We start from the raw sequence: 72,089 nt of genomic DNA on the forward strand, positions 1-72,089 counted from the left end.
TGCTTTGTCCATTTGAGCCCTTCAGGAACTGGTGCACAGTATGATTGGTCATAGATGCTGGTGTGATGGGGGCCAGCCCCACCTTATAGATGCTGAGAGTGCACAGAGAATGACCGAACTCTGTGGCACCTGCTGATAACATTCTGGCAGCAATGACCAGCACTGCCGAGGTGCAGGCATCAGTAATGTTTCCAGGGAGTGTGAGGCTGGACCATCACTTTGGTCTGAAGGCTGCACAGGGCACAGGGAAGAGGCCCTAGAATGAGACACCTGCCTTTATCTTGTGCAGAAAGGTTTCACATCTGGGTGACAAGAACTCCGCTCATCAGAACAAGGAGCCACAGACAGAGAGACATTCTTGGGAGTCTATTGACAATAGTGAACATTATGTGCAAGTGATTAACTCCTGTGCCCAGGCTGTGCAACTAATTCTTTTTAACTTTCCTAACCCTGCCGCTACGTCTTGGTGCTCACCGGGCATCCACAGCGTAGATGGAGGCAGCCTGCTGACTTGCGACGCCCTGTCTGTGATGACTTTGGCGGGCGTCCTCTGGAGGGTCGAGACTTGGAGGACCCCGGCCTGTTTTCGGGGTCCTACAGTGTCCAACGTTAGATTTGACTCTGCGATTGGACAATATTTGCTAAATAATCCTCAGTGTGCTAAGAATTACGCTGACAACCAATTTAAGATTGTCAGTCAGGCTCGCAATGTGGCGCATTTGCGCGTACTGGAAGCTACATGTATTAATACACAGGCAGAAAGAACATGTACACACATTGCACCTGGTTCAGCTAAACAAAATAAATGACAGCCATTCGCTGACTCATTCCTCAGGGCAATGCCTTGGGATCAAGCTGCCTGGTTTAAATTTCAAACATTGCTCAGCAGTTAACTGTCAGTCACCATCAATTGGTGCATTCTCCATGGAAAAGCCTCTACCAATTAGAGTCATGTGGTGTAGTGGTATTGTAGCTGAATTAATAATCCAGAGACCTGGGGTAATGCTCTCGGGACCTGGGTTCGAATCCTGCCATGGCAAATGGTGGAATTTGAATTCAATAATTAAAAGTCTAATGATGACTATGAAACCATTGTCGATTGTTGTAAAAACCCATCTGGTTCACTAATTCCCTTTAGGGAAGGAAATCTGCCACCCTTACCTGGTCTGGCCTACATATGACTCCAGGCCCACAGCCAATGTGGTTGACTCTTAAATGCCCCCTGAACTAGGGATGGGTAATAAATACTGGCCTGGCCAGTGACACCCACATCCCATGAATGAATAATAAAAAAAAAACTTGCCAACCAATCAGCACTCTCTTCTCCTACAGTATAAATTGTTGTTTTCCTCTTGTAATGGTATTCTTGTGAAATGCCCCGATGAGTGCAAGACAAAAAGCATCAAGGTTTCTCCTTTTCCAGCAATACTCAAGTTCTGTACTACCAAACAACAATTTTGTAAATACAATATGTATAATTGTGAAAAATGAAAAGGATACTTATGCAGTATCTATTAAGCTATTTGTTAAATGTTTACGATGATAAGAAATGATTATATTTCAAAGCTTTTGTAAAGAAAACTTTACTATGGTTAAGCTTTCTTTTTCCCAAGGGGGGAGGTGTATGGAATCTGTACTTCCAAAGCTTGTATTTTTTGAGATAAACACTAATTGGAAAGGGAAACCTATCAGGAAAACTGAGAAAGAAAACTGACCCTCCTATTTTCTAACAAAACTAAGACTGAAACTGAGATTGGAAACCAAAATTCTGGGAAGATTGAGCCTGGTTTAAAATCATATAAAAGGACACAGAGAGCCCTCAGTGTAGATGATGAATCTGGTGGTGCAGTACAGGCAGGCTGAAGAAGTTAGAGGCCAGATCCAGAAGCTGAGAGGAAGCAAAGATATAGATGCTGCAACTGTTTTAATTAGTTGAAGGTCCACACCATCCAGACCATTGTAAGCAGAGTTGAGGAGGTTCTGCAGACGTGTGCCATTTTTGACAAAGAATGTGCCCGTGGATCTCAGGTCAGTTGTGCGCTGCTGTCAGAAGTAGTTTAAATCCTAAGGGAAGAGGAGCTGATATTCTTCATTTGAAGACAGAGTTCTTAAGGACTTTGTGACTGAGATTGATGACATATATGCTGGATGGACTGCCAAGCCAATTTATAAGATCTATCTGAGTTGTATCTGCTATTTAATGTGTAATTTATATTTAGAATTGACCACAATTTGCCTGTTAATTCATGTTTAACTTATGTTGATCCTGGGTTTTAGATTATAGGAGGTTAGCTAAGATAGTATTTAGTGATCGCTTTGTTTGACTCTTGTATAGTAAAAACTTTTCTGTTTAAGCCATGGAATCTTATGATTTCATTCTTTCATTGTGGAATAAGCGGAATTTCGGATTTCTTCTTTGTAAAAAAAGTTACTGATCTCGACTGAGATCATAACATTGAGTCAGTCAACTCCAAAAAAAAAAACTAATCTGTGTTACTATCACACCTTTTGCAATCTCAAGATGTCCCAAATTTGGTTTAAGCCAGTGAAATGCTTTTAAAATGCAATCACTCTTGTAATGTTAGGAAACGGGGCAGCGAATTTCCTAACAGCGAGATCCCACAAATGGCGATGAAATTAATGACCTTAAAATATGTTTTGGTTCTGTTAGTTGAAGGATAAATTTTGGCCTGGACACCAGCAGAACTCCCCTACTCTTCTTCAAACAGTAGCACTAGGGAGGGTAGGGGTGGAGCCCAATGCAAGACAAGGATAGCAAAGAGAAAGTGACAGTATAGAGGAATTAGGAATGCAAAGAGAAATTATATTTAAGCAAATGGAGAGTCTGAAAGAAATCTGTTTGGCATGCATTGCACCCATGATATGTTACTTTGCTCCCTGAATGTCACAAGTAATGTTTGTTGCTTGATGTCATTGTCTGTTGTCACATTGCTTCAGTGTTTCAGGCTCAGGATGATTCCCTCAGCATGTCATGCACTCTGCTCAATGAAAGTCCATGGAACATCCAGGTTTCAAACTATGGATCATTAGAAGTAATTTTCCATCTAATAACTGTTTGGAATGTGCTGTTGCTTTGCTTATTAAATCAATATAAATATTATTTTTAAACATTTTATTTGTGGTTTTCAGGAAGAATGTCCTGTCTATATTTAATTCTGAAATCTTATGTTGTACAAATCTCACACTTGCTAATAAATAATGTACATAAATCAAACTACAAAATGGTTTGCCTCACTTCTTTCCCCACAAAACAAATAAAAAATTATGTGCAGCCAAGCCGAGTGTTCCACTATAATTTATTCGACAAATTGGATCATAATGCACCTCAGATTGTTGATTGAAGTGGTTCTCTTGTTGTGTGATAGACTTGTTAACTCAAGCATAGCCAGTTTTAAATACAACACTGGTTCCAATAATCTTGACAATTTGTTCATTTTAATTTTTTAATGGCCACACATTATTAGTAGAGTGCATGTGGGTGATGGAAAATGCTATTTGTATTTATCAATTCTCTCTGTTTGCTCACTTGAAATATCTCTTTATTTTGTCTGTGAAATGGTCAGAAATGTCAATAGAAGAAATGAAAGAGTGAGCAGAATTATTTTCATAGCTTTAGGATAACATCCAGTAGTTTACTCTCAATAAACCACCATGAATTGGTTTATAAGAGAAGAGTGCCAAAAAACATGCAAACTATGTATTTAAAGTTACATCACACCCTGTTACATCTCAAAGCACTTTACTCTGAACAAACTACCATTAATGTGTGGTCATATCTGGCGGCAAATTTGTAGACAACAAAGTCCCACAAATAACAGCTGCGATGAATGAATTGATTTTTATTTGAGGGATAAATGATGGCCAGGACATCATTGGGAGAGTCTTGCACATCTAATAAAAATAATAAGAGTCCAGCTGAACAAGCAGATAGGCCCTCCATTTATTTGCTTTCATGGGATGTGGGCATCACTGACTAGGCCAGCATTTATTGCCCATCCCTAATTACCCTTGAAAAGGTGGTGGTGAGCCTCTGCCTTAAACCATTGCAGTTCCTGTGGTGTAGGTACACTCACAGTGCTGTTAGTGAGGGAGTTCCGGGATTTTAATCCCGTGACAGTGAAGGAACGGCGATATATTTCCAAGTCAGGATGGTATGTGGCTTAGAAGGGAATTTGCAGGTGGTGGCGTTCCCTTGCATGTGCAGCCCTTGTCCTTCTTGGTGGTAGAGATCGTGGGATTGAAAGGTGCTGTCAAAGGAGCCTTGGTGAATTCCCGAAATGCATCTTGTAGATGGTACACACTGCTGCCACTGTACATCAGTGGTGGAGGGAGTAAATGTTTAAAGTGGTGGATGGGGTGCCAATCAAGCGGGCTACTTTGTCTTGGGTGGTGCGAGCTCCTGGAGTGTTGTTGGAGCTGCACTCCTCCAGGCAAGTGGAGAGTATTCCATCACACATCTCATTTGAAAGATGGCACTTCTAACAGTGCAGCATTTCCTTGGTGCTACATTGAAATGCCTGCCTAAATTATGTGCTCAAGTACTGGAGTGGAACTTAAACCCACAACTTTCTGACTCAGGCAAGTGTACAATCCGTGATATAAGCTAGCAGTAGCAATAATATGAATTTTAATTGTACTTCGGAGAATCTTTTTCCTATGAAAGTTGGAAAGAGTGAGTCTATTATTAATATTGTGTCCTTTGACCCTTTGTAGAACCTAAAACTCCACCTATCAAAACAATCTCAGCAGCCCTATCATCTTGTATAACTAAAAAGAACTGATCGATTGATTAATGAATCACAATCATTCCAAAAATAGTTCCCTTTTGTATTGATAATCAATGAAAAAAGAATGTATTATTATCGTTAACTAATTTCTCAAATTATTAACAGTCCAAGTGGAGTTGGACCTGTGACACAGTGCTGTAACTAATAGTCTCCTTATTGGTAGTAGAACGAATTGGAGGAAGCAAGTAACTAATTGTTAAAGAAGAGAGAATTTGCATTTATATAGCAGCTTTCACAATCTCAGGATGTCCCAAAGTGCTTTACAGCTAATTAAGTACTTTAGAGGTGTCATCACTGTTGTAATGTATGAAACGTGACAGCTGATTTGCACACAGCAAACTCCCACAAACAGCAATGTGATAGTGACCAGGTAATCTATTTTAGTTATATCAGTTGAGGGATAATCATTAGCCTCTGGGGCGTGCTGCATCTTAAAGGAAGACCAACTAAACTAATAAAATAATATTTATCTTATTAAGTTGATTTTTGAAAGCAATTAGCAAATCTCCAGTAATAAAATGCAAAGTCTGACTTGCTGTGTTTCTGGGATGCTAAATTTACAGTAAGATGGAGCTAGTACTGAACACATCACCCGAGGAGGTGAGAGAGAAGCTACAGGAAGACTGGTATGACACGAGAAGGATGGAAGCAATAAAGAGACTCACCCTAAGACCAGCTAGGAGATGGTCAACATTTGCTGCAAAATTTGCTGACTTCACAAAAGAATTGCAAAACATTACTGGGGAGAAAAACGTGGAAGAAATAGACCTGGAAGATTGATAAAAGAGCAGGAGAATGAGGGAAGGAAAGTAGGAAAGGCAATTAATTTTGCAACAGTTACTTTGAAACAATAATAAAGATATGATCAGCTGAATTGATTGACACCTAGTTGGGCATCTCCATTTCATATTAACAATTAATTGAAAGTAGATAATGAGAATCTTGCACACTGTGCTATGTACTTCAGTGTAGAGTTGAATACCAGTTAAAGCGTACACGTCAATGCACATGCCAAGAGCTTTCAAAGCAGAGTCTATGCTGGCCCTACGATATCTAAGCCTGTTACTATCTGTACTTCCTACTTATATTAGCACACTCAGGATCGGTATGCCATTCCATATTGCTCCAGTCCACTTTACTGTTCCATTACTGGTCTTGTCATTATTTCTGTCTGAATATACATGGCAAGGAGTCTGACACTGCACTTTACCATGGCAACAACATCTCTTTGAAAGTTAAGGTCTTTCCTACCAATTTTTTCTTGTATTTATATATTAGGAAAGTGTTTTGATTTCTGAGTTTTTGTCCAAGAGTTGCAGTAAGATCCATTGCTTGGAATTAGTTCTGACTAAAAATTATTTAGTGCTTCTCCATCCCAAAGAATGATATGAGACAAATACCTAGGCATTTTAAAGTATTTATGGAGTGATCTTGTGTAAAATGAAATCAATTTGAAGAAGGACTAATCACTGAAGAATAACACACTACTTTTGCAATGTATTAGCTGTAGATTGGTGGTTATTCTCTTGTCTCTGAATCAGGAGATTGTGGACTCATGTCCCACTCCAGACATTGAACATGCAATCAATGTTTATTCTCTACTGCAATGTTGAGGGAGTACTTTTTTTTATCTGTTCACGGAATGTAGGCCAGCATTTATTGCCCATCCCTAATTGCCTTTGAGAAGGCGGTGGTGAGTTGCCTTCTTGCACCGCTGCAGTCCATGTGGTGTAGGTACACTCACAGTGCTGTTAGGAAGGATGTTCTAGGATTTTGAACCAGCAACAGTGAAGGAACAGTGATATATTTCCAAGTCAGGAAGGTGAGTGACTTGGAGGGGAACTTGCAGGTGGTGGTGTTCCCAACTATCTGCAGCCCTTATCCTCGGTGGTAGAGGTTGTCAGTTTGGAAATGCTGTCTATGGAGCCTTGGTAAGTTCCTGCAGTGCGTCTTGTAGATGCTACACACTGCTGCTACTGTGTGTCGGTGGAGGGAGTGAATGTTGAAGGTGGTGGATGGGGTACCAATCAAGCTGGCTGCTTTGTCCTGGATGGTGTTGAGCTTCTTGAGTGTTGTTGGAGCTGCACTCATCCAGGCAAGTGGGGGTATTCCATCACACTCCTGACTTGTGCCTTATGTTGCACTGCTGGAGATGCTGTTGTTTGGATGTAATGTTAAGTCAAGGCCCTTTCTGCACTCTCAGGTGGATATATAACCTCACATGAACTATTTGAAAATGAGCAGGGGAGTCCTGCCTGGTGTCCCATGGCATTATTTTGTCCTGGTCATTATTTATCCCTAAATCAACATCGCTAAAACAGGTTATTATCTGGTCATTTATCTCATTGCCGTTTGCGTTACAATAAAATCCATTGCTTGGGATTAATTCTGACTGAAAAATAGTTAAACCTCCGATTCTTCATCCCAAGGCCTGTTATAAAATAGGTTTGGTGATGATTATGAAGGGACATTGTGTAAAATGAAAGCGTGATTGGGGCTGATTACTAAAGAATAACAAAGGTTTTGGAATGTTACCAGAACTTTTGCCTAGGGGCAGAACAGGAAGGCGGACTGAGCAATAGTCCTTTCTGCTGTTAATGGAATATGAACCCCTTTAAAATAAACAAGGTAAAGAATAGTTAAAATAGAGGTACTTGTTGTGCAACTGTTACGCGTTCGGACCCTAACATCGAGTCTAACAGTCCGAAATTCGACTCTTCGAATGTGAACCTTGGAACTGTTGGAATTAACTTTAGAACTGTTGAAATTAGTGTTGTAATTGGTAAAAAAAATCTACTACCTTTAACAGAGGCCTCATTTACTGACAACCAAAAGTTGTTTTCCAGCTAAAATGGGATTGTCCAATATTTGGAATGAAGCAGTGTAATTAACAGCGAAGCGAGGGGCGTGTGAACCTTGAACAAGATAATTCGAATTAAGCAGCTTCGAATTGAAAGTAGAGTCGATGTCCGAGAAGCCCAGGATCAAGGCGAGTGTAGAGTTTGGCTTGAAACAACCTTTCCCTGTCCGGCTTTAAACACTGGTCACACCTCTCTGATCTCTGGAGCCGCCGTGTGCTCAGGGAGCTTATCATGCGAAACTGACCTTGGGAAAGTATAAACCTACTCGCCTCCCCCATTGGCGGATGTCTCTGTGTGGCTATTTCCTAGTATTTTATATCCCCTAGTGTTTTATTTATCGAAATATTTCCCAGATGGAGGGAAATTGTAGCCCCTGTTACAGCCAGCGCTGCTCTGATCCTCAGAGTCTCCCGTTCCCTCCCTCCATTCAGTAACAACGCAACATCTTCAACTCACGAACGAAAGTCAAAAGATAAACTGACAGGAACATGCAGGTCTCTGAACTCCGGACCCCAGTGGTGCCTTTTCATTTTTACCCTGCCGGTGATCATTGGGATGTTCGTCCCGAAACTAGAGGTAGCACAAGCACCATGCAGGCAACGACCATTCTCAACAGAGACCGGTGTCAGGCTGCTGGGTTAAGAGCTGGGTCTTTAGCTTGGGGAATATGAGGGAATGTCGCGTGTTATTGAATAAGATGTTTTATTAGGTTATGACTGCTTGTCGCTACTGTAATTTGTGGATTTATGGTACAATGTATTTTTCAATGTGGAAAAAAAAAAGAAGCGGGCGAGTCGCTATCGTTCTACAATCGGGTGTTATTGAATTCAAGAGGCTGAAACGCTGGTTGGAAATCCCGAGTGATGGTTTCCATTACAAATACAGGGCGACGGAGAGGACAGGCAATAGAGGGCGCCCGCGGCAGGAGGGCGGCTGGGTGACCTGGAGTTAGAGATTAAGGGGAGAGTAGTAGAGGGGATTTTGTGGTGTAGTTGGTAGCGCCCCTGCCTGTAAACCAGAAACTCTGGGTTCTTGGCCAAATAACTCAATATGGCTAAAAGGGCTGATTCAACCTGTAAATCCTTTTCATTCTTCTATAGCAGCCGGTCAGAGCAGGAGAGCTTCCTGTTCATCTGCAGATGGCCACTGCAGTACCTTGCTAAGCACAACCATAGGCCAACACAGAAGCCCATGGTCACCAACACCCCCTCAGCGCATGGTACCTAGAGAGAGAGAGAGAGAGAGTACAGGGGAATACAGAGAATGAGAGGAAAACCAGGGGAGTTATAGGCCAGTTAGTCTAACAACAGTTGCCTGGAAATTGCTAGAGTGTATAACTAAGGATATATTGACTGAACAGATTGAACATTTTCAGCTGATCAGAGAAATTTGTAAAAGGCAGGTGGTACCTGACAAACCTGACTGAACATTTTGAAGAGTTGGTTAAAGTATTGCACAGGGCAATGTCTATTAATGTTATTTATATGGACTTCCAGAAGGTATTCAATAACATCCCTCTTAAGAGACTGTTAACTAAAACTGAAGCCCATAGAATTAAAGTCAAATTATTGATTTAGTTAGAGTAATTGGTTGAGCAGCAGGACACAGAGAGCTGGGGTAATGGGCAGGTACTCTCATGGACAGGCTGTGATTTCGGATGTCCTGCCAAGATCTGTATTGGGGCCTCAACTATTCACTATTAATTAACAACATAGAGGATAAAAAGCCATGTATCCAAATTTGCCGATGACACAATGATAGGCAGAAGTAGATTGTAAACAATGTAGATGGAAGCATAAAATTACAAAGGGATATTGATAGTTTATGTGATTGACAAACCTATAGTGAATGGATTTCAATGTAAGCAAATGTGAGGTCATCTACCTTGAAACTAAAAAGGATAGAACATGGGTATTTTCTAAATAGTGAAAAGCTAGAAAAGTGGAGGCCCAGAGAGACATGAGGGTCCAGGTATGTGGATCATTAAAATGTCATGACGGGGTACAGGAAATATTTAAAAGGATAATGGAATGCTGGCCTTTATGTGTAGAGGACTAGAATACAAGAGGGTAGAAATCATGCTTCAGGCACGCAAAGGCCTGGCTGGACTATACCTGGAATACTGCAAGCAGTTCTGAGCACACCTGAGGAAGGATATATTGGCTTTCAAGGGAGCGCTGCCTAGATTTATCAGAGTGATACCAGGATACCAAGGGTTAAATTATGAGGATAGATTAAACAAACTAGCTGAAGATGAGTTCCAAGGAAGAGTCATATTGGACTTGAAACGTTAACTGTTTTTCTCTCTCCAAAGGTGCTGCCAGACTGGCTGCCTTTTCCAGCATTTTCTGTTTTTTATTACACAAACTAGTTTTGTATCCCCTGGAATTTAGAAGGTTCAGGCATGATTTGATTGAAGTTTTTAAGATATTAATGAGAACAGATAGGGTATATAGAAACTATTTCCATTAGTTGGGGTATCTAGGACTAGGGGGCATAGTCTTAAAATTAGAGCCAACTTTTCAGAGTGAAGTGAGGAAACACTTCTACACACAAAGGCTGGTAGAAGTTTGGAACTCTCTTCCACAAATAGCAGTTGATGCTAGATCAATTGTTAATTTTAAACCTGAGGCTGAAAGATTTTTTGTTAACCAAAGGTAATAAGGGATATAGTGCAAAGGTGGGTATATGGAGTTAGGTCCCAGATCAGCCATAATCTCATTGAATGGCAGAACAGGCTTGATGGTCAAATGAGCTAATCCTGTTCCTATGTTCCTGATGGAGAGAGAGAGTAAAGAGAGAATAGAGAGAGGGTAATAAGAGAAAACAAAGGAGAGTAAGGAGGAATACTGAGACAGAAGAGAGATTACAAAGGAAGTAAAGAGGGAAGACGGAGAGAGTAGAGAGAGATTTCAGGGAGTGTAAAGAGATAACACAGAGTCAGAGAAAAGAGGGAATACAGAGAGCGTGAAGAGAAATTACATGAAGAGTAAAGGGGGAATACAGAGAGCGTGAAGAGAAATTACATGAAGAGTAAAGGGGGAATACAGAGAGTGTGAAGAGAAATTACATGAAGAGTAAAGGGGGAATACAGAGAGCGTGAAGAGAAATTACATGAAGAGTAAAGGGGGAATACAGAGAGCGTGAAGAGAAATTACATGAAGAGTAAAGGGGGAATACAGAGAGCGTGAAGAGAAATTACATGAAGAGTAAAGGGGGAATACAGAGAGCGTGAAGAGAAATTACATGAAGAGTAAAGGGGGAATACAGAGAGCGTGAAGAGAAATTACATGAAGAGTAAAGGGGGAATACAGAGAGCGTGAAGAGAAATTACATGAAGAGTAAAGGGGGAATACAGAGAGCGTGAAGAGAAATTACATGAAGAGTAAAGGGGGAATACAGAGAGCGTGAAGAGAAATTACATGAAGAGTAAAGGGGGAATACAGAGAGCGTGAAGAGAAATTACATGAAGAGTAAAGGGGGAATACAGAGAGCGTGAAGAGAAATTACATGAAGAGTAAAGGGGGAATACAGAGAGCGTGAAGAGAAATTACATGAAGAGTAAAGGGGGAATACAGAGAGCGTGAAGAGAAATTACATGAAGAGTAAAGGGGGAATACAGAGAGCGTGAAGAGAAATTACATGAAGAGTAAAGGGGGAATACAGAGAGCGTGAAGAGAAATTACATGAAGAGTAAAGGGGGAATACAGAGAGCGTGAAGAGAAATTACATGAAGAGTAAAGGGGGAATACAGAGAGCGTGAAGAGAAATTACATGAAGAGTAAAGGGGGAATACAGAGAGCGTGAAGAGAAATTACATGAAGAGTAAAGGGGGAATACAGAGAGCGTGAAGAGAAATTACATGAAGAGTAAAGGGGGAATACAGAGAGCGTGAAGAGAAATTACATGAAGAGTAAAGGGGGAATACAGAGAGCGTGAAGAGAAATTACATGAAGAGTAAAGGGGGAATACAGAGAGCGTGAAGAGAAATTACATGAAGAGTAAAGGGGGAATACAGAGAGCGTGAAGAGAAATTACATGAAGAGTAAAGGGGGAATACAGAGAGCGTGAAGAGAAATTACATGAAGAGTAAAGGGGGAATACAGAGAGCGTGAAGAGAAATTACATGAAGAGTAAAGGGGGAATACAGAGAGCGTGAAGAGAAATTACATGAAGAGTAAAGGGGGAATACAGAGAGCGTGAAGAGAAATTACATGAAGAGTAAAGGGGGAATACAGAGAGCGTGAAGAGAAATTACATGAAGAGTAAAGGGGGAATACAGAGAGCGTGAAGAGAAATTACATGAAGAGTAAAGGGGGAATACAGAGAGCGTGAAGAGAAATTACATGAAGAGTAAAGGGGGAATACAGAGAGCGTGAAGAGAAATTACATGAAGAGTAAAGGGGGAATACAGAGAGCGTGAAGAGAAATTACATGAAGAGTAAAGGGGGAATACAGAGAGCGTGAAGAGAAATTACATGAAGAGTAAAGGGGGAATACAGAGAGCGTGAAGAGAAATTACATGAAGAGTAAAGGGGGAATACAGAGAGCGTGAAGAGAAATTACATGAAGAGTAAAGGGGGAATACAGAGAGCGTGAAGAGAAATTACATGAAGAGTAAAGGGGGAATACAGAGAGCGTGAAGAGAAATTACATGAAGAGTAAAGGGGGAATACAGAGAGCGTGAAGAGAAATTACATGAAGAGTAAAGGGGGAATACAGAGAACGTGAAGAGAAATTACATGAAGAGTAAAGGGGGAATACAGAGAGCGTGAAGAGAAATTACATGAAGAGTAAAGGGGGAATACAGAGAGCGTGAAGAGAAATTACATGAAGAGTAAAGGGGGAATACAGAGAACGTGAAGAGAAATTACATGAAGAGTAAAGGGGGAATACAGAGAGCGTGAAGAGAAATTACATGAAGAGTAAAGGGGGAATACAGAGAGCGTGAAGAGAAATTACATGAAGAGTAAAGGGGGAATACAGAGAAAGTAATGAGAGAATATAGAGAAATCAAAGAAAGAATACAAAGAGAATGAAGGGGAATTCATTGAGAGTAAAGGGTGAATACTGATAAGAGTAAAGAGGGAATACAGGGAGAGTAGAGGGAATACAGAGAGAGTAAAGAGGGAATACAGGGAGAGTAAAGAGGGAATACAAAGAGGGTAAAGGTGAATACAGAGAGAGTCAAGGGGGAAAGCAGAGTGAAGGTGGAAAACAGAGTAAGTAAAAGGGGAATAAAGAGAAAGTTAAAGGGGGAATACTGTGTAAATGGAAAATACAGAGAGAGTTAAGGGGAATGTGGAGTAAAGGCAGATACAGAGAGTGTAAATGAGGAATAGAGAGAATGTGAAGAGGGAATACAGAGAGAGTGAAAAGGAAAATTAATAATTAATTGAAAAGGAAAATACAGGGAGCAGGAGTGAGAATATATAAAACATAAAATAAAGACCAGGAATGGACTAGCACTGCCTTTAAACACTGGCCTTTACCATCAAATCCTAATGAGACATGTGTTTTAAAGATCTGCAGTTTCAGTCCTGTTCCCAATGGCCACTGTCTAAAGCCAGCCCAAAGTGGCAAACTACCTCAGAAATAGCTGCTTCCACAGAATATTACCATGAGATAATAAGAGTGTGCTGAATATGGAGCTGATATTGGGATTAGGGTGGGGGGCAGTCCAGATGAATTTTGATACAAATGTGCCTTATAATGCATAAGTGATGTGCTAACTACAGGTGCACGAAAGTTCATGCTGGTTGTGGTATAACTCCAGCCACATGTGCAACAATCTCTGAGCAGTTTAAAGTTTATAATGTCAGTGATCCCACCTGCATTTTTCTATCACTAATAGTGAGTATTGGCACCCACAGAGCTCATTTGTCCGCAATCTGAATGCAGCCTGCAATGATGCGCAGAGGGCAGTATACCTCCAGCTTATGACTGGTGATGGTGCATCCATCAAGGAGTCCAAGTTGCTTCACTGGAGCTAGTTGTAGTCTGGAGCTATGGATAATGATGGAAGAGGCTTCAGTTTTCTTTGAATGGCTCACAAGGAATGTCTCCCACTCTTACCACCTGCCATTGGAAGGTTGATAATGTATTTGGCTGCAAAATGAACACACCTTCTGTGGCCATCAAATCCTAGGGTGGGACTCAAACCCAGCGCTTGTGGCTCAGAGGCAGGGACACTGTCCACTGCACCACAAGCCCTCCCTCCTGTGGCTATTAGCTCCATTCAAACTGCTGCCCCATTCAGCTAAGCCTGCTTATATATAACCTGGGACACTTACCTGGAGCTCCACAGAATCACAGGATTGTTATGGTGCAGAAGCCCATTGTGTCTGCACCAGCTCTCTGAATGAGCAATTCCCTTAGTGCTATTCCCCATCTTCTCTCTGTAACCCTGCACATTCTTCCTTTTCAGATAACAGTCTAATTCCCTTTTGAATGCTTCAATTGAACCTGCCTCCACCACACTCTCAGGCAATGCATTCAGACCTTAACCACTCGCTGCGTGAAAACGTTTTTCTTCATATCGCTATTACTTCTTTTAGTAATTGCTTGAAATCTGTATTCTCTCATTTTCAATCCTTTCACGGGTAGGAACAGTTTCTCTGTAATTACTCTGCTCAGACTTCTCATGATTTTGAATACCTCTGTCAAATCTAAATGCCTCTATCTAATTGAAGTGAAGGGGGTCCCAATACTAGCACGGTTTTTCCCCCACAATGATTAACACAAGGTGAAGTATTTAAAATATGGAGAGATTCAGGGCAAGATTGAAAGACTGCTCCAAAGACAGGCTGGAGAAAACAGGGAGAAATGCAGAGGTCATGAGGAACATGGAATTAAAGGGAAGGTGGGATGGAATAGGTCAAGAATGCATGTGAGAGTAAATGTGGAGAATGAGGGCAGACAGAATACAGTGAGTGAGTGTGTGTGTGAGTGAGTGAGAAAGACAGACAGTAAGAGAGAGTGAGACAGATAGAGCAGAGAGTGAGACAGACAGACAGAGCAGAGAGTGAGACAGACAGACAGAGCAGAGAGTGAGACAGACAGAGTGAGACAGACAGAGCAGAGAGTGAGACAGAGTGAGACAGACAGAGCAGAGAGTGAGACAGACAGAGCAGAGAGTGAGACATAGTGAGACAGACAGAGCAGAGAGTGAGACAGACAGAGTGAGACAGACAGAGCAGAGAGTGAGACAGAGTGAGACAGACAGAGCAGAGAGTGAGACAGACAGAGTGAGACAGACAGAGCAGAGAATGAGACAAAGTGTGAGACAGACAGAGCAGAGAGCGAGACAGACAGACAGAGAGTGAGGCAGACAGAGAGTGAGGCAGAGCAGAGAGTGAGACAGACAGACAGAGAGTGAGACAGACAGACAGACAGAGAGTGAGACTTGTAAAACAAGAGAGAGGGAGCTCCAAGAGAAAGTAGGAATTATTTTTCTAAAGGGCAAAGCAATATTGGTCCCAGGGATTTACACTCATTTGTTAACCAATAACAGATCCCAAGCATTGCATTCCAGACTATGGTGCTTCCTTAAGCACCGAATGTTTCCGGGACATAATTATTAATGCTGACTCAGCAGTATCTGCCCCTTCCTCGCTGAAATGTAGCTACTGGAGCTGTTCAAAGAGCGGGCATTGAGCAGAGCGCAGCGCCACTGCCCCGTCCACTACATGTCTGACTTACTCTGTCTTTCAATCAGTTATGTCAGTGATTGGGGTTAAAACTCGAGCCAAGAGACAGGAATAGTGTTCAGGAGCAGTCCCTGTGGAATGCGAACTGGTGGGAAACTTTCGGTCCCTCATATTAATATTTAAATTGTTGAGAGCAAAATAGATTCACCCAGTCACCTCCCTCCCTCCCGCCCCATTCCAGCCCTAAACTAAGCCATAGGGGGTGGGGGTGTTTGTGGAACTGAACTCACTGCGGATTCAGCTCGCCCTATGGATGTAAATAACATTTTGGTCTATCTGAAAATAATTGAAGCCCGGCTATCGGCAGCAGTTGGAGTCACTCTGCGGTCGCTCCTGTGGTTTATTTGGTCCTTCCACTCCCCGGCTTCTGTCTGTTGTGTCGCTAGCGTGGCTTTCGCGAGTTTCCGTGACTTGCTTGCTTTCCGGAATATCCTGCCAAATATGGGGAGAAGGGCGGAGCTCTCCCTCTGCCCTCTACCCCCCACCCCCCATCTCCTGCTCCACCTCCCCTGCCGGATCCTCTCTCCATACATGGACAGGCAGACGCAGCCGGAATCCCTCCATGTTTCTCCTGCTGAAAGAAACACATCAGTAAAGTGAAGGCATTCAATCAGCAACTTGTCCAGCAACAGGAGCAAGTGGGGGCTGCTCCTCCTCTCTCCCCTCCTCCTGGGGTGGTCGGGGAGAGGGCCGGTGGGCTATGCCCATGCGATGCCTCCCCTGGCCGAGGAGCCAGGCGCACAGGCCACCAGTTCCCCGCCCACCGCGTCACTGAGCCTTGTTACAACCCTTTTCCTCTCTCAGTCCATATATGGTCTCTTACGTCACGGGGCATTCGGCTGCTCGGGATAAATAGTAAAGTGGCGCTTGTGAGAGGGGAATTGAAGCAGAGAGAGTGTGAGAGAGAGAGAGTGAGTGAGAGGCATTAGCAGCTGCTGAAGGGGGCTACACATTAGGAGGGGAGGGCTTACTCCTTACCGCTTCCTCAGTTTCTGCGAGTGAGGGCAACCCAGGCAGACACAGCTCGGCTTCAACATTTTGACACTAACGTTTAAACAAGGAGAGAGACAGAGAGAGAGAGAGAGGAAAAGAAAACTTTTTAAAAAATTAATCCAAGACCGAGCCAAAACAGAAGATGACGGCGAAAACGGTGGAGAAAATCCCGCTGTCCCTCGGAGGTCTCTTCCACCAGCTCCCTGAAAACATGTACTCGGTGGATGAGATCAGTTCGCTGCCCGCGTCCCTCGCTGTCTTCCATAACCAGGAGCTGGCACAATACGAGCAGATGCCCTCAGGTAAGCAGTTTGGCACTGGTCACCTGGCTACTGGTCCAGTATACGCGGCTCGGGAGGTAGAGAAGGTTTACAGGACATCCCGTGAGAGGGTGTGAACAATAACCTCAGACTGATGTTTATTTACCTTTTTGTTTGAAGTTGTAGTTTGTATGGTGGAGAAGTGGTTAACTGAAGAGGGACAGTTTGTATTTAATTCATTCTTTCCGAGGGGGGAAATGGAATTTATGGAGAGGGTGAAATTACTGCTAAAAATGAAATGAAAACAATAATATACTGGAATTAGAAACGTTAAAGAGTGGAGTGTGTGGGATTGATTTAACAGTTATCAGTCTCTTCAGGCAAGGCTGTTGTTTAGTCTGCTTTATAGTTTGTTGTGTTTGGTCCCTCCTGTTTATCACTGGGTTCTCCCAGCGGCTCAGTCCCAGGTGTAGATTCAGTTCAGCTATTGGCTGTGACAATCACCGAGTGTAGTTAGTTGTCCAAATGCTGTCCGAAACTCGGCAAAGTGAATGTGAGGTATCCTCCAAAGCAACTCTTTGTTTCTCTTTTACAGATGGAATGATTAATGTGGACATGGGCAGCGACAAGAGACCCATCGACCTGCCTTATCCCAACACATACCACCCAGCCCCTGCTTCCCGCAGTCAGACTTTTACCTACATGGGCAAGTTCTCTATTGACTCTCAATGTGCCAGCGCCAATTGGAGCCCTGACGGAATCATTAACATAGTGAGTACTGGAATCTTTGGAGTCCCTCCACCTTCCTCCACCTCATCGTCCTCCTCCTCTTCCTCAGCTTCTCCGAACCCGCTCTCCAACACCCTCAGCTGCACGATGGCACAGAACCAGAGCGAGATGGAGCATATGTACTCGCCGCCGCCTCCTTATACCTGCGGGGAGATATACCAGGAGCCGGCTCCATTCTTCAGCACCTCTACATGCAGCCTGGGATACCCTCCTCCTCCGTCCTATCCTTCTCCCAAACCGGTGGTGGACAATACCTTATTCCCCATCCTGCCGGAGTACAGTAGCATCTTTCAAGCTCAGCATCCGCACCGAGAGCTCAACCCGGGCACCGAGCGCAAACCCTTCTCCTGCCCCGTGGAGCCCATCAGGATGGCACCGCCTCTGACCCCTCTCTCCACCATCAGGAACTTCACTCTGGGTAACCCATCAGGAGAAGGGGCCCGGCTTCCCAGCGCTTACGGCGGTCAGAACCTACCCCTCCGACCCATCCGCCTCAGGAAATACCCCAACCGCCCCAGCAAGACCCCAGTCCACGAGAGACCCTACCCGTGCCCGGCGGAGGGCTGCGACCGCCGCTTCTCCCGCTCGGACGAGCTCACCCGGCACATCCGGATCCACACCGGCCACAAACCGTTCCAGTGCCGGATCTGCATGAGGAACTTCAGCCGGAGCGACCACCTCACCACCCACATTCGCACCCACACCGGGGAGAAACCCTTCTCCTGCGATTTCTGCGGCAGGAAATTCGCCCGCAGCGACGAGCGGAAGAGGCACACCAAGATCCACCTGAGGCAGAAAGAGAAGAAGCTGGCCAGCGAGAGGGCGGCCAGCTCCACTGTGGCAACTCTGTGCTCCGGGAGCAGCCCGCTGACCGCCTGTCCGCCCAGGACAGTATAGACAAGGCATAGACACGCTCAATGACACTACCGCAAGGCGAGGAACTTTAAGGGAACGGAGTTTCTATGAGAGATTGCACCCATGTCTCCTCCAGCTACGTGTTTACATTTTGCTCCTTCAGCATCGTCTCAAAGGCCCCCACCCAAAGTGTCACCCCTTAGCCCCATCCACCTTACTTTGGGGGAACGGGGGAGCGAGTTGATCATTTGCTTCTTTTTGTACACAGTGCAGGGCTTCTGGTTTGGCTAAACGGTTAAACTAGTCAGGGTACTGTACATACCATATTAACTAACGCTCTCCTCAAACATTCCCATTCAGAGTCCACAAGAGACTGGTCAGGGTTGTTCACTGGTGCAAACGCGGGGAAAGTGCTGTTGCTGGGAGTTTATACCACAGGTGGCTAAAGGGAATATTTTGTAAACAAGGCAGTGAATGTTCGTCTGAGGAAACTAGCTCCGGCACTTTTTTTTTACATAGATTGGTCACTAATATCTTCAAACAACAAAAAGAAACAAGCGTGGTAAATGACTTAAAAGCTCTCTAATCCTAGAAGATAACCAAGAACAGGCTTCCTTTTGCCGAAGTCTAAATTTAATAGGATGTGTGCAGCAAGTATTTCATATTTTAACGTTTTGCCCTCTAGCATGAGAAGACCCAGAGGAGAAAAGGGAGGAGTTAGAGAGGAATTTAATTTGACCAGGAGTCATTGAGGGAGACAGCTTTATCTGGCGTTAGTTTAAATGGCAAATGGATGTCTTGTACTTTCGCATTTAAACACTGCATGCTGAGATTTTCTTGGTGCCTTGTTTATTGTGGACGATTCTACCTGTCTGCATGTAAATATCCCGCCTTAAAGGACTGACTGTGGCAATCATGAAATCACCAATAACCTTCATAAGCTGGCGAAGCTGTTCAATTCCTGCCAATTAATCTGGAGATTTTTAGAAACTATTTTTGTACGCGTTTTTTGTGCTAATATATCTTCCAGTGTTTTAAATTTTGTAGCAAAGCTCTGGTTGTAAAGAGTGTGAATAATTTTATGTTGTTGGTGTCGACCTGTTCAATGGTTTAATGTATTGGTGTAAAACCACTAACTGGGTAAACAAATGGGACTAATCAGTCCTCTCAAGATGTATTGTTTTATGGTTATATTGATGTAAATATAATTTTACAAAATATGTGCCATTGTCTGTGTATTTTTTAAAAATTGCGTCCGAAAACAGTTCAGTTCTGCAGCACTTGTGACCTGAATGCACTGTCTGAAAGGGTGGTGGAAACAGATTCAAAACTAACTTTCAGAAGGCAATTGGATATATACTCGGTAAGGAAGATAATGAAGGGATATGGAGAAAGAGTGGGACTGATTGGAGAGCTATCTCACAGGCACAATAGGCCGAAGGGCCTCGTCTGTGCTACATGATCCTATTGTCCATTCCAAACCTCCAACTCGCTCACTCCTGCACTCCTGCTCTTGTTGATGCGCCCCAGGCCTGGAGTGGGACTTGAACCCAGAACCTTAAAGGGTGCGATTAATGAACAGTAGCAATACGTGTCGAAAATTTCATAGAGTGTCTGGTATGTTCGATATATCGCAGTGTTAGTCACTAGGATAATCCGTGCAGTTTTTTTTAATGGTATGACCTTCCGAAAGTGTGGTCAATGTATATGGAAGTGGTTTTGATCCGGCTGATCAGTTTAAGAATTGCCTTTAGCGGCTCTAAGTTTCCCTCAATCCGCACGTTAGCGCCACTTCCCAGTGTGCTTTCTAGCTAACTAACCGGGACAAATTAGTTTAGCTGCAAATACAAATAGAGTTTAACTTGGGGTGAAGTGACCAAGATAGTTTGTACATTTTCCAATGGCGGCCATGAAGGGAGTGCGAAGAAAACCGTTTCCTTATGGATCGATGAGCAACTATCAATGTAGAAATGTTGCTGTCTGTGTGACACTCCACACAGGTAAAACACCTGGTGTGTGAGGTGGGAAATGCGGCAGTAATTGTGAACAGCAAGTTGTTCACTTGCTTTATTCCGTTTTCTAAGAGTATTGAATGTAATTGCAGCTTTGGATGGTTCGAGCTAAACTTTTGCCTGTGTTCCGTATCCCGTTAAAAACAGACATTGAGTCCCACGACAAGGCCCGCGCCCATCCAGCCCTCCCATCTGGGCGCTGGGAGAGCTGGGGAGATCCGTCGGAACAGATTCTGTTTATTGAGCAGAAATGAAACCAAAGTCCTCAGGTCCCATGTCCCCGAGGTTCATAACGAAGAGTTCAATTAAGTCTATCATTTCACCCCCAAAATTAATGCCTTTCTCAAATAAATCATATTTTGCATTTCTTTAGGTGAAATGTCACGTTTCTTCATTTTGAAATATTCCATTGTTCAATATCGCTCCAGGGTCTGCATCTGCATTTGGATGTAGATCAAAAGCCATCCATTGTCTTGGGGAACGAGTCCTCCACTCTGGGATGACTGCATATTGTTCTCAAACCTGGGGAGATGGAAGCCCCAGTGTGTATCGAGAGGTGAGGAGGGTCTCAGCTTGTATTGAGAGGTGGGGTCCCAGATTTTATTGAGGGGTTTTGGGGTGATGGCCCAGTTTGTACTGAGAGGTGGGGGTGATGGCCCAGTTTGTACTGAGAGGTGGGGGTGGGGTCTCAGTTTGTACTGAGAGGTGGGGGTGGGAGTCTCAGTTTGTACTGAGAGGTGGGGGTGGGGTCTCAGTTTGTACTGAGAGGTATGTGGAGGGGAGCGGGGTGGGGTCCCAGTTTGTATTTAGATTGTTGGGATGGGACGGGAGAGGGGGATCTCCGGTTGGTTTCCTGAGCTGGAGCTCTGTTAGTATCGAATGTGGAAGCATCTTTGATGGCGTTGGAGGATAAAGTCCAGGCCCTTTACTAGTTTAAGAACCGCAGACTCCCTCCTATAATCTCAGAGTAAGGACATTACTGCACCAGGAATATTCGCGTTCACTGTCAAAATCTGATAAGTTTGTGAAAAGGCAGCGAACAATGTCTGCAGAGAGTATGCAGGATGTTTGAATTGTTACCACAACACTGTGCACACTGGTCCCCAAGAATTCCACCAGTTAAAAACCCGTTAACTGCGCAGTCTTGTTTGCATAAACTATTGTTTCCGCCTCTGGAAAACCTTCAATTTACAATGACCACTTGTTTCATTGAATTATTTGTAAACGTGTTTCGACACAAATTGGGTATGCGCAGGGGCAGATGGATGAATGATTCCTCATTATTTTAGAATTTCCGAAGTACAGCACTGGATTTAAATCGCACAGGCAATATCAGTCCTCTTGTGACGGTAGAGGAACAGGAACGCCCTGATCACTTGGCTTGTACACGGCATGCAGTGAAGTATGCAATGCTACCCTTGATGAAGGTCCTGACTATAAAGATTGTCCAGTTTAGCTACTATAAGGAAAAAAATCACAGCCAGGAACATGTCAGATTTCACCAGACACCAAGGCGGAATCAAATTGTGCTTCTAAGCTCAAAGTCAAACTAACCCCCAAAGTTGTATCTAAATCGCTTTACTTCCACACAGCAGAAATCGAGTGAAATTTTATTTTCAACGAGCCCACATAGAGTTTCCAAAGAGAAACTCCCTACTCTGTGGCTGCGGGAGAACGTGAAGTAATTTCATTCAACTGTTGCCAATTCACTCATTTTTCAGGCTAATAAAATGAAAACAAATGGCCTTTCTGGTTAACAGAAAATACATTACAGCATGTGAAGTGGCTGACTATATCTAATAGCAGATCAGAGATGCGTCCTGATAAGGTAAGGACTACGTTTGAAAAAAGATTCCTTCCAAAAAGTTACAGGCAAAATTGGTTTGCGAGACTGGGATTATGCATTGCGGTTCTTAAATGACCCGGGAGTAACGGAAAATCCCAGCAGGCGCCTGATTTTCAGGAGTAAAGAATGTCCAGAATAAATCACAACAATATTTAAAAAAATATCATTAGTGCTTGTTTTAATGAGATCATTCAAATGACTACACACTTGTAATTTCAGAATTAAGTCTTGTGGCGAATACTATATTTCATTTTCAAATTCTTTGAAATCTTTGGCAGTAGATAGACTGCATTTAACAGTATTCCAGTGGGAAAATGACGTCCCATGTGTCAAAGAGGGTATTGTGCGTTTTAATCATCTCTGTGGCACTGTCCCTATCGATAGAATTCCCTGACAATGTTGCAAATCCTAGAAAGGGATATTCCTGTGTCCAGGAACCTGAGACCAATTCGAGTACTTGGTTGGGTTGGCACTGTCCTGTTACCGCGCTGCTTCATCCTGATAGGTGGGTGTCCATGTCAATCAATCACTTTACATCCCTCTATCATGGCTCCATAGGTAGGCACGCCACAACCTGCTGTCAGGACTCAACTCTTTGCAATCCAGCAGAAAACCCCAGTGAGGTTTACTATATCCTTCGGCAAGAACTTGGAAACAACGAAAACCACAAAGTTTTTGGACTTTTTCTGATACAATTTTGTGAGACAAATGCCAGTGTTCATTAATTCATTCTTCCTCTACCAATCAAACTCCTCAAATAAAACATGATTTCATCAACTTTTTTCTAAGGTAATTTTACTGCAAAATCGATTAAAGGTTATTATTTTCAAATAGCTGCTGCCAACATGTTCCATGAACCACAAACTTTACAGTGGGATGTGTAGATATCTATATATACCAGGTGCTCTGCCCTTCCAATTTCTGCCTACACAATTCTTCAATACTCTTCAAACTTCCTGTTCTCTTGCCACTGTCCCAGGCTTGAATCTTAGGTAAACCTACAGCATCCCTGTGCTGCTCTGGACATTCTCTGAAGGGCTCATCGAGGCACTTGGCACTGGTTTATTATGAGCAGCAATGCCAATTGCCCCAATCCACTTCCGTGTAGACCTTCCTGCCCAGTATGCCCACTGGCAGGTAATCTTGCCAATCTATTTCCTGTCCAACTCACCCTCTCACTGCTGACCCTGTGGATTCTCCTCTTTCTGCCTCTCTCTGCATCACCCTCCATAATGTCTGTTCACTTGTGAAGAAGGCCCTTGCCAACCATGGGCCTTTGTAGATGATTGCATCAACATCATGGCCTTAACAGAAACCTGGCTGAGGGCTAATGACACCATACCCTTTTAATGGAGCTTCCCCAGCTGGCTATATCTTCCATCACTCACTCCATCGCGGTGATGGAGTGGCGCTTACTGGATCCCACCTTGGCCAGGCCCCGACTCCTTTGGCACTTTCTCCTCCTTGGAGAATCTCACCTTGTTCCACTGCTCTCACCTCTCTTTCAAAATCATCATTCCCTACCCCCCTCACTAGTATGATAAAAAATCTTCTCACGGAGATATCTTCACTGCCTTCCTCTCTGAACCTCTGCATTGAACGACTTCTCATCCTCAGTGATTACAACCTCCATCGCAACTCATCATGTTCTCTCTCCTGAGTTCACTGACCTCTTATCCTCCCTAAACCTCTCCCTCTATGTAAACTCCCCAGCCCTTATTGACAGCTACTCCCTTGACCCTGTTATCTCACTTGGTCTTGCTAATCCCATTGTATCAATCATAAATAAGATCATTACTGATCACTTCCTTGTATCATCCACATCCCCCTTTCCTGCTTTGCCCCAACCCTACCTCCTTCTTTATCCATCCATGGAAAAGGTTACATCCCAATTCACTTAAAACTACACTTATAAAATACCAACCATCTAACCTTTGGCCCTCCATTCACCACAATGTTTCTGCAGCTACTGATTTGCTCAATCACATGCTCACCTCCACCTTTGATGTCCTAGCCCCCATAAAACCATTTATTCACCCTCACCCTGGCTGTTCCCCCAGTGCAGCCCTCTTCTCTGCTGCCTTAAGTCCAGGTGATGCAGACTTGAAAGAATATGTCAGACATCTGTTTAGCCATCCGCTACCAGATCTGGCTGTACATCATAAAGCACTATTGGGTCCTGCTCTCAAGTGCACACTATTCCAGGATCATTCTGGAATGCAAAGATAATCCTGGCTTCTTTTCCTGTTGAGGTTATCCAAAACTCTGCTGCCCAGGTCTTAGCTCACACCAAGTGAAACAGCAGCGGTTCAAGGTGGCAGCTCACCACCACCTCCTCAAGGGCAATCAGGGATGGGCAATAAATGCTGACTTAACCAGTAAAGCCCACACGCCATGAAAGAATAAATACAAAAGTCTCCTTCCCCTATCACCCCTGTGCTCACTGACTGTCATTGGCTGCCAGTCAAGCAATGCCTCTATTTTAAAATGCTGTCATTGTCTTCAACTCCTTTTAAACTGTAGCCTTCCCCCTCCCCATCTCTGTAATCTCCTCCAGCCCTACAACCCTCTGAAATAGCTGCACTAGTAATTCTGGCCTGATGGTAACTGCTCCACCATTGGTAGCAATGCCTTCATTGCCTCTGTCCTAAGCTCTGGAATTCCCTCCTCTACACCTATCCACCTCTCTACCTTGCTTTCTTCCATTCAGATGTTCCATAAAACCTACCTCTATGATAAAGTTTTTGGTCTTCTCACCTAATATCTCCTTATGTGGTTCTGTGTCTTATTTTGTTGTAGAATACCCTGAGAATGTTTTATTACATTAAAGGCATTATATAGATAAATGTTTTTATATATTTTACAGAATTTGGTAGTTTTACTGGGCTTTTACACTGGGCTCTTGAGAAACATTTAAACAATAAACATTTAAGTGTTTCAGGAGCTAGTTGTTATTTACCTACAGAAATGTGTTGTATTAATGACCACATTGGAGGGGCGTTCTGTGCTCATTGACCCATTCAGTTTAAAATCATGGGCAGAGAACCAGGAAATCCCAGCTAGAAAACTCACTCATTCATATTCTGTTTTCGCACTCCAGTTACACTTCAGGAATATGCACCATCAACTGGTAACTTTCCATCCATTTAATTCATCTATAGACACACACACACGGAAATCTCCTAAAAATGCTGGAAAACTCAACAGTTCTGGCAGTATCTGTGGAGAGAAAAACAGAGTAAATGTTTCATGTCAATTGCCTTTCATTAGAATGCTTTCTTTTTACTGTTTTATAAGGGCAGATACATCATGCCATGCAAAGTTATAAAAATGAATAAGGGCATGTGATCTATTAAGGCAAGGAGATGCAGATACCGAGGACGCTTGCAATGGAAGCTGGGGTCAGTTGCAGGCCAGCTAATAGTTCAGAACACTGTTTTGTGTGTAATGGATGCGTATTTGGCAATTTAACATCGTTTTACATTTGTAGGAAACAGAAAAGTGAAGAGATAGAAAGTGTAAATCACTAACTGTGTAAGAGTCATTGTTTATAAAGTTTAAACTTTCCTACATTTACACCTAGTTTGGAGTTAGTGTTTTATAGTTTATTTCAAGACACTTATTCCTAGTTTGTTGCTGTTGAGAAAGTGGAAGTCAGGGATGGCAAGACCAGAGAGGAAAGAACCACCCAATGAGATGTGGTAAAACAAATTTGCCTATGTTAGAATAGGTTTGACTCTGCTTAACTGTGAAATGTCTTTTGAAACCACTGTGTCAACCAATAAATTGGAAATGCATGGTAGGACTCACAGTAAACTGCCTATTTTACAGTAAGTTTTTGCACAGCAGTTAATTTAAACAGTGCACTACAGCAAACAGTCTAGCCACTCAGCAAACAGAGTCTATCTAAAAATAATCTTTATGAACTAAAGCAAACAGAACTCATGATCCAAACTATTGAGACGTCTCCTCCAAAGCAGATTTCTTCAGCAAAATGCAGAAAGGAAGATAGAAACATAATACGAATTGTGTGAATAAAATCAACCCGTTACTTACAGCAGTGGACTCCATGTCTTCACAGCACATTGAATCTACTAACTTTTGTACTTCTGGGTTGCCATTGTTGAACAGAACCTGTTTATTTAAGTGGCAGAAAGCCAAACAAACTAGTCATATCCAACACAGCACCAGCTACATGTGGCTAATTGGGATATGAGGCTAATTGCACTTCGTTAATAAATAAAAGCAAATATTGGAAGCTGTTGGGCATGTGATCTCAATGCACAATGTGGGGAAACTTGAAACTTTGACCTAGAAATAAATGCTTGAATAAATTTTCTATGTGACACTTTGATAATTCCATTATCAATCACACCTGGAACTCACTGCTACAAATGACTGGCATTGATTTTATCCACATAATATGCATTTTGTAAGATGTTAAGGTGAAAAGCAGATTGTGTTTTTTTGATCAATTGCTTTAGTTCCTTGATCATTAAATGGTGATATTTGTTAATTAAATATATAAAAAGTACATTTACTCATAGTGTGTATTTGCTCATGGCATTATCTACCAAAATTGGTGCACATGGTTAAAAGTGTTGCCTCAGCCATACCTGTGCGTACATTGATTTCTATTGGACAACATTGCTCTAGTGTTCGTTTACAGTCAATGGACCACCGGATTGCCTAATTAAATGACAAAATTGGCCAATGATAGGAGTCTTTAGTCAGTACTTCCTTAAACATTTAGCTATTTTGATTTGAGGGAAATGTAGAATTAACTATAAAGGGATTTCTGAAAATTGGCTGCCCTGTTGCCTGCATCACAACAGTGATGACAATTCAAAAGTATTTCATGGTCTTGAAAGCACTTTGGGCATGCTGAAGTCATGAAGAACATTATATAGGTGCAAATTCTTTCTTCATTATTCTGGAAGCCCAGTTTGCCTTCTCAAGTGGACATAAGAGATCCCATGACACTATGCGAAGAAGAACAGGGAAGTTCTGGTGCAAAAGCAAGATACTGCTGGAAATCTGAAATAAAAACAGAAAATGCTGGAAACATTCAGCAAGACAGCCAGCATCTGTGGAGAGAGAAATAGTTAATGTTTCAGGTCCACGACTTTTCATCAGAAGTGCTATTGAAAGATCGACTGGAAAGGTTGGCTCGGTTTCTCTCTCCACAGACGCTGCCTGCCCTGCTGAGTATTTCCAGCAAGTACCATTTTTATTTTAGATCTCCTTGTGTCCTGGTCAATATCTATCAACCAAAATCACTGAAATAGATTATCTGGTCATTATCTTGTTGCTGTTTGTGGGAGCTTGCTGTGCACAAATTGACAGCCACATTTCCCCTATGATAACAGTGGTTACACTTCAAAAATACTTAATTGGCTGTGAAACACTTCTAGGAGGTCCTGAAGTTGTGAAGTGCTATTTAAATGAAAGTCCTTTACATTTTTATCAGTCATTTTTCTTCCCCTTCTCTCCCTCTCTATTCTCCAGTTATTCCTGGTTAAGATTAATTGGGTAAGTTTACTAATTCTGATGTGAACTGTGCATATTTCTAATGTGGTTTTTCTGTTACAAAAGCATTTGGCAAGATTTATCTGAACTCCTTGATGAAATCAATAGCCAAGATCTTCTCAAACAATTGTAGGTTTCAAATTGTAGAGATCAGAGCAAAACTCAAGGATTTTAACAGGCAGAAAACACTGATTCAATGAAGCCCGCAGACCTATTCTATTACTTGGCAACAGCTGGCTCTCAAAACATCTAAATGAATTCAGAAGCAACCTTTCTTTAAAAAATACTTGTTCTTGATGCTGAGGCGGGGGGGGGGGGAGAAACTAACTTTGAATCCCCCATGCTGATCGTATCATGCAATTCTCTTGCACTTGAAACTCATTAACCAATGTTTAGCGATAGCGAACCAATCAGTGAACCAATCATTTGACTAACACAGTCCAGAATTAAGTGCTCTGGGGAGGATTGAGCCACCTCTGAGGGAAGGTAAAGTAACTCCTTAGTTCATTAGCAATCATGGTTTTCACATAGATCAAAACTTTTTGCATAGATGAAGCATTTGAATCAATATACCTAGATCTAAACTATGTAAATAAGTTTACTAAATTTTTATTATTTGCAGGTCACTTAGTCATCTTCACTTCCCCAAAAAAGCTCTTCACCGTAAAGGAGATTCTTTATGTTGCAAGAATGCATTAAGATGTTTTAACTTTAGCCGTTTTGTTTAAGGACATGGTTGGCTTGATTGGCTCAACTCATAGCATTCTAGAGAAGGTCATTTATATATAAATAGGCAACTTGTAAACAATGATGCTGGAGAAGAGAATACTGCAGTCACTTCAGCATGACTATATTTTAAATGGTACAACATTCAATGTTAATAAAAAACAGTAAAATTGTGCTGTGATTTGTATTCTCATTTATTTAACATAAACCTTGGATATACACAGTGCAATTCTGTTATACATTTAACAATATTGATATCCTGAATAGATTTTACTGCACACGGTTACAGAATTTCAGATTCTGAACTACAGTAAATTGAGACTACTTTCTTGGACACCCAGGCCAAGATATTGGCCCAGAATACTGATTGGTGTGATTCCTTGAGTTAACAATCAGGTAATGTTTGAAATATACTATATTAAGACTCCAATTTACCACTTGGCTAAATGAAAACCAAATAAACCATTCTAAGCAAAAGGCTGTGCAGCTGAAACAACCTCAAATTTATTTTTCATTCCATCACTAGCCAATTGATTTTAGTTGACATTTCCCAGTAGGAAACATACAACATGCGTTAAAATAGAGTAAAAATTGTTCAGAATTTTTTTTGGAAACATTTTTAATCAAAGTCAACTTTTCAATAAAACCTACACCTATGAAAAGATCAGAACCAGTTATACCCATTTTATTCATTTAAACTATAACAATGGTTTGTGCCAGGCACAGTATATTTTCACCTGTTGGAGCTGTTCAATTTATATTTATAAGTTTATATTTTTTTGCAAAACAACTCATTCCTTTAGTGTTCTTTACTTACAAAGAGATGTTTACTGGGATGGTGGAAGGGGAGAAGCTGAACAAAAGATAGGGTCAGCAGCAGGACAAAAGCATGATCTAAGCTGTCTTAAAGATGCTTTTGAAGACCAGGAAGGAGATAGTAAGGCAGAAAAGCAGGTGGGCTTCAGAAGACAGTTTTGTCCAGTATACCCCCTTACAAAACCCTTTCCTCCAACAGACACGGTGTCATATAAGCTCCCAAAGTGAAACATTTGAAAACCATAAAATCTCTCTCTGACAATCAAGAGGAACTGAGGGGAAGATGAGCTTTCACTTGTACAGTAGTTACATAGCAGAACACCCCAAAATACTGAAAACAGAGCATGGAGTAACACAAGGTGACTGAAGGGCAATAACAGGTTGACACTTCATTCAGCTCATTTGTGGGACATTGCTGTCCACTTTATAATCACTGGACTTCAAAATAATCGTCTTTAAACCACATGAGAGTTGTGATGCTACTTAAATGTATTCAAAAGAAAATAAAGGCTTGCTTTTATATAGCATCTTTCATAGCCTCAGGACATCCCAAAATGCTTGAAAGCCAATTAAGTACTTTTGAAGTGCAGTTACTGTTGTAATATGGGAAAGATAGGGGAGCTGTAAGGGACATGGAAGGGTTTAGGGAGATAATTTCAGAATACAAAGCTGTGATGGTTAGATTTTGCCACAGATGGTGCTGGGAAGGAAGAGGTCATGCTGCAGGCTAAAGTCAGAGAATCAGATGATACAAACAGGAACATTGGGTTGCTTCAGTTTGCAGAGGCAATGTGGGGTTGAAGCATGAAGAGTTTTATACACAAGGCCAAAGATTTTGAAATGAGTATACTGGGAGACCATGAACGTGTGAAGGCTGCCAAGGACTGGAGCAGCAAGAATGACTTTGTACAAGACTGGATACAGAAGATTTAGATTTGTCATAATGTGCTGGGACTTGCTCAAGACTTTTATTTTTAAGTAGAAATGACTGCACCATCTGAGCCTGGAGATATGGCTGAATGATTTAGAAGCACCAAGGAATGAGGCTGGGACAAAGGCAGCAAAGTTGCAGGTGTAAATTGTTGCTTTTACTGCTGAAGAGTAGGATCAATCCAAACACCTAGGATGTGTATTATTAGGTTCAGTTTAAGCAGAGGAAGAATGCAATAGGGCTTTCAATATTTCTGGCACAAGCTGGAATAGCTTCAGCCACTGTAACCGCGATCTGATATTAATTCTCTGACAGAGATGTTAAGGCTTCAGCACACAAGAGCTGACCCCAAGTAATGGATAATATAGATGAGGAATAGGCAGGGGTCAAGCATGAAACGTTGATCTAAATAGTTGTTTGGTAGTACAGAACTTGAGTACTGCTGGAAAAAAAAGGCTTGCTGTTGAAGTTTTCCATCTTGCACTCATCAGGACAGATTCACAAGAATACCAAATCTAAAAGGAACAACAATTTATACTGCATGAGAAGAGGGTGCTGCTTGGTTGACCAAATGACCGATTGGTAGAGGCATTGCAATGGAGAATGCACCAGAGAACAAAATACTGACTGCCTGTGCCACAAAACTCAAAAACATTAGTGTCAAATATCAGATGTGATTCTGCGATTGGACAGCACTTGCTGCACAGTCCCGATTGTGGTAATAATTACACTGACAACAAATTTATGATCATTTGGGCTTGCAGTGTGGCTCTCTGATGCGTGCCAGAAGCGACATATATTCTCACACACAGCTCTGTCCTTTACAAACAGAAAGAGCATGTCCAAGCATTTGCCTTTTTCAACTAAACAAAAGTTTGGGACACAGCCATTCTGTGGTTCATTCTCCATGACAATGCCTTGACCAATTGGAGTCAGCCTGCCTGGATTGAACTTAAACAAAAGTTTGGCAGCTCACTGTTCCTTGGTGCATTTTCCATGACAACACCTCTACCAGCGTCTACTGCCAACCAATCAGCACTCTTGTCATGCAGTATAACTTGTTGCTCCCTTTAGATTTGATATCCTCATGAATCTGTCCTGTATCTATATGTTACGTTTGAGTGCAAGACAAAAAGCTTCAACAGCACCTCTCTTTTTTCAGCAAAACCTTGATTATAGGAGCAACTGATACTCTTTCGAGTTATCAAGTCACAGATTGCAACTCTTTTCGAGTACAATCACAGTTCTTGGTTTCCGGGAGTGGGACATGAACCCACAACCCTCTGATTCAAAGGCGAGGGTGCTATGAACTGAGCCACAGCTGACACCTCCCTAGGAGCAACTGATCATGCACACAGGAGAAAACACTGCAGATCTAACAATTTAGGTGGGGCAAGTAGGAATTGGGACATCAGATGCAACAGGCAAATTTGAGTGACTGCCGTTGATCAGAATCAAAATCATCTGCTTAGAATACAAGTACTATAAACTGAAAGGCTCTATTTCCAATTCTGTTGCCTCAAAATGAATGAACCATTTCGCACGTGTGGGGTACAGGGGTACCTTTGTCAAGATAACTCAGTACTTTAGTTAATCAATTACTTCTCAAAGGCCCCAGAAACAAGTTAAATGACCAATTAATTTGATGGTTGAGGGATGTGTGTTGTCCAGGATAGGAGAAACGTGCTCTTTTTCTTCAAATGTTTACACCCACCCAAGAGCAGACGGGGGTGGGGGTCTGTTTAATATCTCATTCTGAAATATGGTACCTCTGGCAGTGCAGCACTCCCTGGATAATATGCTCAAACCTATGACCTTCTCATTCAGGACTAAAAAAACTACCACTGAGCCAAGTTGACACTCACAGGCCAGGATGTGCAATGGGTTCTCAAGTATGTGCTGGGTGCAAAGCTTGCCGTTAAAAGTCTTACATTAATTCAAGAAAATTGATAATGCCTCTTATTACAACTTAACCAAATTTATCTTAGAAACTTTGCATAATTTCAAGGTACCAAATGATATCTTTGTACCATACTAACTCTTAAGTGCTTGTCTTCTGATCACTACACAGGTATTAAAATAAGCTGTCTTTCAACTATGCAAAAATTATGATGCTTCAGTGCAGAGTGAAGTTTTTGTTGGCTAGGCCTCACCCAAGTGTTTACTGATAGCATAAAAGTTTACTGAAGCAGAAATGTTTATTTCCTAAATCCTGAACTTACATTCATCACTTAAAAGTCTAATGAGGCAGCTGACCAGCCAATAATGTGAATCACTTGCTTTTTGCACAGTATGGTTTGCCTGGAAAATGGGTCTACATTGAGCTGGTCTGTACTTTCTTTTACTGGCGGTTAACCCAACACTGCTTTTGGTTTGTGTGCTCAGCTTGAGTGGTTTGGGTGAAAACCTCCGGTGTTTAGATGGTTTTGTGCCAACAGCGCTTTAGTTACTACCTGGCAACAGCCAATATTGTTACTGTGTTGCCAAAGTAGGAGAATTAATCTTTGCGAATTTGTAAGAAGTTATGAAATGGGTGACCATATTGAATTTAGCACAATGCTTTGCATGTTTAAAGTTGCAGTATTAACATTTTGAAGAATACAGCATCAGTAAAATCAAAATACATTTTATTGCTCATAAGAATATTTTCTAATAAACTGAATAGCCTTTGCCATATACTTTTGAAATGGTACAAAGGATAATACATAAAGCGTTAAATATGATTTTCATTCCACCAAAGCAAACAGCATAATTCAGTCAGCCAAGTGGATCAGAAATCATATTTTACACACCTCATTTTACTCACAACACTGAATGAAATTAAATGGCTAAACATTTTTTTCTACACCTGTATTTTCAAATGAAGCCACAAAGGTCAGTGCAGACTGGGTACCTAATACATTGCATTATGAAGATTATACAACCATAGCACGCAAAACTACCTGCACATCTTGTACATAATGCTATGCTTACACCAAAACTGAACCATTCTGAAATGACAACTTTGCGGCTTATTTAAATAAGTCCCACTTCCATCTTCCTTCAGTTTCACAGATTCTGCAATAAAATTATTTCCATTCCTCCAAGGATAGAGCATTATTTTAACTAAAAATATTTCTAATAATGCAGAACTCAGTAAATCAAAAAGGGAACATTTTATTATGGGGAGAGGCACACAGAGAATCATACTCAAGATGTAAAGCAGTACAATGCTGCAAATTCAAATCTGAACTGCTTCCGGCATGTATGGGTCGAAAAGGGAACACCTGACGTGGTGCAGGATTTTTAAGCTGGCCATTGGTGGGGTGGGCAAATGACATATTGGCCATTTTATTGGATACCATATTTGAAGCGGTGTGTTTGAGAATTAAGGCCAACATGAATCTGAAAACCTCAGCCCTTTGCTTCTTAGGGTGTTGCTGGTTATAAAGTTAGCCTTTGGTTATGTTTCCCTCTTATGGCTACATTTAGTTTTTACAATTTATGTATGGGCAGTCACTCCAAGTAGACAGTGTTGTATTATGGATTTACAAGAAAATCCAGCTCCCAGCATTTTAAAAAAAAATTTACACGTAAAGAAATCCTGACAACTAATTCTAAAGCAGATCTTCATAGTGCAGTCACAGTCATCACACTAAATGTGCCAAATGCTTGTCGCCAACCTGTTGAGACGTCGCTTTTGAAAATCAAGCCACCATATGAGTGTCAATAATGAGGGAGAAGTTTATACAAACCCAAACAAAAGCAGCTCCTATAGGTGCTCCATACCATAAACACTTGCAATTTCACAGTAGATTTATGGACCTTGTCAGTGAGAATTTCTTCCTTACCACTGCTCCCCAACAATTTATATTTCCAGATGCTGTCTGAATAACTGAGATTGTGTTGATTAGATTGTTTGCTAAGGTCAGCATTTTGGAATCCTCAGTGCAAACAGTCTCTTTGATAATGCATCTGACGTAGCATCACAGTAAATATACAAGACAAACTCAGGCTCCTACTGCTGGAAAACACTAAGGGCATTGAACTCCCAACGACTCCCTTTCGCAAAAGACTTGCGCCAAAGTTGTATGCACATCTAACAAAGGCAAAGAAAAAGATGGAGCGGCGCTTTGGTGGGAGGGGTTGGAGGAAGGGAAGATTCTGGAGGCAATTAGTTAGAAGTGAAGTGACAAACGTATAAGACGTTTGCTAACCTGTACCTTCTGGTGGCTGTCAAGTTCAGATTGGCGACTGCTTTGGAAAACATTTAAACAGAGTTCTGCATGAAAACACATTTGGTTACACACATTTACAAGAAATAACTGACTATTAACAGTATTTTGCTGCCAATAGTGTTTTGTTCTTACCAGGAAAACAAATAACCCATGCTCTCAAAAACTATGTACGTTCTTGAAAAACGAGAAAATTAACCACCACTTCTGAAGGGGTAGAGATAATGGTGGGAGTGGGGGCACATTCATACAGTTTGTATTCCATCCAAACACAAGGTCTGATAAGTGACAGATTGCACCGTCAATAAAACCATCGGGATGTTTACGAATTAAGTGCTAGACTTGCAACCCACAATCTTAAGAGAAAGCTGGGCAGATCGGTTATCAAGATAAAACGTGTTAACGAATAGACACTTCTGTCACTTTTAACCAGAATGGTCCAGGCACACAAAGTTTCCTTTTCTCTCCAGTAGAGTTTTTTTTTGTCAGTTTTTGGACCAAGTTACTAAGACAGTACTGACTCTGCAACAATAAAGAGCACTAAGCATGCAAAGAAGTGTGGGGTCTGAGGAAGAGACGGTGAAGGGTTATGGACAGTAAATGAGTACATTACTATTCCATCTGGCCAGCTTCTCGATCAGGGACCACCTTGGGACCAGGGTAAGGCTCTCCGCCGCACCAGAAGTCGGCAGGTTGCGGCACCTCCAGCAGCCACACGGCCTCCTGTTCCGGAGGGGGGGGCGGACTGGCTTTCCCCGGGTTCTCGGACACAGTCTGCAGCAGCTTGAAGTAGTGACAGTCCCTGCCCGCCTCTGGGTCATAAGGAGGGGCCAGAATGTCCAGGAAAGCGGCGGGCCCGTCCAGAGCGTCGATCTGGTGCATGTTGCTGTGCAGCGGGGTGAGGAGGCAGGGCCTGCTCGCCTGGTCCAGCACCTCGGTGGAGCCCCGCAGAGAGCGGCGCAGGGCGGCCTGCTGGCACTGCAGCAAGGGCGGGTTGAACTGGACACCGGGCGCGGCTCCAGCCACAGGCTCGGCCTCCCCCTCCTCCTTGTCGAAGCATTTGATGGCCACATTGCCGTAGAGCACCTTGAGTAGGCCGTACATCCCCGGGTGGTCGTGGAGCGGGATACAGGCTCCTCTCTGCAGCAGGAAGACCCCCATGGAGAAGTACTCAGTCTCGCAGATGTGCATGTAGGTGACCGGGGGCCCGTGCCGGGGGCCTTGGCTCCTCCTGAGCCCCAGGTTCAGGTCCTCGGGCTGCACCTTCTCCAGCAGCGAGCTGAGCCGGTTCAGGTTGTCGTGGAAGGGGCCGGCCTCCGCCAGCGGCAGCAGCTTGAAGGTGATGCGGGCCTGGCGGGCGATCTTTTGGATCAGGGAGGAGGCCATCTTGTCCCCCGGCATGGTCCGGGATGAGGGAGCACGTCCCCGCCCCTCAGCGCACACACACACCGCGGACCCACTCACTGTCCGCTCCGGCCCCCGGCTAATGTCCGGCCTCCGCTCTCCGGCCCCCGGATAATGTTCGGCCTCCGCTCTCCGGCCCCCGGTTAATGTCTGGCCTCCGCTCTCCGGCCCCCCCGGTTAATGTCCGGCCTCCGCTCTCCGGCCCCCAGTTAACGTCCACTCTCCGGTCACTTTCCAGCTCCGTCTCCCTCGCGCCGCACGTCCACACAATCACGTGGTCACGAATGCCATGACGTCGACTGATTTGAGTGCCCATTACGTCACCACATCCACCTCGTCTACGTCACAACACCCGTGCATGGTCTCCTGGGAATTGTAGTTCTCTTGCTCTTTCCCGCTTCACCCCCGCCCCTCACCGGCCAGATAGTGGCCAGAGAGAGAAAGAGAGGGAGTCTCAGGACCGGCCGGACAGCGGTCAGAGAGAGAGTCTGTCAGGACCTCGGCTTCTGGTTTCCAATTTCAACGGTTTGAAACATCTCCTGTTCTCCCCCTTGTCCCGGGTTCGGAAAGGACCACGAAACCCAGGCAGGGGGCGGCTTATTCAGAACGTGTGCAGCGCCCGGGACACTGACCGCAGGCCGGACAGTGTGCAGCGCCCGGGACACTGACCGCAGGCCGGACAGTGTGCAGCGCCCGGGACACTGACCGGAGGCCGGACAGTGTGCAGCGCCCGGGACACTGACCGCAGGCCGGACAGTGTGCAGCGCCCGGGACACTGACCGCAGGCCGGACAGTGTGCAGCGCCCGGGACACTGACCGAAGGCCGGACAGTGTGCAGCGCCCTGGACGTTGGCCGCAGGCCGGACAGTGTGCAGCGCCCGGGACACTGACCGCAGGCCGGACAGTGTGCAGCGCCCGGGACACTGACCGGAGGCCGGACAGTGTGCAGCGCCCGGGACACTGACCGCAGGCCGGACAGTGTGCAGCGCCCGGGACACTGACCGAAGGCCGGACAGTGTGCAGCGCCCTGGACGTTGGCTGCAGGCCGGACAGTGTGCAGCGCCCGGGACACTGACCGAAGGCCGGACAGTGTGCAGCGCCCTGGACGTTGGCCGCAGGCCGGACAGTGTGCAGCGCCCGGGACACTGACCGCAGGCCGGACAGTGTGCAGCGCCCGGGACACTGACCGCAGGCCGGACAGTGTGCAGCGCCCGGGACACTGACCGCAGGCCGGACAGTGTGCAGCGCCCGGGACACTGATCGCAGGCCGGACAGTGTGCAGCGCCCTGGACGTTGGCCGCAGGCCGGACAGTGTGCAGCGCCCGGGACACTGACCGAAGGCCGGACAGTGTGCAGCGCCCTGGACGTTGGCCACAGGCCGGACAGTGTGCAGCGCCCGGGACACTGACCGCAGGCCGGACAGTGTGCAGCGCCCGGGACACTGACCGCAGGCCGGACAGTGTGCAGCGCCCGGGACACTGACCGCAGGCCGGACAGTGTGCAGCGCCCGGGACACTGACCGGAGGCCGGACAGTGTGCAGCGCCCGGGACACTGACCGGAGGCCGGACAGCGTGCAGCACCCTGGACGTTGGCCACAGGCCGGACAGCGTGCAGAGCCCTGGACACTGGCCGTAGGCCAGATATTGTGCAGTGCCCTGGACGTTGGCCACAGGCCGGACAGCGTGCAGAGCCCTGGACACTGACCGGAGGCCAGATATTGTGCAGCGCCCTGGACGTTGGCCACAGGCCGGACAGCGTGCAGCGCCCTGGACACTGGCCGTAGGCCAGATATTGTGCAGCACCCTGGACGTTGGCCGCAGGCCGGACAGAGCATGCAACTGCAATAAACTTTTGTATGTGCAGCCAAACTCTGCACCAACAAGTGCATCAGTTTTCAAGTATAATTTGTAACAAAATCAGATTAAAAACATGCATCTCTGCCTGTGTCAGAGCTGAGAGAAATACATGCTTTTTTAAACTATTGATGGGGCCAAGGGGTGCTTAGTAGTGATAAGTAAGAAGTATTAAATAAGGTTATTAGATAGAATGAGATTCTGAGGGTGAATGTTGAAAGGATGTTTCCCCTCCTGGGGGAATCTAGAACTAGAGGGCACGGTTTCAAGATGAGAGGTCTCTCATTTAAGACAGATATGTAGGAATTTCTTCACTTGGAGGGTCATTAGTCTTTGGAATTCTCTTCCCCACAGAGATCAGTGGAGGTTGTTTGATTATATTTAGGGTTAAGTTCGACAGAATTTTGATCTACAAAGGAGTCAAGGGCTATGGGGGACAGAACGGAGAGTGGAGTTACAGCCACAGGCAGATCAGCCATGATCGTATTGAATGGAAGAGCTGGCTTGAGGGTCTGAATGGCCTACTGCAGCTACTATTTCTGACATTCTTAAGGAATTTACCCCACAGGTCAGAATGTCATGCTCAGTTACGTTTAACACATTTTAAAAATGTAATTGTATTATTGTACCAATCATGTTTTAATCCATTTGTAATTGTAAAGATAGCATGGGTACTTTTTGCCTCCTATGGCTTGCAGGCATGTGGTAAGCGTGGTGTGCTTGGGAGGAACAGGTAACTGAACAAAAACAAAATACAGTGGATGCTGGAAAACTGAAAGAAAAACAGAAAGTACCAGAAATACTCAGCAGGTCTGACAGCATCTGAGGAGAGAGAAACAGAGTTAACAGGCTGAATGTTCTCAGCCGCATGGAGACGGGGTTGGAGGCAGGGTGACAGATAAATGGCGGGGGGTTGGCGAGGGGGTGGGGGGGTGGGGGTGGTATGCCAGAATGGCTCCCCGCCCTGCCACATTCTAGCCTCTGGAGGACTTTCTCAGTGTAGACTGGGAACTGAGCTGGCTTCCCGCTGTATGGAGATGGGCAATCAATTAGTGCAACTAGGGTCCCACTTAGGGTGGGACCACGGTGTATGGCGCCAGTATTTTACCAACATTGGAGTGACCCCCCCACCATATGTGGAGGCTGCCAGCTCAATCGAGATGCCCTTCCAGCGATGGCCAGGATGTCACTAGAGCAGAAGGCTCTATGACCCAATGACTGGGCCACAAGGATGAAAGGCCTCAGCCAGATCTGTGATTGATCATTTCTATGCAGGTGGCCAAGGGCACCTCCACATTGAGGCGTCCTCCTGCTCATCTGCCTGCTTCAGCAGTGCCCAACCCTCTAATGGAGGCCATTCAGTCCCTTGAGCCTCTTCCACCATTTTATTAGATCATGCATATCTGTGCCTCAACTCCATTTGCCAGCCTTTGCTCCATACCCCTTGATTCTCTTACACAATAAAGATCTACCAATCTCAATTAACTGCCTACATCCATAGCCTTTTAGGAGAGAGAGCTCCAGAATTCCACAACCCTTTGTGTGAACAAGTCCTTCCTGATTTTCCTCCTAAATGACCTAACTATAATTTTAAGGTTATGTCCTCTTGTTCTGGATTCCCCCACCGGAGAAGATTATTTACCTCCATTTACCCTATTGAATCTCTTTATTATTTAAAAAACCTCAACATTCTAAACTCAATGGAATGCAAGCTACAGCTTATGCATAATTTAAACCTTTAAACCCCAGTATCATTCTGATTCTGGAGGTCTTGTGGCACAGTGGGTAGCATCCCTGCCTCTGAGCCAGGAGCTCTGGGTTTGAGTCTCACCCAGGGCTTTATTGCTAAGGTGGGTGCAATCATAACATGTCCAAATAAACTGAGTATCTACCTGCAAAACCTTCCAACACACACCAATGGCAGTGGCTAAGAATGGGAGAGATTCCTGGTCGGCCATGTGATGGGAAGAACTTTGGCGCCTCTACCATCGCTATCCAGAGCTCCAGACTGTGACATGCTCATAGAAGTGCGATAAAATTGCCACACAACCCAGACTGCTTGATTGAACTGTAACAGACCACCACCACCATCATTGGGAACATAGGGCTTAGGAGCAGGAGTAAGCCATTTGGCCCTTCGAGCCTGCTCCAACATTCGATAGGATCATGGCTGATCTGGTTGTGGTCTCAACTCCACTTTCCTTTTCCCTTGACTCCCCTGTCTATCAAAAATCTATCCAATAAGCCTTGAATATATTCAATGACTCCACTGCTTTCTGGGGAAGGGAATTCCACAGACAAGCTACCCTCTGAGAGAAACATTTTCTCCTTACCTCTGTCTTAAAAGGGAGACATCTTATTTTTAAACCATATTCCCTATTTCTTGTCTCCCCCACAAGTGGAAACATCCTCCCAGCATCCACCCTATCAAGTCCCCTCAGGCTCTTATATGTTTCATTAAGATCACCTCTCATTCTTTTGAACTCCAATGGGTATAGGCCCAACCTGTGCAACCTTTCTTCATTCCCAGGAATGATTTGAGTGAACCTTCTCTCAACTAATTCTAATGCAATTATACGTTTTTTCATATAAGGAGACCAAAACTGTACACAGTACTACAGGTGTGGTCTCACCAAGGCCCTTTACAGCTGCAGTAAAGCTTCCCCACTTTTATGTTCCATTCTCCTTGCAATAAACACCAACATTCCATTTGCTTTCCTAATCACTTTCTGTACCTGCATACTAACATTTTGTGATTCATGGACCAGAAAACCCAGATCCCTCTGTACCATACAGTTCTGCAATCTCTCTCCATTTAAATAGTATACTGGTTTTTCATTCTTCCTGCCAAAGTGGACAAATTCACATTTTCCCACATTATACTCCGTCTGCCAAATTTTTGTCCACCCACATAACCTATTTATATCTCTTTGTAGACTCTTTACCTCCTCTTGACAGCTTACTTTCCTACCTATCTTGGTGTCATTGGCAAATTTAGCTGCCATACATTTGTTCCCCTCAACGAAGTCATTGATATAGATTGTAAGTAGTTGAGGCCCCAACACTGACCCCTGTGCCACTCCACTAATTACAGCTTGTCAATCTGAAAATGACCTATTTATCCCTATTTTCCGCTTTCTACTAGCTAATATGTTACCCCCTACACCATGAGCTCTTATTTTGTGTAGCAACCTTTGATGTGGCACCTTATCAGGCACCTTTTGGAAATCCAAGTAAACCACATTCTGATCATTTTGCACAGTACCCCTATATAAGGTCCATGTATCCTTCCTGGGGTCATTATATTAGCCTGGGAGGAGGTACATCTAAGAGTTACCATGCAATGTATTTCAAACATACAGGCTCCTTGAGATGAACAAGTGACTCTTTTGACTCTACAGTTGGTGCACAATGAAGAGTTCTCATTATTCAGCCCTACTTGAGGGAGACAAAGACTGAATTCAATATGTAATTTTAAAAGTTGCCAATGACCAGCGACTCATGAGCTAAGTCATTAAATCATTAAGAAGAATAATCAATTAAGGACTTTCTCATTTCAGTTATAGTGAAGTTAATTGCCTTATTTATTTGCAAATAAAATTATTAGTTGCTTTGATCTGTATATATCAGACCTGCGTGGAAATATCTGCCATGTCAGAGGATTTCATAGTGCAGAATGAGACTATATTACATTTAGTGCAGATTACTGCATTTAGCCCTTGGGGATGCTATTTTGTAAGGACAGAGTACGGTATTTAAAGAATTGGCAGTGTGAGAGGGATTGGGCGTCTTTACAAAGTGATTAATGATAATTTCAGATCTTGGAACTGATAGCATTTGTTTACAAGAGTGCTGGAAGTCACGAAGCCAGAAATTCAAATCAACACCATGATACAATAGTGAAATATATGGTTACTACTGCTGTAATTGTTCATATTTTATTACTACAGCCTCTACGACCCAAAGTTCCAAAAGAGTGGTGAAAGGGATTTCACTTAAAGCCATAGAGATATTGAGTTGTTTTCCTTTTACTAGTCAAGACCAATGCGAGTACCGTCCTCAGTTGATGAACCAGATTTTCCAGGATTGGAAAGATGATTAACTCTCCTTGCAGTCCACCATGAGTGGATGGGTCCTCACACATTTAATGGCTCCTAGTTTGCGAATGTGATGCTGAGGCTGTTTTCAACCAACAAGAGTCAGTTCAATGTAGCACAGCAAAAGACATGGCCAACACTGGGGATGCCATACAAAAGTTTTAATTTTTGGAGTACACTATAGCATTTAGTGACTGCTCATGCCATCCAGTTATTATCTATGCTAAATTATTGTTCAGATGAAATGGCTCCTACGTATCTTCCCTCTATTCCATCTATGAGATGGAAAAGATCCTATGGCATTAATTCAAAGAAGAGCAGAAATGAATAGTACTCAAAATAAAAGTGGAAACTTTAATCACACGTGTCTTCCTTCAGGCTCAGGTGATGCCAGCAGTCTGTGCCTGTCCAGGCGCCTGTGCCTGTCCAGGAACCTGTGCCTGTCCAGGAGTCTGTGCCTGTCCAGGAGGCTGTGCAAGCTTGAGCTGTCACCAATTCTGAACGCCCCCACCCCCCAGCCTGCCCGCTGTGCACTCCCTGTTCGGTGCCGTTCATCTGTCAACTCACGCCTCCTTGAACTGGCGCCATAATGCCAACACTTATCCCTCAATTACCATCACTAAGAACAGATATTCTAGTTACCTATCTCATTTCTGTTTGTGGCAGCTTATTGAAGTGAAAGTTGCCATGGTTCCAGAGAACCATAGGCTGCTCTCTCATACAAGAGAGACTACTGGTGGTGAGTTTAAACTGAGGGTCTCCACACCTTTAGGCAAGGGGCAAGGTTGAGAAGGATGACTTCATGGATGACCTCAGCTGGTACGGGAATTGAACTTATGGACATATTGGCTACTGCGTTTCCTACATTGTAGCAGTGACTACGGTTCAAAAGTATTTTGTTGGCTTTATGGCACTTGGGAAGTCTTGATGTCTTGAAAGGTGCTATATAAATGCAAGCTCTTTCTTTAATTCGGTAGACATTTGATTAAAATCAGGAATAATGAGAAGCATAGTCAACAGAATTCGAATATATGTGGGGAGACCCCAATGGATTTCAAATCCATTTCCTCAACCACTCGGCAACAGCTACATGCCAAGTTCTTTTTTTTGGAAAATTATACTTTATTCATAAAATATCTGAAAGAACATTACAAAACATTTCAAAGTGGCTGTCACAAAAAGTGCAATCATATTCAAGTTTTCCACATGGATCAGGAGGTGCTTCAGTACAATCAATGAACATTACAGTCAATTCAATATGGTCGTTACAGACAGTCAGATAGCGCAATGGCATTTAATTTATCTACATAGATCATGTTGCACTTTGAGGTGCTTCAATACAATCATGATACTTGTAGCATTCACTGCATACATTCAATGTGAGTCATACAGCCCAAGGGGTCTAGACAATTCCCAGCCCCTCAGTGCACTATAGCAGAAAGGTCTTGGAAAGTGACCTTTCCCCATTGTGCCGTTGTGGTGGCTGCCCCAAACTTCAGTGTATCCCTCAGCACGTAGTCCTGGACCTTGGAAGGTGCCAGTCTGCAACACTCGGTCGGGGACAACTCTTTGCGCTGTAAGACCAACAAGTTTCGGGCAGACCAAAGAGCGTCTTACATCAAGTTCATGATCCTCCAGCTGCAGTTGATGTTTGTCTCGGTATGTGTCCCTGGGAACAGCCCGTAGAGCACAGAGTCCTGTGTCACAGAACTGCTCGGGATGAACCTCAACAAAAGCCACTGCATCTCTCTCCAAAGCTTTTTTGCAAAGGCACTTTCCACAAGGAGGTGAACAATGGTCTCTTCCCTATCACAGCTACCTTGAGGGCAATGTGCAGAGGGGGTGAGACTCCTGGCGTGTAGGAAGGATCTGACGGGGAGGACCATTCTCATCACCAGCCAAGCTACATCTTGGTGCTTGTTGGAAAGTTCTGTCGATGAGGCATTCTGCAAATGACTTTGACAGTCTGCTCGGGGAACCATCCCACAGGATCCACCATCTCATCTTCTCGCAGGGCCTCTAGGACGTAACGTGCAGACTACTGCCTGATGGACTTGTGGCCAAAGGTGTTTCTCTGAATAAATTTCTCCACAAAGGACAGTGGCACAGCATGGTCCAACTACTTGGAGCATTCCGTGGCAGCGTGGCCAGACCCATCCTTCGCAATGCCAGGGACAGGTAGAACCTCAGCACGCAGTGACACTTGGTGTTTGCATACTGAGGGTCTACGCACAGCTTGATGCAGCCACACATAAAGGTGGCCATCAGGATGAGGGCGATGTTGGGCATGTTTTCCCCCCCTTTATCTAGAGGCTTGTACATCGTGTCCCTGCGTATACGATCCATTTTTGTTCTCCAGATAATGCGAAAGATGGCTTGGAAAATCACCGCAGCACAGGAGTCTGGAATGGGCCAGACCTGCGCCACGTACAGCAACAGCGAGAGTGCCTCACACCTGCTGACCAGCTTCTTACTTGCAATGGAGAGGGAGCGTCACTCCCACATGCCCAGTTTGCTTTTCACCATAGCCACCCGCTCCTTCCAGTTTCTAATGCATGCCCTGGTCCCTCCGAACCATATCCCCAGCACCTACAGGCAGTCTGACCTGACGATGAAGGGGAAAAAGGATCGGTCAGCCTAGTTCCCAAAGAACATGGCCTCGCTCTTGCCACGATTTACCTTGACTCCTGAGGCCAGTTCGAACTGGTTGCAGATGTTTATCAGTATGCACACCGACAGCGGATCTGAGCAGAAGACGGTGACGTCATCCATGTACAGGGAAGCTTTGACCTGAGTGCCTCCACTACCTGGGATCATCGCTCCTCATGCCTGGATCCTTCCTGATGGACTCAGCAAAGGGTTCTATGCAACACTCAAACAGGACAGGGGAGAGAGGGCAACCCTGCCTGACTCCAGATTTAATTGGAAAGCTTTCTGATTCCCACACATTGATTGAAACTGCGCTACAGATGTTTGTGTAGAGCAGTTGGATCCAGTTGCGGATTCGCTCACCAGACCCTATTTTGGAGAGCACCTCCACCATGTAGGTGTGCGATATTCTGTCAAAGGCCTTCTCCTGGTCCGGGCTGATGAGTCAGGTGTCCACACCCCATCCCACAAATAGGCAATCGTATCCCTGAGTAGCACGAGGCTGTCAGAGATCTTCCTGCCAGGTACAGCGCAGGTCTTGTCAGGGTGGATCACCAACTCCAGAGCAATATAATTGGTAGCTGAGTGGAGTGTGCACCATATTTCAAAGCTCACATCACTCATGTGGTGTGCTGGTAGTTTACATATGGAACTGGATACGGATGCAGAGGTAGGACAGGGTTAGTTAGTAATCTGTTTGCTGGTGGTTCACTGTGAATCATTTTATAAATGAAACCTATATTTTTTGGATGTTACAGGTCTGGATTCAACACTCTCCTTTGCTCCACCATTGGCAGCTGTGGCTTCAGCCTTTTAGGCTTTAAACTTTCAAATTCTCTCATTAAATCTCTCTGCTTCACTATCTCTGTTTCTTTAAGACTCTTTGATCAACGTTTTGGTCACCTGTTCTCAAATCTCATTACTTGGCTCACTGTCAATTTTCATCTGATAATGCCCTTGAAGCATCATGGGAGGTTTTACTACTTTAGAGGTGCTATATGAATACGAGTTATTGTTGCTGTTGCTGCTGCTACACAGGTACTACAGTAAGCAAAGGCAGAGCACCAGGAGCAGGAAATGGCTACCCATGATACAAGATGTCACATTAGGCTACGTAACACAGTGGGCCTGGTATCCTGGTAAAAATTATCTGGAGAGAGATGACATTAGAAACTCAGGGATAGTTTTGGCATCCTCTTTCAGAAAATTCTGAAAACACGATCATCCTTTCCTACCCCAATTGCCAGTGGCAGTTAGATGGAAGAAATAGATTACGCTTATTGTGTGGTGTGTAATTATGGGTCGTGTATTTTGTGACAATGCGTCTCATGTCTAACCAATGCAGAACAGCAAACAACAAAGCCAATAAGATGTTGAACCATCAGTTGATGAATCAGAGGAAATATTAATCAAACTTTACAATTCAATAGTATAATACAGTTCTGGTTGCCTGGAAACAAAAGACATTCAAACATTGGAGGCAGCACAGAGAAGAGTCACGAGGTTTCGCCCTATTGTTAAGGGGTCTATGTTAGGAGCCAAGACAGGAGAGCCTTGCACTTTTCAGCCTAGATTGGAAACACCTGAGAAGTGATCTTATAGAGGTGGCAAAGATTGTTAAGGGAATAGAAAAAGTTAAACTTTTTAACTTTATTATTGTAATAAAGAATATTACTGTAAACTGTGGGAGCAGAACCAGGAGTCAAAGGTTCAAACTAGAGATGGTGCTATGAGAATAGATATCAGGAAGTTCTTTGCACAAAAGTGCTTAACATATAAAATAAACAGCCATATAAATTAGTGGAGGAAAATGCTGGAATTGATGGTCTTGCAGCCAATGATAACAAGCATGGACTTCTCAAAACACTCAATCCTATGAATATTTTCAGCTGCCACTTGTGTGGATATACTGACACTGATAAAAAGCTTCCATGTGTTAGACTAGTCTAAATATATAAAACAAAGATGATTTCATAGATCTACAAGGCCTCAGGAATGCAATGTAGCTCCAAGTTGAAGACCCACACTCCTAGTCTCAACTTTTAAGAGTTGTTCATAAGTCCTGTATGGAACATGTCGTTTAATTTATGTTGGACTGTTGTAAAGAACATATCTTTTTATTTTCTGTTGGATTGTGAATTAAAATTACAATGGATGCAGTTTGAAAGACATGTCCACTAGAATAGGATGAGAGATATATACAATGTTGCAGAGTGTGCCATGAAAGACAGGATGGACCAAGGGAGCTGCCCAGCAATTGGGGGAAAACTCTCCGCTGGTTGGAGTCATACCTAGCACAAAGGAAGACGGTTGTGGTTGTTGGAGGTCAGTCATCTCAGATCCAGGACATCACTACAGGAGTTCCTCAGGGTAGCGTCCTAGGCCCAACCATCTTCAGCTGTTTTATCAACGACCTTCCTTCCATCATAAGGTCAGAAGTGGGGATGTTCCCTGATGATTGCACAATGTTCAGCACCATTCTTGACTTCTCAGATACTGAACAGTCCATGTCTAAATGCAGCAAGACCTGGACAATATCTAGACTTGGGCTGACAAGTAACATTCGCACCACACAAGTGTCAAGCAATGACCATCTCCAACAAGAGAGAATCCAACCATTGCCCCTTGACATTCAATAGCATTACCATCACTGAGTCCCCCATTATCAACATTCTGGGAGTTACCATTGACCAGAGACTGAACTGGACCAGCCATATAAATACTGTGGCTACAAGAGCAGGTCAGAGGCTAGGAATCGTGTGACAAGTAACTCACCTCTTAACTCCCCAAAGCCTGTCCACCATCTACAAGGCACAAGTCAGGAGTTTGATGGAATACTCTCGACTTGCCTGGATGAGTGCAGCTCCCATAACACTCAAGAAGTTTGACAGTGTCCAGAACAAAGCAACCCGTTTGATTGGCACAAACATTCACTCCCTCAACCACCAACGCACAGTAGCAGCAGTGTGTACCATCTACAAGATGCACTGCAGGAGTTTACCAAGGCTCCTTAAATAGCATCTTCCAAACCCATGACCACTACCATCTAGAAAGACAAGGGCAGCAGATAGATGGGAACACCACCACCTGGAAGTTCCCCTCCAAGTCAGTCACCATCCTAACTTGGAAATATATCGCCGTTCCTTTACTGTCGCTGGGTCAAAATCCTGCTACTCCCTAACAGCATTGTGGGTGTACCTACACCGCATGGTCTGCAGCGGTTCAAGAAGGCAGCTCACCACCACCTTCTCAAGGGCAACTAGGGATGGGCAATAAATGCTGGCACAGCCAGCGAAGCCCACATCCCATCAATGAATAAAAAAAAAGTTAGCACAGTCAGCTCACACTGAAGCTGAGGTGGAAGGTGTCCCGGAGTGCTATTACATTAAAAACAGAGTTCTGATGAGGAAGTGGAGCCACCCTTTCAGACCTACGGATGAGGAATGGATGGTTGTTCATCTGATAGTGGTACCACCCAAATATCGTAAGGAGATTTTGCAAGTAGTACATGAAATCCCTATGGCAGGACATGTAGGAACACGGAAAACTCAAGCATTGATAAACAGGCATTTTATCTGGCCAAAACTTCATAAGGATGTAGTACAATTTTGTACAACATGTCATACATGTCAGGTAGTGGGTAAACCTCAATATGTAATCAAACCAGCATCTTTAATACCCATACCAGTTTTTTAAGAACCATTCAGTCGGGTGTTAGTAGATCATGTAGGAACATTAGTCAAAACGAAAGCAGGACATCAGTAAATCCTTACAATCATGGATATGACAACCCGATTTCCAGAAGTTATTCCTTTAAGGACAATTACAGCTAAGGTGGTAGTGGAAAAGTTAACTCAGTTTTTCACTCGAATGGCCTACCAATTGAAATACAATCTGACCAAGGTTCTAACTTCATGTCTAAAATTTTCCAGGACATAATCAGCAAATTTCTTACTATTTGCTACTGGAGATTCTCCAAATGAATCTATTGGATTTAGTCCATTTGAATTGATCTTTGGCCGTGAAATAAGAGGTCCATTAAAAGTGATTAAGGATAAGTTCCTAAAGCAGAAAGACGAATATTCCATGTTGGATTATGTGTCCATGTTTTTAGAAAGACTCACAGGAGCATGCAAAGTAGCATGAGAGCACTTAAAAATTTCCCAAGCCAAAATGAAAGAATGGGCAGACAAATGTGCTACAACTAAAACGTTCCAAGCAGGAGATGAAGTATTGGTATTATTACTTTTGCAGGGTAAACCCCTGAAATCAAAATTCAGTGGTCCCTACAAGATAGTTAGGAGAGTTAGTAAAGTGACTTATCTGGTAGATACTCTTGAGCGTAGGAAGAAGAAATGATTGTGTCACATAAACATGTTGAAGCAATAGCATCACAGAGAAGATGATAAGACAGAGCAAGTATACCAGGTGGTAGGAGTAGTGGATGATGACAGAGACATTAAGAGAAATGTAGAAGAAGAAGTAGACAGTGCCCAAACTGAACGTCCTACACCCTGTCTAGCCAATATGACAATACTGGGACAGTTAGATACTGTGTCCTCATGTTCAGAGGAAGGACAGAAAAATCTAATAAGGTTACTTAGGAACTATAAGGGAATTTGTAGGGGTACACCTGGATGTACTGTGTTAGCTAAACATGACGTGGATGTAGGAGACTAAGTGCCAATAAAACAATGGTTCAGCTCAGATACACAAGCTCAGTTAGAAACAGAGATCCAATATATGATGGACAATCAATTGATTGAGCCTAGCCAAAGTGGCTGGAGTTTACTGGAAGTATTGGTTTCTAAGCCGGATGGAACCACTAGATTTTGTACAGACTACAGGAAAGTGAATGTGGAATGAGGATGGATTCGTACCCAATTCCTCGGTTAGAGGATTGCATCAATAGGGTTGGCAGTGCCTCATTTCTTTCTAAAATTGATCTATTGACGGGATACTGGCACATGCTATTAACATCAAGAGCTAAAGAAATATCTGCCTTTGTTACACCAAATGGGTTGTATCAATGTCTAGTCGTGCCTTTGGGTTTAGAAATGCCCCAGCTACATTTCAGAGACTTATGAATCAAGTTGTAGCTGAAGTACCTAACTGCGTGATTTATTTAGACAATGTCATAATATAAAGTAACACATGGGAAGAACATGTAAAGCAATTAGAGGACTTGTTTAAGCAATTGCAGTTGGTTGGCTTAGTCATAAATCTGGCCAAAAGCAAATTTGCAAAAGCAAGGGTAACTTACCTGGGTCACATCGTAGGACACGGGCAAGTGTTGCCAAGAACAAGAAAAGTGAACACTCTAATAGAATTTGCCATTTCTAAAACGACATGAGAAACCCTGAGATTTTTGGGAATGTGTGGACTTTATAGGAAGTTTGTGCCCAACTTCAGCACAATAGCTGTACATCTCACAAATTTGTTAAGAAAACAGGCAAGAGTGGTATGGTCAGAAGAATGCCAAGCAGCCGTTGAAAAGCTGACAGCAATCTTAATAAGTGAACCAGTGTTGGCCTCCTCTGACTTTACCAAATCTTTTAAAATGGCAAATGATACTAGCGACCTGGGGGTAGGTGCAGTCCTATTACAAGATGATCAGTTAGGGATAGAGAAGCTGGTGGGGTACTTTTCCAGGAAACTAAATCAATATCAGAGGAAGTACTCTACAGTAGAAAAAGAAACTCTAGCATTGTTGTTATCTCTTCAACACTTTGAAGTTTATGACACGGTAACAAAGAAACACTAATCTGCACTGACCATAATATGCTGGCGTTCATTGAAAAGTTTAAAACTCGAAATGCGAGACTGTTTAGATGGAGTCTATTGTTTCAACCATTCAATGTAAAGATTGTTCACATTGCCAGCAAAGATAATGTGATAGTGGATGCATTGTCCTGGTTGTAAAATACTAAGATAAGTTAAAGGAGTAAGAAATGCTGAAGATTGTATAAGATTGTATAAGCGGGAGGAAGGATGAATGGAAGTAAGCCTTGTGTTTTGTTGTCCATGTGTCACATACCTTGTGATGAAACGCATTTTTGAAATGGCGTTTCATCTCTTTTAAAGGCAGAGGCATGTAAGGAACATGTCCTTTTATTTCTGTTGGACTGTTGTAAAGAACATATCTTTTTAGTTTCTGTTGGAGTTTGAATTAAAATTGCAATGGCTGCAGTTTGAAAGACATCTAAAATCTGTTTTCCTCATATCTCTATAACCTGCCCTCTCTCTGAGGAAACCCTTGTAAAAAGGAAAAGGGAAAAACCACAGTTAGAGACATTGAAAAGCAAGTTCTCAACCAGTGAACTAAATATTGAAAGTGCTGGAAGACCACCTCGTGCCATCAACAAGAACTGAAAGGCATTTGGAAGGCATCGATCAAAATCAACTCATCGAATCCTGTACTCTGGAATTGGTGCTATTGAACTGTTTTATCCCACCCTTAAAATCCATGTTTTATGTGTCTTGTGTGTTTTCTGTTTGTGTGTGTGTGTATAGGGATTTAAGAAGGGTAGAGTTTAAATTATATAGTTAGAAATTAGCAGTTCATATTTCTTTCTTTTGCCACTGGTTAATGACAGTTTATTCAATAAACAGTTATTTACTTACTGAGTTTACAAACCTGCTGCTCTTATTCTGTTAATATAAGTTGAACAGTTAGGTAGAATTGGGGCAATCTGGTGGTTTGGTCAAACTTTTCACATTTGTCATGGCTCAGGGAACAGTAGGGCTTGATATTACAGCGCACTATCCCCACTGAGTCATGACAGTCCACAGGATACCACATATAATTCCTAATTGTAGCTACACAATACATCCTATAATTGTAACTATACCTTGAATATTTTAATTGGAACTATATTGAATATTTTTTGTGCTGGTTTAATTTTGCCAGTACCAATTCGATGTTACCTAATTTTACTGTTTGGCATCTTCCAATGTTAAAAATTAGGTTTGCAGAGAAAACTGTGATAGGAACTTGCCCTATAAAGCAATATGAAGCCCTATTTCCTTCTGCATCTACCCCAGGAAAAATAATCTCCTGATTCACATACAAATACACTTTAAAAATCTCAAGTATCCAGCCTCTGGCCCTCAGTTCACCACAACGTTTCTGTAGCTACTGATTTGTTCAGCTGCACCCCCTCCTCCACTTCTGATGTCCTAGTTCCCGTTACTGTCATCACTCTGGCTGTTTCCCCAGTGTAGCTCTAATCCCCACTTCCTAATATCTAAGGGACGCAGGTTTGAACAGACATGGTGGACAAGTGTTTTAGCCATTCACTGCCAGATCTGGTTGAACCACATAAAACACTATCAGGTCCTGCTCTCATCTGCTAAAACTGCTTATTATTCCAAATGGTTCTGCTTTTTAAGAAGGGTTGTAGAGATATGCCAGGGAACTACAGGCCAGTGAGTCTCAAGTCATTGGCAGGGAAACTATTGGAGAAAATTCTGAAGGAAAGAACCTATCTCCACTTGGAGAGGCAAGGTTTGATCAGGGATAGTCAGCATGGCTTTGTCAGAGAAAGGTCATGCCTAACAAATTTGATTGATTTTTTTGAGGAGGTGACCAGGTGTGTAGATGAGGGTAGTGCAGTTGATGTAGTTTATATGGATTTCAGCAAAGCCTTTGACAAGGTCCCACATGGGAGACTTATAAGGAAGGCAAGTACACATGGGATACAGGGTAATTTGATAAGGTGGATTCAAAATTGGCTTAGTTGTAGGAGACAGAGGGTGATGACAGAAGTCTGCTTTAGTGACTGGAAGCTAGTGTCCAGTGGCATACCACAGGGATCTGTGCTGGGTCCTCTATTATTCGTCATTTATATAAATGACATGGATGACTATGTGGGGGGTAGGATTAGTAAGTTTGCGGATGACACAATGATTGGCTGGGTGGTTAACAGTGAGGTTGAGTGTCTTGGGCTACAAGAAGATATAGATGGGATGGTCAACTGGGCAGATAAGTGGCAGGTGGAATTTAACCCTGAAAAGTGTGAGGTGATACACTTTGGAAGGAGTAATTTGACAAGGAAGTATTCAATGAACGGCATGACACTAGGAAGTTCCGATGAACAAAGGGACCTTGGCGTGTGTGTCCATAGATCTCTGAAGGCGGAGGGGCATGTTAGTAGGGTGGTGAAAAAGGCATTTGGGACATTTGCCTTTATCAATCGAGGCATAGATTACAAAAGTAGGGAGGTCACGTTGGAGTTGTATAGAACCTTGGTGAGGCCACAGCTGGAGTATTGTGTGCAGTTCTGGTCGCCACATTATAGGAAGGATGTGATTGCACTGGAGGGTGCGCAGAGGAGATTCACCAGGATGTTGCCTGGGATGAAACATTCAAGTTGTGAAGAGAGGTTGGATAGACTTGGGTTGTTTTCGTTGGAGCAGAGAAGACTGAGGGGCGACCTGATGGAGGTGTACACGATTATGAGGGGCATGGGCGGATATGGAGCAGCTGTTCCACTTAGTTGAAGGGTCAGTCACGAGGGGACACAAGTTCAAGGTGAGGGACAGGAGGTTTAGGGGCGATGTGGGGAAAACCTTTTTACCCAGAGGGTGGTGACAGTCTGGAATGCACTGCCTGGGAGGGTGGTGGAGGCGGGTTGCCTCACATGCTTTAAAAAGTACCTGAATGAGCACTTGGCACGTCATAACATTCAAGGCTATGGGCCAAGTGGCCATGTGCTATGGGATTAGGTAGATAGGTCAGGCATTTCTCACATGTTGGTACAGACTCGATGGGCTGAAAGGGCCTCTTCTGCATTCTGTGATTCTGTAATGCAAAGATAAATCCTGGCATATTTCCTCTACTGCAAATCATCTTCAGTAACCTTTCTCCCATATCCCCTCAACCCCGCTTCTGACAATAAGTGCAAGAAGCTCATGTACTTCTTTGCTAGTAAGATTGAGTCATCCAATTGGCTGCCTCTGATCCTTCCCTCTCTTAGCTTAGCCCAATCAGCTAAACTTCCTGTAAAGTCCTTCCCTTCCTTAACCCTGAACTTGTACCTTTTGCTAGTTTCTCTCTTATTTCCCCTATTGCCCTCTCTGAGCTCATCTTGCCCATGAGACACAACGCCTTCTCCCTTGACCTTATTGTTTTTTATTCATTCATGGGATGAGGGCATCGTTGGCTAGGCCATCCCTAATTGCCCTTGAGGAGGTGGTGATGAGCTACCTTCATGAATCGCTGCAGTCCCTATGGTGTAGGTGCACTCACGGTGCTGTTAGGGAGGGACTTCCAGGATTTTGACCCAGCGACAGTGAAGGAACGGTGATATATTTCCAAGTCAGGATGGTGAGTGGCTTGGAGGGAAATTTCCAGATGGTGGTGTTTCCATGGGTCTGCTGCCCTTATCCTTCTAGATGGTAGTGGTCGTGTGTTTGGAATGTGCTGTCTAAGGAGGCTTGGTGAGTTCCTGCAGTGCATCTTGTAGATGGTACACACTGATGCTACTGTGTGTCAGTGGCAGTGAGTGTAAAAATTTATGGGTGGGGTGCAAATCAAGCGGGTTGCTTTGTCCTGGATGGTGTCGAGCTTCTTGAGTGTTGTTGGAGCTGCACTCATCCAGGCAAGCGGAGACTATCCCATCACACTCCTGACCTGTGCCTTATAGATGGTGGACAGGCTTTGGGGAGTCCGGAGGTGAGTTACTCACTGCAGGATTCCTAGCCTCTGACCTGCTCTTGTAGCCACAGTATTTATTCTTCTAGTCCAGTTCAGTCAATGGTAACCCCCTGGACGTTAATAGTGGGGGGTTCAGCAATGGTAATGCCATTTGAATGTCAAGGGGTGATAGTTGGATTCTCTCTTGTTAGACATGGTCATTGTCTGGTACTTGTCTGGCGCAAATGTTATTTACCACTTGTCAGCCCAAGCCTGGATATTGTCCAGGTCTTGCTGCATTTGAACATGGACTGCTTCAGTATCTCATGAGTCACGAATGGTGCTGAACATTGTGCAACAGTGAACATCTCCACTTCTGACCTTCTGATGGAAGGAAGGCCATTGATGAAAGAGCTGAAGATAGTTGGGCCTAGGACACTACCCTATGTCAATGGCAGTCACTCTCACCTCACCTCAGGAGTTCAGCTCTTTTGTCCATGTTTGAATAAAGGCTGTAATGAGGTCAGAAGTTGAGTGGCCCTGGCAGAACCCAAACTGGGCGTCAGTGAGCAGGTTATTGCTAAGCAAATGCCACTTGATAGCACTGTTGATGACCCTTTCCATCACTTTACAGATGATCGAGAGTAGACTAATGGCTTCTCACTAAACTGCTGATCACCCAACTTGCACTGCTAGTTTCCATTTTAGATGATATTGCAAATGGTTCTCTCTCTTCAGGTACCTCTTCAAAACTTGATTAGACTCTCCTCAAAAAAAAACACCTTTGACCCCAACACCCATGCAAAATATTGTGCCATTTCCAACCTCTTTTCCTATCCAAAGTCCTTGAACATGTTGTCATCTCTCAAATCTGTGCCCTTCTTTCCTTAAGCTCCATGTTTGAATTCCTCCAATCAGGTTACTGTCCCTGCCATAGTAACAAAATGGTTCTTATCAAAGTCATAAGTGACATTCTAAATAACTGTTACATAGGAAGACTATCCTTCCTTGTCCTTCTCAACTTGTCCACAGCCTTTGACATGGTTGATCACACCATCCTCTCCAACGCCTCCACCATCATCCAGCTGGGTGGGACTGCACTTGCCTAGTTCCATTCTTATCTTTCTAAATCAAGCCATACTTTCTCTTCCTGCTCCCTCACTTTTACCCATTGTATCCCCAAAGTGTCCTTCCTAATTCCCAGCTACATGCTGCCCCTTAGCCATTTCATTTGAAAACAGAGGTTCACATGTATGTTGACGACACCTGTGCTCTATCTCAAGAGCACTTCCCTTGATTCCTCCCCTGCCTCTAAATTGTCAGGCTGCTTGTCCAACATTTATGTGCTGTATAAATACAAGTTGTTATTGTTCTCTGAAATGTCTTGTTACATCGATGAGTGCTAAGAAGATATAAGTTCCCATATAGGGACTTGACAGGGTCGACTGAGAGCTTGTTTCCCCTGGCTGGGGAATCTAGAACAAGGAGACATGGCCTCAGAATAAAGGGTTGGTTATTTAGGACTGAGGCAAGGAGAAATTTCTTTACTCAAAGGGTTATGAATCTTTGGAAATCTCTACTCCAGCATGTTGTGGATGCTCCACTGTTGAATAGATAGATTTCTGGTCTCTCAGGGAATCAAGGGGTATGGGGAGCGGGTGGGAAAGTGGAGTTGAGGCCTAAGATCAGTCATGACCGTGTTGGATGGTGGAGCAGGCGTGAGGGCCACATGGTCTTCTCCTGCTCCTATTTCTTATGTTCTTATATAAAAGCAGGGCACAGTTATAGCCAGCTCATGACATTCATTGTAACTGACTGTCCCAGTCTCCTTTACCATTAAAATAATTAGCTGAGTATAAGAAGCCGAGAATTGTTGGAACGTTTCTCATACTAAGGCTAATATGCAGGTACAGCAAGTAATTAGGAAAGCTAATAGAATGTTATCATTTCTGGTGAGGGGAACTGAATACAAAAGTAGGAAGGTTATGCTTCAGTTGTACAGGGCACTAGTGAGATCACATTTGGAGTACTGTGTACAGTATTGGTCACCTTGTTTAAGGAAGGATGTAAATGCATTGGAAGCAGTTCAGAGAAGGTTTACCAGACTAATACCTGGAATGGGTGGGTCGTCAAATGTGGAAAGGTTGGACAGACTAGGCCTCTATCTGCTGGAGTTTAGAAGAGTAAGAGGCAACTTGATTGAAACATATAAGATCCTGAGGGGTCTTGACAGGGTGGATGTGGAGAGGATGTTTCATCTTGTGGGGGAATCTAGGACTAGGGGTCACTGTTTAAAAATAAGGGGTTGCCCATTTACAACAGAGATGTGGTGAAATTTTTTCTCTTAGAGGGTGGTGAGTCTTTGGAACTCTCTTCCTGAAAAGGTGGTGGACGCAGTGTCTTTGAATATTTTTAAGGCAGAGGTGGATAGATTTTGGTAAGCAAGGGGGTGATAGGTTATTGGGGGTAGGTGGGATGCAGATTTCAGGTTACTATCAGATCTTATTAAATAATGAAGCAGACTCGAGGGGCTGAATGGCCTACTCTTGCTCCTTGTTCGTATGTTCATAAGTACCTTGCAGTTTCTACTAACGGGTGAAACAGCTTGAATTTCAAAAGGTAGGTAGTGATGCTAACTGATAGGCAGGAAAAGTACAGAAACATCAATTCAAGAAATAAGGAGAAAAGCATAAAAACAAGAAAAATATCAATAACAGGCCCAAGAAAGGGCCTCCTGAGGAGTTGAAAAGGAAGAGAGAAAAATAAACTGGAATGAAATACAACCTGATGTTAAGAAGGAAAGATCAGTTGGGTACATCTGCAGGAAATGCATCAGTGAAGTACGTCTTGCCACTGTCAACATTTGTTATAATGAGCATTTTTTGTTTCTAGTACAGTGGTAGGAATAGAAAGAAGAAATTAGTTCCCTAGTCACCAATGCCAACTCAGAAAATTAACCCCTTTGTGTAAAATCCATTTTACCATCAGCTCAGACAGCACTGATGTTCATGAAATTTAATCTATCTTATTTTCTTATGTTGTCTGAGATTATTTTCTTGATTTTTTTCCTCAGGATATGCATGTCATTGCCATTTATTGCACATCCCCTCGTTGCCTTTGAGAAGGTGGTAGTAGCCCGCTTTCTTGAACGGCTGGAGTCCATGTGTTGTGTTGTGAAGGTGCAGCCACAAAGCCATTAGGTAGGGAGTTCCAGGATTTTGACACAATTTTATTGAATATCATATGGCCAGTTCTCCAATATTGTTGTAACATAGCACCATCCTGATCTCTCTCTGGGGAGCACTGGCAAGCTGTCGCTCACTGCAGAATCCCTGTGACCCTGCCATACATGCTTATGACCCCCTGACCCAGGAAACTAGGCAGGTTCATGGCAGGGATTGGGATGGTTGGTGAATATACCAACCAAATCCTCTAGGGGCAGAAGAAGGCCTGTCCAATCTAACAGCTCGAGGAGTGCACCGTATGTCTGCTAGGTGGCTGGATTCCCAAAAGTGACAACAACAGCATAATCATCGGGGCATCTAGTAGCATTCTAGTGGGCCATATGAAGGATTGTACTTGATTAACCTCAGATCACTTGAACAGGATAGAGAGCTGACTGCCACGTCCCAGCAGCATTTTGAACCCATGGCACCACCGCTATAATTTAAGAAGCTACCAGACTGTATGGGCGGTTTCTGGGACATCGTGACTATCCCATACTGCCCCTGGTTTATGACACCTATCAGGTTCCTTAGCAAGGTATAGAGAGAAAGTACAATGATGCTCATTTCTTTACCTGATTGAAACATTAAAGCAATGCTTCTGCCGTCTGTTTCAAAAATGAATTTCCCTGATTTTTTTCCTTAAATTAACCTTAGGTTTTAATCTTTTTTTTGCCTCTCCCAGGAGAATACATGGCTCTTGTTGGGTAGGGGGTGTCCAGTCATGACACTTCACCCATGATGACTGTCATTTTTCTATGTTTGTATAAGGTGGGGGCCAGGCTCTACAGCCTTCAGATCATCTGTACCTGCTGTATGCTTCATGATTGTACCACTCATAGAGAGGAAAGTTGGCCAACAGCCTCAAGAATATGAATGAAGGAAATTGGTTGAAGCTGATACCCAGCCAGACAAGCACATTGGCATCTCAAGGATGAATCGACAGGACACTCAGTTAAAAGCAGGATTTGAGCCTTTATGTGAAGTACAGTAAATCCAAACCAGCAGGCTGAGCCAAACCACCCCATCTGCCCTCCCAACAACCCCTACCAATTTCCATCCAGCATCAAAATTCATATATCTTATCAGATCAACAAATCATTATTAAGTATTTCAAAGAAGATGCAATCATTTTATTTTGCTACTCCAAGTTTGTGCCTCTTTTTTCCAGTTGGACATGTGAGGTCATATCACAGCTGAGTCCCTGAGCTTTCTGCTTAAAGCAAAATAATGCTCCAGAGTTTGCTGGAGTGGGGTATCTTTTTTTTTTATTCATTCCTGGGATGTGGGCATCGCTGGCAAGGCCATCATTTGTTGCCCATCCATAACTGCCCTTGAGAAAGTAATGGTGTGCCACCTTCTTGAACAGCTGCAGGTACACCCACAGTCCTGTTGGGGAAGGAGTCCCAGGAGTTTGATCCAGTGACAGTGAAAGAATGTTGATATAGTTCCACGTCAGGATGGTGACATACTCTGTGAGTTGCAATTTCTCCTTACATTTGGTTCTGATTATTTTTGTGAGGTCAATTGCTGGAAGTGCAAGCTGAAAATGGTGCAGTGAGGTCAAAGGGTATCTGTGACCTTCATAAAGGATAAGGTCAATAATCTCCTTAACCAATGAGATTTAAGCACAGAGAAAGAAACGGAATAAATAAGAGAGGAAAATATGGTGAATTAGTGCCAAAGCAGATAGAGAAGAGAAATGAGGAGAGGGAAAGAAATTGAATTAAGGGAGAATGAGAACAGCTAGAAAAGAAAAGTAAGAATTTTTAAAAAATCAACATAAATTTTTTTTTACATCTCTAGAAGTAATGTGCTACATTCAGGAATGAAGTTCCACAGTTTCAGTTGTTTTCTTTATGGGCCTCCAATGTTGAATTTTATGTCAGGATCATAAATCACCTCATTAACATGATCCTTACGCTGCAAAATACCAGCCTTAATGTTTGATGCTGAGTATAATTCATATTTATGGCACCAATCCAGGAATTTCTTGAAACATTTGGAGAGGCTGTCAGCGAGCTCTGCTTTTTGTGAGGCTGTTGCAGGAGTGGTGCAAATAATACAGAAACGTGTGGCACTTTTCAATCATGCTGTCTTTTCCTCGCTGTGAGTTGCTGTTTTTTTATTCACTAATAAAAGTGTGCGCCATGAACCCGCCCTTTTGGTTCCAGCAAATTCTGGGCCAAGGTGCCTGAAACCTGCGCGGACACAGAGCCCCCACCATGTGCTCTGAACGCCTGCTGGATCACAGAGGAGCTCATTCTGTGGGAACAGCTTGCCTGTGTGCTCTGGGTCAAATGCTTCTGATCGCACAATCAAAACCAAATGACTGTTACTTTGAGCTCTTTTGATCATCCTTGACCAGCAAGGGACACTACAAAGTTTCACTTCATTGCCAAAAATGTAAAGAAAGATAAGGATAAGGGCCTGATTTCATATCCCGCGTGATTGGGGAATTAGAATCAAAATCCTGAACGGAAGAAATTTTTATGTCTTTTTGTATTTAATGTAAACAAAAGTATCTTTGGTTGCCAGATTTTTCTGTCAGTTCTATCAAATTGTGTTCTGCAGGAAACAGTAGTCGAAGAGCCATGCACAATGTGTACTTGTGTGCATTATTCTCGTGAAGGTCTGCTAGATGTATGTTCCTGAGCAATTTCAGCATACAGATATATTTCAAAGCCTTTTTTACCACGTTACTTCTTAGGCTCAGCCTGATTGAATTTGAAATAACTTCACGTTCATTTTTTATTAGTATGTAGAACAGAAACAGGAGTTCAGCAGATTTAAATGCTATATGTACAATTCGTTATTGTTCAAAGGAGCTCATGAATAATAGTTCGAGCCTGGATGCTGCATAAAAATGCAATAACGTTCCTATACCACAGAAGAATGGCACCCACAAGATTTTCTTCATATGCCGGCCTGGAGTTTACATGAGTATTTTATATTCAGACATTAAATACCCGGTGGGGGGGGGGTGTTAAAGAAAAACTAACGAGTTTTTTTTAACAATTAAATGTTCTTTAACTTTTGTCACAGAAAGAGGGGAGATGGTGGGATGGGTCCTCTTTTTTCCACCTTTGGATTGACTGAAGACAGATGTGTTCTTAAAAAGAACAAAAAATGTTTCAAAGCCCCGAGTGCTGTAACTGTTCAGAACAGACAAATTACGTTTTTAAAAAGAAGGGTAAATGGTTATTACTCAACCCCCGAATGTTTTTTCAACAGCAACCAAACACACACACACACACATGAAAACATGATTACAAAAGAGGTAGCATGCAGTTAAGTCTTAAAAGTCCAAAATTTCACTGTCATGCTTACTTCCTTCGAGATGAGGATTTTTTGAAACGATTCCCTTTTTGATTTACTGAAGAAATAGAGGTCAGAGGTTTATGAAGATGGATTCACGGTGGTTTACTGTTTACAGTAGCAGGTTTCTCTGGCTTCGCTCCAGTTGAGGTGCAGTTGAACACCTGCAGCAAAAACCTGGTTTGGTTCCTCAAATAGGTAGCTAACAGGCCAGCCTGAATTCACTACATCCTGATGGATTTTAAGCAGGGTCCTGTTCCTCTGTTGGCCTGAAACTCTTCTTCTGATTACATGTCCCTTATCAGACCTGGCTTCTGTCATGTGACCATGGTACCTGTTTTTCATTGCCCTCGCAAATGGTCTCTGATGACCTGACCATTGACACACAGTAGTGTTTGAGTTTCACCCATTCACATATCCTTGTGATGGGATGGAGTTTCTTCACACCCATTCTTTGAAATTACACCCTGAAGCTGAGAAGTCTGCAAGTCCATTATGAGCTCATTTCTGTACATATTTGAATAAGGGTGACCATTAATACAACTGAGAGATCTGTTGCATTTTAATGCCTTCTCAATGAAATGTCTCGAGGTCATTTGCATTTTAATGTCTTGCCCGGGCATGCAGGGTGTTGTGTAGTTCCATGTATGTTGACAGAAAAGGAAAGTTCACATGACCTCTCAACTCATTTTGTTTCAAAAGCAGGGTGTCCATTCTCCATTTTGTTTTTACTTAAATTAAGTGTCTATTTTGAATTTATACTCCATAAATCCATGAGTCTAGTTGTGTAAGCGTGGCACTTTACATAGAGACAAACTATGTTCTCGTTTGTTTAATGAGACTGAACTGCCTTACAAGGGCAAATTCTTCTCTGATCCCCTCAGCTGATCAAAGTCAGTTCAGGAGGTTACAATTAGAGCAGGATCTTTAAGCCTACCTAAGTAGTGAAGGCTATTTAAGCTGGAAATCATTTTTGTTCTCCTCTGGACTTTTGCCAAGGCATAAATGTCTCGTTAAAATGGTGGTAGCCCAGTTCTAAGATGGATGACAAATGTTGAAATACCCAGTATATGTAGCAGTCATATTTCCAATCTCCATAAGGAATGGTATTCTTTTCCTCTTTCATTTCCAGCTCCTCATACTCATGAGTGCTCAGAACTTCACCCAACGAAATACTTCTGACTGCCCAACTACTTCCTACCAAGTGCACGTGTCTGAATTGGTGCTGGGGCCATTAGACTGCCATGACAGAGTTAGTAATGGTGAGGCAGGAGTTGTGCAGTTTGATTTGCCCAGATGGTCCTTGAACTGGTTCTACAGCTGTGGCTCATCTGGTAGAACTCTTGCATCTGAGACAGAAGGTTATGGCTTCACGTTTCACTCTAGAGACTTGAGCATGAAATCTAGGTTGACTCTCCAGTGCAGTACTGAGGGAGTGCTGCACTCTAGTTGTTTCTGTCTTTGAATGAGACTTTAAACTGAGGCCCTGTCTGCCCTCTCAAGTGGATACAAAAGATCCCTCTGCACTGTTTCAAAGGATAGCAGGGAAGTTCTTCCTAGTGTCCTGATTAACATTTATCTCTCAACCAACACATTAAAACAGATTATCTAGTTTTTATTACATTGCTGTTTGTGGGATCTTGTGTGCAAATTGGCTACTGAGTTTCCTCACATGACATTCAAAAATACTTCATTGGCTATAATGTGCTTTGGAATGTCCAGAGGTCATGTAAGACACCATTAATTGTAAGTCTTTTCTTTTTTATCCTTCCTCAAGCCAACGCCATGGATGTTAAAATCACACACAGCAGGAATTTCCAGAGTCTTCACCCCCACCCCCCCACTTCATCACCATAACCTAGGCAGAAACCAACCATATCCTCCTGCCCTACCTTTAGCAATGTCCTCTTACCACATCACCTCCTACTTCCAACCTCCCATTCCCTTTTTGATTTACTGAAGAAATAGAGATTGGAGGATTATGAAGATGGATTCACGGTGGTTTACTGCTTGCAGTAGCAGGTTTCTCTGGCTTCTCTCCAGTTGAGGTGCAGTTGAACACCTGCAGCGAAAACCTGGTTTGGTTCCTCAAATAGGTAGCTAACAGGCCAGCCTGAATTCACTACATCCTGATGGATTTTTGGTAGGGTCCTGTTCCTTTGTTGGTCTGAAACTCTTCTTCTTTCTCACTGATTACATGTCCCTTATCAGACCTGATTTCTGTCATGTGACCATGTTAACTGTTTTTCATTGCCCTCGCAAATGGTCTCTGATGACCTGACCATTGACACACAGTAGTGTTTGAGTTTCACCCATTCACATATCCTTGTGATGGGATGGGGTTTCTTCACACCGATTCTTTGAAATTACACTCTGAAGCTGAGAAGTTTGCAACTCCATAATGAGCTAATTTCTGCACTTATTTGAATAAGGGCAGCCATTAATCCAACAGGAAAGATCTGTTGCATTTTAATGCCTTCCCAATGAAATGTCTCAAAAGGTCATTTGCATTTTGATGTCTTGCCCAGGCATGTAGTCTATCTTCCAAGGTCTTGCGTAGTCCCATGTACATTGACAGAAAAGGAAAGGTCACATGACCTCTCAGTTCCATTTTGTTTCAGAAGCAGGCTGTTTCCACAAGCAGCATTTTTTCCTCATTGTGTGCTTTCAGCTTCTGAGCTGCTGTTCCTCCTCCTGTTGCATTTCTTTGTTGAACAACAATGATACTTCTCTTCATCCATGCCACGATGATGATAGTGCTTGGAGGTACAGGGTCCCATTAAACACCTCTCCTTCAAGACTATCATCACTCCACCCCTACCCCACCACCTTTTTATAGCAGAAGGTTAGCATGAATAGCGATACTGATTTAATAAGATGTGTTATTCGTTCCGTAATTTTTTATGAAAAGTACATATTGTGTTTCGGACAATTGCCAATACATAAATGACATGAAAGAGAAGAAGCAGAGACATATTGTTTTAATTCTTACAGGATGTGCAAGGGAACTTCACTTAACTTGACCAACTCTGTGAGATAATTACACATCTTCCTAGAAGCTGATAGGGTGGTGGAGATTGCACTGACTGTGTCAGTAACACCCTTATGTAATATTTGTATGGCCGATGATGTAACACCCTGGTTCAAGAATGGAGAAAAAGGCAAGCTGAGCACTGATGTGGGTCTGACCCAATTCTGGGACTCTCACCCCCATTCCAATTTCCAGCAAATTTTGCCGGTGCGGGATAAGTGTATAGGTAACAAGCCTGCATGCAGCATTCCTGATTTAACCAGCTCCATTACAGGGGTGGGCATTTTAGACCCCCCCACAATTTTTATGGAGTTTGGCCTGTTTTTGTAGTAGACATGGTTCACAGTTCCTCAGAGGTGTATTTAACCATGAGGAATGCTGAGTCCGGAGTCAGGAACAAAAAAAAAGTATGCATTCAACACCCCCTTGGAAAAATATTACACTCCTTGCTTTCTCATAAAGCTGTCTATCAAACACAAGCATTAAAAGTCCCATTGAAGAAACCTTTAAACCACTTTACACCTCTTAATTTTTCCAAATAAACAAACAGGTGTTTAAAAGTCACTTCAAGGAAAGATCAGGTTAATCAAACAATTAATCAAACAAAGCTAGCACTCCCCTTTGCATCTGTAAACAAACTCCTGCTGGGCTGAGTCCATTAGTCATTCTTGGATCTCAGCCAAGCATTCATTGAGGCCATCTGGCAACTGTATCAACAGGAGCAAATCGAGTAGATGGCTAGACATGTTCTTATGACCAGGAGCTGTTTCTGCAGGCATGAATCTTACTCCTGCTCAAACATCAAAAGGGATGAAAAATTTGATTGTGTTCAGGTGGGGGTAGCACCATCATGATCTTACGATAATAATCCTACTTACAATTTAAAATAAATTAAATTTTTGTCACGGCACATGAACCCCCTCTGAAGGAACACCTGAACTTACTCTTTATATCGTTGATAGTCAATTGTCTGATGTTGCTGAATTTCTATATTTTCTTTTTAAATTTTTTGAAGGTGGTTCCCTAAAATGTCTCAGTGATGTTGGGGAATGCTTCCAAGCTTTCCATTATTGTACTATTTTCTATGGAGATCTATCAATTACCATTAAAATTCCAAAACTGCAGGCTTTTACTATATTGAAAGCTATGTCATGTCATCTCCAAACCCACTTCATCGCGTATTTTAGTATCTCAATAGCTTGACATTTTACTTTGGGTAGACAATCTTAACATAACAAAGTTCATATTCCCTAGCTACCAACTTGCACACACTGAAAGTATTCAACTAATTCTCTCCTAACACCTTCTCTTCCCAGATTCACCTATAACACCACAGTGTCTCTTTCTCTGTTGTATTGTACAGTTCCTATTAATAGTATACAGTCTATTTCTCCAAAGTGTTTTAAGATGATGCAAACATCAAAACTGAACTGAGTTCCTGTCTGCAAGCACTTGTGGTTGTAACAGATGTAAGCATGTCATTTAAGCATGTCATGATTAGCTCCCTCTCCCAGCTGCCCAGCAGTTACAGAAATTCTTTTGCCCCTTCTGTAAAACTCCATCATAAACAAAGGTTATGGGCAAGCTTCTGCTGATTCAACCCAAAAGTAAGAAAAATTTTAATGTGCAAATGGGAGAAAGAATGCGCAGCAACAAGGAGCAAAATGACAGATAGAGCCCTGAGAGACAGTGGCAGTAGGCAGTTTTAATGAGAGAACAACGAGAGCATAAGACCCACAACCCATCCACCACCATCAACATTCACTCCCTCCACCACCAACGTGTATCTTGTACTACCTACAAGATACATGGCAGCAACTCACCAAGGCTCCTTACGAATCCATGGCTTCTACCACCGAGAAGGGCAAAGACAACAGACTCCTGGGAACACTACCACCTGCAAGGGGGAGGTGTGGCATAGTGGCATTGTTACTGGTCTAGTAATCCAGTGACCAAGGGTGATGTTCTGGGAACCTGAGTTCAAATCCCACCATGGCAGATGATGGAATTTGAATTCAATTTTTTAAAGTCTGATGATGACAATCTGCAGCCTTTTACTATATTGAAAGCTATGTCATGTCGTCTCCAAGCCCACTTCATTGCCTATTTTAGTATCTCAATAGCTTGACATTTTACTTTGGGTAGACCATCTTAACATAACAAAGTTCATATTCCTTAGCTACCCAGCTGATTGTTGTAAAAAGCCATCTGGTTCACTAAGTCCTTTAGGGAAGGAAATCTGCCATCCTTACCTGCTCTGGCCTACGTGTGACTCCAGAATCACAGCAATGTGGTTGACTCTGTTATATTGTACCTCTGAACAAGGGCAATTAGGGATGGGCAATAAATGCTGGCCTAGCCAGTGATGCCCACATCCCATGTACGAAGAAAAAAAAGTTACACACCGTCCTGACAGGGAACTGTATTACCATTCCTTCACTGTTGCTCGGTCTAGATCCTGGAAGTCCCCTCCTAGCAGCCCTGTGAGTGCTTACCACCACATTTTTCAACGGCACTTAGGGATGGTCTTACCAGCGATGCTCACACCCCATGCATGAATGGAAAAAAAAAGGACCAACCAACAGAGAGGACAGTGTAAGACAAAAAGCAATGAAAGCAAGAACAGTGACAGAAGGGTCAAGAACCATTGGACACAAATTTAAGGGAACTGGCAAAAGAACATGAGGAGAATTTTTTTGAAGCAGAAAGCCATTGCAATCTGGATTGTACTGCCTGATAGGGTAGTAGAAACAAATTCAATAGTAACTTTCAAAAGGGAATTGGACAAGCACTTGAAGGGGAACATTTTGCAGGGGCATGGAGAAAAGGCAGGGAAATGAGGCTAATTGGACAGCTACTCCATAGAGCCAACACAGGTATGATGGGTCAAATAGCCTCCTTCTGTGCTTTTTAAAGAGCAAAGTGTGTAACAGCAGTAAGAAAGGCAGAGAGAGGGACAGAGTGAAAGAGAGAGAGTAGGAATGGAGAGCAGTGTAGGAGAAGCAGCCATGGGAAAAAGAGAGACAGACAGGAAAAGGGACCAGTATGGAAGAGGGAGTGAAAGAGATTGACAGGTAGAAAGACAGAGAGTGCAGGCAGGCAGCAATGTGATTGAGACAGTAATGAGAAAAAATGAAACACAGTGAGAGACAGAGAGAAATAGCAATCAGACAGAGAGAGACAAATGGTCAAAGAAGATACAAGAAATAACAGCAGAAACAGAGGGCAGTGTGAGAGAGAAGGTGGGAAAACATATTCTATCCAACTTAGAAAACCTTACTTCACAAAACACCTTGATCCAGGTGTTCAGCAGAAATGTTAGGGCTGATTGGCCCTGTGTGGTCTGGCAGTGGGGGAGGGCTGACTGAGACCCTGACTGGGGCATTAAAAGGGCATTGATTGAGGGACTGACTGGACTGGGGGCACTGGCTGGCCAGAGGCACAGACCAGTCACACAAGTTACATGATCCAGACACTCCCCATGTCTCCTCACCACCTCCATCCACGTACTTTCTACCTCTCTCATCTTCTAGTCTTTCTTTCTTTCCTCATATTGGCATGTGAGCATCTCTGGTACATCTGGTGTTTATTGCCTGTCCTTGGTTATCCTGACACAACTCCCATGCAGCCAGCCATCATTGACTGCATGCATCAGCAGGGAACTCGATAACCCAAATGACTGTCACTACTAAAGGGAACTAACACCTCTTGAAGGAGAGATACAGTGTGGTTGTAAGAAGAAGTAGGAGTCATTTGGAAAGTGAATCAAGTTGTGACACTTTGAGTAGTGGCTGCACGTGAGAGCATTCACCGCAGTTTTCTGATAATGCACTGGAGATCTAGATGCAAGGTGTGGAGAGAAGGAGAGACATCCTTTATCCAGAGACGGCCAGGAGGCCCTCCAGACAGGAGGCAAAGGGAAGAAGGATCAGCAGAGGTCGAGGCTGGGAGTGTAGTTCCAAGCACATGGATGCAATAGAGGCACAAGTTTAATGATCTGACATGAGCTGTCAAGGTTACCGACTTTCATCTTTTTTATTTGTTTATGGGTTGTGGGCATCGCTGGCTGGGCCAGCATTTATTGCCCATCCGTAAGTGCCCTTGTTCATAGGGCATTTTAAGAGTCAACCACATTGCTGTGGGTCTGGAGTCACACGTAGGCCAGACCAGGTAAGGATGGCAGATTTCCTTCCACAAAGGACACTAGTAAACCAGATGGGATTTATGACAATCAGCAATGATTTCGTGGTCATCATCAGACTTTTAATTCCAGATTTTTTTTAGATTCAAATTTCATTAACTGCCGTGATGGGATTCGAACCCCGGTCCCAGGAGCTCTGAAGAAGTGTCATACGGACTCAAGACATTAACTCTGTTTCTCTCTCCACAGATGCTACCAGACCTGCTGTTTTTATTTCAGATTTCCAGCATCCACAGTATTTTGCTTTTACCCCAGAGCAATACCCTGGCTCTCTGGAATACTAGTCCAGTGACAATGCCACTATACCACCACCTCCCCCCAAATCTTCAAATGGAAAATCTTACCAACTGCTCCATTAGCCTCATCCACTGCTTAATTCACAACACCTCCATCACCCACCTAACAACAATCTCTATTAACCCTTCAATTCACATGCTTTATCTCACCCTCACACGCTTAGTTTTTAGATGCAAGCCCCACACCTTAAAAACTCATGCACACACTGGCAGCTATATTAACCATGACAACCACATCATCCAAAATTATTGCAGGACACTCTCTCACCCTCTTCCCTTTATCATGCAGGAAAAGGTGGTGCATACCATCAGGAGGAAGATAAGCGAGCCTGCATGTTAACCCCAAAGGGGATACAATGTCGGACATTTTAAGAAGGGACAACGCTGAGATCATGACCACTGCAAGATTGGAGTGGTCAATGATGAGGTTATATGAAAACCTAAACCTCCTTTTCACTTCCCTCTGCTCCCTAATCCCTCATCCCACAATCTCTTTTGACCCACAAGCTGTAGATGGTAGAAGCACACGGTTCTTACTTTCTCCTCTCATCTCACTACAACCCAATCCTCATCCCTTTTTCACTTCAGATACGCAAGAACTACAGCCTCCCAGTCAGAGGTGGAAGAGGAAGAACACAATGAAGAGAAAGAGACATTGGGCAGAATTTTAATTGTCATGTTTGGATGTATGTGGGAAGTTAAAGCTCTTAAATGTAAAATTGGGTCGTAATCTCAAGATCACCCCAACCACTTCTGGGTTTCACCCAAACAAGTTTGCAGGCAAGCAGGGCTGACCTTGGAACTGTCAGGTAAGTAAATAATTGCCAAATGTAAATAGGTCATTAACTGCTGTTTTAACCAACTATTCTGGTTTTAACAGCCAGTGCCACCCATTTTCCGAGCCGTGAGGAACTCCCCAGGGTCACCTAGGTGAGTGCACAATAGAGTGCTCCTTCAGTGAAACTGACAGGCTGGGAAGGCTTTGAACAGTGAAAATGAAGATCTCCAGCCATGGCCAGGTGAGAGGCTGCTGCTCACAGCACTCTGTTTTCAGTGCTTGACAGGTGTTTGCCTTTCACTTCACTCACCTTGAGCTTCATTTCCCTGCTGCCAGCCTTCACCACAGCATGGGAGCAGCTTATGTAGCTCTACCTTGTACCTCTGATGGGGAATAAGAGGAGCACCAACACTAACAACCAGTACCAGCTGCCTTCTCTTCAATCATATGCCACTCCACAGGGCAGAGGAGATGGTCACACGGATGGTTTCTTTCACTAACTGCCAACTTTGTAATCTCCAGATTTCTTAAATTCAATTCCAATTGTCAGACTGCCACATGTTGGATTTGAATTCATATTCTCTGGATCATTAGCCCAGCTTTCTGGATCACTAGTCCAGTAACATAACCATTACACTAACACACCATGCAGATCCCAGCCCATTCCCCCTGCCTTGACCATCTCTCTACTTGACTATTTGATACCCTAGCCTACCTTCCCTTGTGCTTTCAAGCTACTGTTGCAGAGCGAGCACCAATTTGCAGCAATCGGCATCACATGAGTTGCCGGGGGCTGAAGGGGTTAATTGCTGGACCTTTGTCCTGAGTGCAATTTAGCTGACAAGTTTACTTCTGCAAAAGTTGCTATTTCAGAATCCTGAATGACTAATATAATATTGTGAAAGGCTATTTTGTTATTGAATAAACAAGAATCTCAAACATTCTATTTGCTTTGGAATTTTGGCGAGAATTCAGGATCCCGGTCGCTACAGACTAAGTGTTTGCAGAGTGTTGACTGGAGATGTTTTTTGAAGCAGCTCTATAATAGTCCCTACAGCTGTTAACAGTTCATAGGATAATAGTAACATTATTCATCACTATTCAAATGTGCATGACTTACATTTCAGAGAAGTCAGGTTTAGAGAATGTCAGGATTTTCCTGAAACATTTCCAATGAGATCTTCAATAAACTGTGAGTTAATTTCTTTTCATTGGCAAAAATTAGCATGCAATGCATTGTGTTTCTGTAATTACTTATAGTTCTGTATGAAAGTTTTCTTTGTGCAGATGTAAGTAGAGCTATGTACTGTTGTTGCATTCTAGATTCTTCTGAAAATGTCCTTGCCCCTCTTTAGATTGAAAAGCAAGCTGCTGACTATGTGCAACGTTGGGACAATTTCTTGTCGGTTGAAATATGTCAAAAATGTTGAGAAGTACAGTTATACAATAAGACAGTTAAGTGGGAACAAAACACTGCAGAAGTTCTAAAAATGGTAAATGACACAGGCGGACAGAATTGTCCGCTCCTCATAGGATCAAACAATGGTGCAGCACAGAAGGAGGCCAGTTAGCCCATAGTGCCTTGATTAACTGGCCTTCTGAGTCAAAAGGTTGGTGGCTTTAAGCTCCACTCCAGGGACTTGAGCACATGATCTACACTGACACTCCATTGTAGCACTGAGGGGGTGCTGTGCTGTTGAGTTGTTGTCTTTCAAACCTTCATCACCTATAGACTTTAATCCTCCAGTGTCCTCAGTTACAGCTTTCCAATGTCCAAACTATCCAAGTCCCTGCTTCACACATCATGTCCTGCAATAAGGCCCACTCACCCATCACCTCTAACCTTGTCGATCAGGTTCTGTGTCAGTCTTCCAATGGATGGAATTTAACATCATCGACCTTGTCTTCTGACTCTTCCACAACTTATCCTCACTCTATCTCTGCAGCTATCACCAACCTTATGCCCCCTTTTGCATCCTCTGATGCTTTGCCTCTGGCACAGAACCAGGTATGAACATTCAATCTATTTAAATGAGGTTAAAAATACAAACAAAGCACTGGAGTTCATTTCTATAGGGATAAAATTTCAAAAACAGTAAAGTTACTATGAGTAGAGTGCTGTAGGGGTCTATGCTGGGGCCTCAATATTTTACAATTAATATCAATGACTTAGATGAGGGGAGTGAAGGCATGGTAGCTAAACTTGCAGATGACACAAAGATAGGCAGAAAAATATGTTGTGAAGAAGACATAAGGAGTTTGCAGACCGATATAGATAGGTTGAGTGAGTGGGCAAAAATCTGGCAATTGGAGCATAATGTGGGAAAATGTGAAGTTATTCATTTTGGCAGGAAGAATGAAAAAAGCAGAGTATCAAATGGAGAAGACTGCAGAAGTCCGAGATGCAGAGGGATCTAGGTGTCCTCATGCATGAGTCACAAAAATTTAGTATGCAGGTACAGTAAGTAATCAAAAAGGCTAATGAAATGCTATCCTTTATTACGAGAGGAATTGAAAATAAAAGTAAGAATGTTGTGCTCCAGTTATACAGGGCATTAGTGAGACTACATCTTGAACACTGTGTGCAGTTTTGGTCTCCTTATTTAAGGAAGAATGTAAATGCGTTGGAGGCGGTTCGGAGGAGGTTTACTAGATTCATATCTGGAATGAGTGGGTTGTCTTATGAGGATAGGTTCGGCAGGCTGGGCTTGTTTCCACTGGAGTTTAGAAGAGTGAGGGGTGACTTGATTGGAGTATATAAGACCCTGAACGGTCTTGACAAGGTGGATTTGGAAAGGATATTTCCTCGTGTGGGTGAGTCAAGAACTAGGGGGCACTGTTTTAAAATTAGGGGTTGCCCTTTTAGGACAGAGATGAGGAGAAATTTTTCCCCTCAGAGGGCCTTTGGAACTCTGCCTCAGAAGATGGTGGAAGTGGGGTCATTGAATATTTTTAAGCCAAGCTAGATATATTCCTTGATAAGCAAGGGGGGTGAAAGGTTATCGGGCGTAGGCAGAAATGTGGAGTTGAAGTTACAAGCAGATCAGCCGTGATCCTATTGAATGGCGGAGCAGGCGGAAGGGGCCAAGTGGCCTACTCCTGCTCCTAATTCATATGTTCGTATGTTTCCAAATAGCAAAGTGCCGCACACAGCAAATCAGAAGCGTGACTTGCCCCAGGACTTAATTTTCCCACCCTCTGGGCCAGGCTGAGTCTGGGCCAGAAACGTTAGAAAGACATCACAAAAATGA

General features: G+C 43.3%; 2 protein-coding genes across 2 annotated transcripts; one reads left to right on the forward strand and one right to left on the reverse strand.

Annotated features, from left to right (window-relative positions):
- The first annotated feature begins 16,259 nt into the window (after positions 1-16,259).
- On the forward strand, positions 16,260-19,495 carry egr2b (early growth response 2b). Its single transcript, XM_078565880.1, has 2 exons — positions 16,260-16,673; positions 17,227-19,495. Exons 1-2 carry the CDS (start codon positions 16,514-16,516, stop codon positions 18,315-18,317), a joined length of 1,251 nt encoding a protein of 416 aa, XP_078422006.1. The 5' UTR covers positions 16,260-16,513; the 3' UTR covers positions 18,318-19,495.
- Positions 19,496-32,745: 13,250 nt separating this feature from the next.
- LOC144695019 (2-aminoethanethiol dioxygenase-like) lies at positions 32,746-36,078 on the reverse strand. The gene has a single exon (XM_078565882.1). The coding sequence runs from the start codon at positions 35,748-35,750 to the stop codon at positions 34,962-34,964; it is 789 nt and encodes a 262-aa protein (XP_078422008.1). The 5' UTR covers positions 35,751-36,078; the 3' UTR covers positions 32,746-34,961.
- Between the last annotated feature and the right edge of the window lie 36,011 nt (positions 36,079-72,089).

Source organism: Cetorhinus maximus, chromosome 20 (assembly GCF_964194155.1).
Source record: "Cetorhinus maximus chromosome 20, sCetMax3.hap1.1, whole genome shotgun sequence".
Classification (NCBI taxonomy): Eukaryota; Metazoa; Chordata; class Chondrichthyes; order Lamniformes; family Cetorhinidae; genus Cetorhinus; species Cetorhinus maximus.

Excerpts from the sequence above, each read along its gene's own strand:
- egr2b (XM_078565880.1), top strand. The coding sequence starts at position 16,514 with ATGACGGCGAAAACGGTGGAGAAAATCCCGCTGTCCCTCGGAGGTCTC. Across the intron at positions 16,674-17,226 it reads ATACGAGCAGATGCCCTCAG|ATGGAATGATTAATGTGGAC; the intron begins GTAAGCAGTTTG and ends TCTCTTTTACAG.
- LOC144695019 (XM_078565882.1), bottom strand. The coding sequence starts at position 35,750 with ATGCCGGGGGACAAGATGGCCTCCTCCCTGATCCAAAAGATCGCCCGC.